This window comes from Magnolia sinica, chromosome 12, assembly GCF_029962835.1.
Source record: "Magnolia sinica isolate HGM2019 chromosome 12, MsV1, whole genome shotgun sequence".
Lineage (NCBI taxonomy): Eukaryota > Viridiplantae > Streptophyta > Magnoliopsida > Magnoliales > Magnoliaceae > Magnolia > Magnolia sinica.
The window spans coordinates 84,527,873-84,599,961 of NC_080584.1; the positions used below are offsets into that span (position 1 = coordinate 84,527,873).

The window sequence follows — 72,089 nt, forward strand, 5'->3', positions numbered from 1 at the left end:
AACGAGGTCTTTCGTCCATATCTCGATCAGTTTGTTGTGGTCTTCATCGACGACATTCTGATATATTCGAGGACCCGTGAGGACCATATGCAGCATCTAGAGATCGCCTTGCAGACCTTCGTGCCCACCAGCTATATGCGAAGCTGGAGAAGTGTGAGTTCTGGCAGGAAGAGGTGAGATTCCTCGGTCACGTGGTGACGAGGGAGGGTGTCGCAGTAGACCCCTCGAAGGTTGAGGCAGTGCGTCAGTGGGGTCAGCCCACGACTACGTCCGAGATCCGCAGTTTCCTTGGTTTAGCGGGATATTATCGACGTTTCATTGAGGGCTTCTCCCGTATTGCCGTTGACCCGGTTGACTCGGAAGGGCGCGAGTTTATTTGGAGTGACACTTGTGAGCATTTATGGAGTTAAAGGACCGTCTCACATTCGCTCTGTCCTCACTCTTCCCTCGGGAGTGATGGATTCGTGGTATTTCTGATGCTTCGCGTATTGGATTGGGTGCTGTCCCGATGCAGCACGGCGGACTGTAGCATTTGCGTCTCGTCGGCTCAAGGTTCATGAGCTGAACTACCCCACGCATGACTTAGAGCTGACAGCAGTCGTCTTCGCACTGAAGGTGTGGAGACACTATCTCTATGGGGTTAGGTTCGAGCTCTTCTCTGACCACAAGAGCTTGAAGTATATATTTTCTCAGTCTGAGCTGAACATGAGACAGAGACGCTGGATGGAGCTTCTGAAGGATTATGATTTTGACCTCCAGTACCACCCAGGCAAGGCGAATGTGGTGGCGGATGCCCTTAGCCGTCAGCCACGAGGCCTGGTGGCACATATGATGATTCAGGAGTGGAGGATGCTCGAGGATATAGCAGGGTACGACTTTGATTTTGGTCTGCGGTCTTCTATCGTTCAGTTATCGAGCCTGTCGATTCAACCCTCTCTTGTTGTAAGGGTGATCGAGGCTCAGCAAACAGATGAGTCGTTACAGGATTACCGAGCAGAGGCAGCATCTGAGAGTCAGACAGATTGGCAGATTGGTGCTGATGGTGGACTTCGCTTCAGAGGCCGATTGTGTCCCGGATATTCCTGAGTTGCGTAGAGATCTTATGACCGAGGCACATCGATCGCGGTTTTCCATCCACCCTGGCTCGACGAAGATGTATCGTGATATGAGGAGACAGTATTATTGGGCAGGAATGAAGCGCCAGATTGCCAGTTTTGTGGCCGAGTGTGACACATGTCAGCGTGTCAAGGCCGATCATCAGAGACCCCCTGGTCTATTGCAGCCGTTGAGTGTCCCGACGTGGAAGTGGGAGCACGTATCTACAGATTTTATTATGGGTTTGCCGAGGACTCAGCGCGGTCATGACGCCATCTGGGTTGTCGTGGATCGTCTGACGAAGTCGGCACATTTTCTTGCGATTCGTGCGACTTGGCCTTTGGACCGGCTTGCGAGGTTATTCATTGATGAGATTGTGAGGCTACACGGCGTACCAGTCTCGATCGTTTCTGACCGAGATCCGAAATTCACGTCTCAGTTTTGGAGGAGCTTTCAAAGAGCTATGGGCACTGATTTGCAGCTCAGTACCGCGTATCATCCACAGACCGATGGCCAGACCGAAAGGGTCAACCAGATCCTTGAGGATATGCTTCGGGCCTGCGTGATTGACTTCGGTGGTAGCTGGGATGAGCATCTGCGATTGGCTGAGTTCGCATACAACAACAGCTATCAGGCGACCATTGGCATGGCTCCTTTTGAGGCATTATATGGCAGACCATGCAGATCTCCGAGTTGTTGGACCGAGGTTGGAGAGCGGCGTCTCCTAGGTCCCGAGCTTGTGCAGGAGACATCAGAGGTTATTGATATCATCAGGCAGAGGATGCGCACAGCTCAGAGCCGGCAGAAGAGTGTTGTTGATCGCCGGCGTCGTCCCTTGGAGTTTGATGTAGGGGACCATGTGTATCTCAAGGTCTCGCCCATGAAGGGCGTAGTTCGATTTGGAGCGAAGGGCAAGCTTGCCCCGAGATTCATAGGACCTTTCGAGATCACTGAGCACATTGGCGCTGTAGCCTATCGGCATGCCTTACCATCTCAGTTGTCTGGCGTCCACAACATTTTCCACGTCTCTATGCTGAGGAAGTGTGGGTCAGACATAGTTCCTGTTATTGATTGGCAGCCGTTGGAGGTTCGTGAGGACGCTTCTTACATCGAGCAGCCAGTACGTATCTGGATGCGGCTGAAACTTGGTCTGTACCCTCAGCCAAGTGGGACACACATAATGAGTGGGCTGGATTTGTGGACCACATCACGGTGGGCTCCCTATCCACGTGTAAATAAAATAAAATAAAATAAAATAAAATAAAAATAAAAATAAAATCAACATGGTGGGCTCCCTGACCGTGTACTGAGGGATGCAAAAATAAACGGTGGGCCCCACCCACGGTCCGAGTGACCTTATGAATAGTTTGGGTGGAAAATAAACATTCCAGTGGGCCCTACCTTGGTTCAGGTAGCTTTATGAACAGTTGGGTGGAAAATAAACGTTATGTTGGGCCTTAAGTTGGGTGAAAAATAAACATTATATTGGGCCTTAGGCTGGGTGGAAAATAAGCATTATGGTGGGCCCCACTTATGTATGTATTATACACCATACCCTCCATTAGAGTAGGGCTCCATCATGATGTATGTGTTTCATCCAACTATCCAACTGTGTTGGAGATAATTAAGGCCCATTGTGGAGGCCCATCTTCATGTATTAAGGGGTCCTTGTTGAGGCCCACCTTGATTTGTATTAGGCCCGTATTATGAGGCCCATTTGATGTACTGGAGGCCCACGGGTCAAGGCCCAATAGGATGAACATAATGTCCCTTATAGTGTGACTCCACCATAGCATATGTATTGACACTTATAACGGGCCACGCCTTGGGAGCAATGCTGGTTTGACGTCCACATTGATAATGTTGGTTAAATGTCCGCATTATAGCTCTCCCTAAGGCCCACTGATAGGCCCAAACTTGTGGTAAGTAGGCCGTCTAGGCCCATCTCCATTATACCTAGAGCCCATCTCTTATTACATGTTTAGTATAGATCCATGATTCATGATCATTCGCACCATATGTATGCCTGATGTGAGGAGTGACCGATCATAGCATATACCTTTGGATAGACTGTTTATGGGCTCCCTGATAGGCGGAGTTGCCTCATATAAGTGCATGGTATATACAGGGCTGTTGCATGATTGATAGTGTGATTCATGCACTTGCATTTGTGTGATTGTAATTACTGTATGCCCTAGCCACATCAGGGCCATAGCCTCCACAGACACATCGTGGATGGCAGGATTGGAAACCGAAAATATTTGATTCTAGCATACGGGCGCCATACACGTCCCTGGGTGAAAATCCCTAAACCCGATGGTACCAGAGGATGACTCCAATGTCGAGACCGAGTGGATATATGAGCGCACGAGGGCCGAATACCAGGAGGCCGCGTCTCCCACTGTGTCGTGGTCGGTTGGAAAGGGGTGTGGCCTTACTCGCCCGAGGGTAGGGGGCAATACTAGGCTGAGTTTGACCAGCTCGCGAATGAGTCCGCTATCGACGTGTCGGATAGGTATTGGCAGACTATTGGTCAGGCGAATAGTCATAAAAGAAGCCATAAAAGAGACTCGAGGAGAGGTTATCGAAAAACCCTCGAAAGGTGTGGAGGCCAAGGGCATTGGCCATCCACATTGCTTAAACTTAGAAAATTAAATGAGAATAAAGAAGGCTGATAAGACAGCCTGAAAGCCTATCTATAAGGGTATCCTGTAGTTTAGGATTATTTTCAAAAAAATGTACGACTAACCAAATATGGTTCTGCCAAAAACTTTTAAAGAGGTTCAATAAATAAGGCAATCAATCATTCAAAAATATATATAAAGAGTATCAAGTGATTGCAAATGCGACCCTTGTACAAAAAATGCCTGCAAAACCAAAAGTTCAAAATATAAAATATTTAAAGATCGGCTTTAGGTTATCATTGTCATGGTTACCATGTGTTGAGGGTCTAGGTTGGTAGGGTCCATGTTGCCTAGGTTGTTATGTGTGAAGCTCTGAGGTAATCATTATTGAGGGTTGTGGAGCTTTAGATACCATCTATGGAGAACCATTGGGTATGTGTCAAATTCCCTCTGTCATTCTGCGTTGGAATTTCTTAAAAGGCCATAATAAGAAGATTGAGCTACACCACAATTAAATAGTTGATAGTGAATGATCACCATTATCATTTTGTGAGTCTTGGATCCTTCTCATTTGTTATCTCATGTAGTAAATTAAACTTTCCAAATAGATGAAAGGAGTGGATTTCTCGTAAACATCACGGTAGCCCCGCCTGAGTTCCGTGCAAGGTTCTTGCGGAAGGCTTCTCCAGCAATCGCGTACACGCGGGTGGGAATTAAGGGGAGTGGATAAGGTGAAACCCAACCTCACCCAATATTGTGTGGCCCTTACCCGTGGGGCCCACCTTGATGTATGTATTCTATATCCACGGTGTCCATCCAAATTTCCATTTCATTTTAAGGCATTATTTAAAAATGAAGTAGATCCAATTATTAGGTGGACCATACCATAGGAAATAGTGGTGATTGACCATTAATAAGCCACAAAAGTTTTAGATCAAGTTGATATTTATTTCGTCCCTTCATTCTGGCTTATGTGACCTTATAAACAGATTGGATGGAAAATAAACACTATGTAAACATTAAGGTGCCCCTAAGAAGTTTTTAACGGTCGGATGTTCCATAACCACTTATGCCTATGGTATATGGTCCACCTGATTATTGAATTTGATTTATTTTTGGGATATTGCCCTAAAATGATCTGAAAAAAATAGATAGATGGTGTGGATACAGAATACATACATCAAGGTGGGCCCCACAATAAGGGCCGCACCCTCTTAGGTGAGGTTGGGTCTCACCTAATCTGCTCCCCTAACTTCTTTCCGATGGAAGCCGATTGCATCCTACCCCAACCCTGCTGGCAACATAGGTGGGGCTCACCGTGATGTTTGTGAGAAATCCACACTATCCGTCAGTTCTTCGTTCTTTCCCCAATTTTAATTGTAGGCATTTATTTCCTTAGTTTTACCTCTTGTATGGCTCACTCAAACCTTGAATCTAGATCATTTTTTTCGCATGTCGTAGAATGAGTTCAAAAAATAGATGGACGGTGGATTTCTCACAAATATCAAGGTGGCCCAGCCTACGTTGTCAGTGTAAGAATTCTGCGCTAGGAAATCTACAACTCGTTTCTTCAGTGGCGTGGTGCTCAAGGCAGGAACAGTTTCATTCCTTTAAATTTTAAAAAGATATGCAGAACCGTATTAGGAATATTTTAAAAAGACTTTCCTTTTAGCAGGCGGATTGCATAATCCGTCCGGGCCCCACCATGATGTAAGTGTTCCACGCTGTTCATCACTATTCTCATATCATTTTAAGGAATGATACTAAAAATTAAGCAGATCCACAGCTCCAGTGGACCACACCAAAGGAAGCTGCGGCAATAATGACACCCACTGTTGAAACCTTTCTAAAGGCCACCATGATATTTTTTTACCATCCAACCTATTCATAAGGTCATGTAGGCGTGGATGAAGTGAAAATATAAATATCAACATGATCCGAAACTTTTCAGCTCCCAGGGAGTTTTTAATGGTGGAAGTTCAATCCCCACTTTATGGTCCAATTAATACCTGTACCTACCTCATTTTTTGGCCCATATCTTAAATTATCTTATAAAAACAATTAACAGCTTGGATAAAACACATAAATCACGGCGGGCGGGGGTAAGATTAGGGCTGAAAGTTAGGCGGGTTCAACCCGACCGACCCGTGACCGACCCGACATTGGTTTGGGCTCCGGCAGGATGTATCGGGTTTGATCTCAAGCTTGGGCTATATAAACACCAACCCGATAAAACTTGGGTTGGGCTTGGGTTGAGGTCTTAGGTTGTCCGACCCAACCCGAACCTGATCCATATATATAAATTACTTATAAATTATAATCGTGTGCCGTCGGTTCTCATTGGTCCACGCCATTTGCGATGACTCAATCGAGATATGCCAAATTTCTCTCTTCCAAATAGATTATTTGCTACACAACATGACTTTTAAAGGAGTAGTTGTCCTATATTTTAACTTGTTTGTTTAGAAAAAAATGAAGTTCTTTATAATAAATAACTACATATATAATTAATAAAATTATAGGTACAAAAATTAGATGTATATTGAAATATAATAGACTAATGTAATAATGAAAATATTAGCGTGTATCCACCCGACCAACCCGATCAACCTGACCGAGCCCGCTTGAGTTGGGCTTGGGTTGAGAATTTCCAACCCGAGGTGAGGTTGGGTTGGGTTGGGTTGGGTGAGGGTTGAGGTATAGGAACCTTGGGTTGGACCAGGGTTGAGCACCAACCTGACCCAATCCACCCGACTATTAGCCCTAGGTAGGATGCAATCCATGTCCTTCCTTCTAATACATTTTGCGATGCCATGTGACTATCTTGATTAAAATTTCTTATATATAAATGATCTGCAAAAAACTGCATTGTATTTTTAAATATTCAAGGAAGGTCAAGGCATTGGTCATGAGACAATTGAATAAAAGGATAAGTTACTAAGAATCGATGGTACGTATTCCTAGTTTTGGGGCTATGCCTTTAAAACAATATAATGTACGTCTAAACAAGATTTCATGTAAAGGTTATTTCCAATAGAGCTGGGCATCAGACCGAGTCGGATCGGATTGGGCCCAACCCGACTCGGTTCGAAATTTGCAGGGCCAAACTTGAACCCGTTCCGATTTGGTACCGGGTCCGGGCCATCTTACTTGATCCGATCCAATCTTCTGCTAGCCTGAACCGATCTAAGTCCGACTCAGTCAGGAAAATCGAGTCAGATCGGATTGGACAAGGTTCGGATCGTTCATTTCTTTCAACGGTGTGGAAATTATTATTCTCATTGTTTCTTATGGTGTGATCTACTTGATTATTGAATATACTTAAAATTTAGTATCAACCCCTAAATTGATATGAAAAAACTGATGGACGGTGTGGATAAACCAAGAAATTCAAGATGGGCCCCACATAGTTTACTCAGTAGGATAAAATCGTAAAGCTCACGTCAGCTACATAGCTTCTTGAAGAAGCTTATACCTGCTATGTGACTTCTTGAAGAAGCTTCAAGTACTCTCTGCAAAACCGACCCTTGTTCGAAAACCCCCGACCAGATTCGAGCTCTTAACTTCCTCTTCTCTCTTGATGCGGACCACCGCATCGTCCTGTTGATCCGTCAAATCGGTGCTTTGCACGGGGATCACGTTGAGATCATCTGCGATGGATCCAATCTTCCAAGTTCTCTTTTTAAAGCTAAAAAGATAGGATTTTGAAGCATTGTGGTGTTTACAACAGCTTGGGAGAGAGGATCCTAAGAGACCATTTACGGGAATTCGTGCCTTTGATGAGAATTCAAAGTGGGTCTTGAGATGTCGAGGAATTGTTGGGGTGTAATGCTGCTTACAGACGCCATTGCTGATGAATCTCTGTGTGTGTGTGTGTGTGTGTGTGTGTGTGTGTGAGAGAGAGAGAGAGAGAGAGAGAGAGAGAGAGAGAGAGATGGGTTGGGTGGGTTTTTTTTTTACTAGTTACTACACCCGGTGAAGTCCAGATCGAATCGGATCAGTTCCAAATGGATCAGATTTCGGTTCGGTTTGGTCAGATTTGCTACTTATCTAAATCCGATCCGATTGTCATTCGGATCTGACTGATCTTACCTGAACCTGACTGATCCAGGCTATCGGTTCTATTCAAATCGGAGTGGATCGGGTCGGATCCACCGAATCGGGTCCATTTTTCCCACCTCTAATTTCCAGAACATCGTTTGAGCTTTAGATAAAGGTAAACCAAAGGTTCATCGGATGGTAATGTGTTAAGAATCTAGAAACCATGAAATTAAAATATAGGACAATGGGGTGGAGCTTGAGCCTCTCACCCAAATACGATGGGGTCCTTACTGTAGGGCACACCTTGATGTATGTATTTTATATCCATTTTGTTCCAAATCTCGTGTAGACTATCTCGTACGAAGAACGCCTCCTCACCATTAAAAGACTTCGTAGAGTTCACCATATTGTTTATTTGACATTCAACTTGTTGATAAGGTCACATAAACTTGCATGAGGGAAACAAAATCAAATTTTTTAATGGTGAATAACCACTATTTCCTATGATATGGACCACCGGATATTTAGATTTGTTTTATTTTTTAGGTTCATGTTCTAAAATGACATGGAGAAACGTATTGACAGCATGGATATAGAATACATGCATCAAGGTGAGCCACACACCACTGTAGGATAAAATAGATGAATAGTTAGGATGCATAAACTAAAGGGACCCACTTGTAGGCACAGAAAACTGAAATGGAAGGTACAGATGCTGTGGTGGAAAAGTAATCGTAAAAGTGGAGGTGCATGCTGCTCATCATCATTACTGAAAGTGGACGACTTTATTAATGAAAAGCATGCCACTCATCCCTCTTTCCCAACTCAAAAGAAAAGAATAAAAATATTTATATATATAAAAAGATAAAAATAAATGGAGAGGAAGAAGAGGGACCTCTTCCTTATCATGAGGCTACCCTTTTCGTGCTTTCGTTTGTCTCCTAAAACCCCTTTAATAGAGTCAGTCAATTGGCCACCAGCCAACATCAGCTTTAGAGAGAGAAAGAGAGAGTTGATAACCTATCATTTGAAAACCTGAAACCAACCACCTGACTTTCAGTTCTATATTGCTTTAACCGACAAACAAGAAAGAAAGAAATGAGAGAAGGGCAGGTGGTTGAGTGAGAGTGAGAGTGAAAGTGGTTGAGGAATAGTGTCATGGTTGAAGATTGTTCAACCAATCTGATTTTCCCAGCGTGAATTAGCCAATTCCGGTTCCAAAATTTAGTCCGCTTAACTGGGTTAATATTCTTGTATCAAGAATCATACACAGCCAATTTCAAATTATAATTTTAGGACGCAATCCCAAATTATAATAAGATCAAAATCTCAATTATCCTTGTATCTTGTGGTGTGGTCCACTTCAGATTTGGATCTAGATAAATTTTGGTACCCCATTCTAAAATCGGTGGGAGAAAGGGATGGATGGCGTGTATATAAACGCATCATCAAGGTGGGCGCCACAGTAGGGGTAACACCTCTGCTAAGCTTTTACCGGGGGAAACGGACTAGCTACTCCCCCTGCCACTAACCGGGTGGCTGGTGGTCGGTGCTTGTGGGCCCCACCATGATGTATGTGTTTCATCCATGCCGTTCATCCATATTTACAGATTATTTTAAGGCTTGGTCCAAAAATTAGAATATATAAATCTTAAGTGGACCACACCATAGGAAAACAATAGTGATTGGATATCCACCATTAAAATCCTCCTAAGGCCTACTGTATTGTTTATTTGGCATCCAATCTGTTGATTAGGTCATATAGACCTAGATGAAGGGAAAAAACAAAGATCAGCTTGATCCAAAACTTTTATGCCCCAAAAAGTTTTTAATGGTCAAAGTTCATTCAAAACTGTTTCCTGTAATGTTGTCCACTTGAGATTGAGATATAACTCATTTTTTGTCTCATTCTATAAAATGATCTAGAAAAATAGATGGACAACATGGATGAAATACATACATCATGGTGGGGCCCACAAAGCACTGACCATCAGCCAGTGGCTGGTGGCAGGGGAGTAGCCAATCCGTTTCCTTTACCTAGGGTTTTGGCACCCCGGAGTTTGGACGAGGATCTCCTGTGAAAGCCTTTGGCAGGAAGTTCCTGCGCTAGAAACCTAAGTGGGGCCAAAACTTAATTGTGGCCAATGTGTTTTTTGTGAGAAATCTATACTGTCCATACATTTTTTTAGATCATTTTCAGGCATGGGGTAAAAAATGAGACGGATCCAATACTAAAGTGGGCTGAACATGTGGGGATTCAATGTCCACTGTTGAAATATTCATCGGGCTAAAGAAGTATTGAATCATTGTATCGAATCAATCTAATATTTATGTTTTCAATTCATCTCAGTAGGAATGATGTTAAGAATGGTATGGATGGCATCTAAAAATAATTGTCAACCCCGTAAAGTTTTCAACAGGAATTTCTTACCCACCTTTTCATTTAGTTAAGCCCACTTGAGTATTGGATCCGGATCATTTTTTGCCCCACTTACTGAAATGATTTCAAAAAATGTATGGACGGTATGGTTTCTCACGAACATTGCAGTGGGCCCCACCTAAGTTTCCAGTGCAGGAACTTCTAAAGAAAGGCTTCCGCAGGAAATCCGCATAGCCATAGTGTGAATCAACATTAATCCAAAAGTAGATATGCATGATGTATTTATAGGGGTTTGGATTTAATTACAAAATCAATTTTAATATCTCTAATTAGTGAGATATATAATTTTTGACATGATAAGTCCCCTTAAATATATGTTTTGCCTGAAAATAATGAAATTCTGAGTCTCGAATGGGCCACAATCACAAGATCATGTTTGATTGACTAACCAATGATTTTTAATGGCTGATTTACATGAACAATATTTGGATGGTGCTGGACAATGTTTGGTCAGTGCTATTTACATAGACAATGTTTGGATAGTGCTGACCAACATTTGTAGGCCATGTGCCCAATAGAATGATAGTATATAGTAACACATATATTACACCCGCACCTATTGAAATGATTTTAGTTGGATTTCAAACCACCTCAAGGAGGGGATTTAAAAGTTGAAACCCCCGTTTACTCATTTACTCTATGGGCCAAACAACTAGGGAATTTGAAACCCCACAGATCCACTCCAATCCACGGTGCCAAACGACCCATAAGACAAGTGTTGCTGCAGAGGTTTCCGGTCCTGATAAAGGTAAGAAGTGGGGCCTACGTGGTCCAAAACTTGGGTGGGCCAGAGAAAACAATCAACAAGGTTACCCTTGATTTTCAACCGGCTGGGCTTGACTGAGATGGAGAAGGGCTTGATTTTTGCTGCGACTGTTCATACATGGTAAGATAAATGGTAATTCGTATACAGGCTCCCCCACACAAATGAACGGTGGGTATACACTCCCTATGATGTGGCCCACCTGAGTTTTCTTTTGGGCGAGGTGATGCATTTGATGGATCATCGCGCCACGTCTCTCTCTCTCTCTCTCTCTCTCTCTACTCTAAGCTTCTCCTCTCCCACCCACGCATATACGCACGTCCCTCATACACTCTTCCACTATCATACAACCTCCTGTAACTAACAAAAAGCTACCAATCTCTGTCTCAGAAAAATCTCCCTTCACGTACTAAAAACCATCTCTCTCTCTCTCTCTCTCTCTCTCTCTCTCTCAATTACTTAGTGGATTGATGGGAAATTTCAGTCAAGCAATATTCTTTTCCAAGATCAATAAGCAATAGAAAGATTTTTGAAGAAAAGAAAGAAATACTTCATGTGTGCCAGCTAATTGCTCTACCAATCGAGGCATGAAAACTTTTTTTTTTTTTTTAATTCTTTCTTTTTTCTAAAAACTTCTCTCTGTCTATAGATGATCACGTCTTTAATTTTGAGAAACGGTTTCCACTTGGTTGTTTAGATGGATTGGATGATCTAGACCGTCCATAAATATAATAAATGACTCTCCAGTCCAACATGGCCAGCCTTCTCTTCTCACCTTTCTAATTTTTCTTATCACAGTTCTTCCTTTTTAGGAAATTTACCAAAATAAAATGTTTTCTAAATTTCGTATTTAAATTTATCTAAAAACACACAAGCCTCATGGATTTATTTCCCCCCACCCACCAAAAAAAAAAGAAAAAAGTAACTTTCTTTGCTAATTCAACAAGAGGGCGTAACCGTACAAATATGAAACACTTGCATGAGATCTAAGCTTCCCATATGGCTTGAAAACTTGGACAATTTCATTCTTCAGGTGGACCGCTATGTATGAATCAAACTCGATGTTACAGATCTTTTCTAAGCGCACTCTCTTTCTCTCTCTATAGATGATAGATGGATGGGTGCATGTCGTCAAGTGAAATGATTTTCATCATCTAACATGAAATCAGTTGCAGTAGCAGCAGAGGAAGACTGATCCATGTTAATAGTGTAAGTAGAGAGTGTTAGAACACAAACACTTGTTAAAGAAGCCCAAAATCCAATGATGCTGGATATTCTTTTCGGCTGGCGAAAGGCCTCCAGATGGTACGACAAGGAACTCACTCACCCAAATTACTAACATGAAACAATCCAATCTAAAATTGCCCTTGTATTAACTTTTTGTTCTTTTCGCCTTTGTCTCTGTGGCAGCAAGGAGTTGATCAGGTGTGTCCGTTGCCGTCTCAAGCTGCTGAGGAACAAGAGGGACGCCATCATCAAACACCTACGATCTGATATTGCTCAGCTCCTCGACACTGGCCAGCAGCAGAGTGCTCTCTTTCGCGTATGTATCATTGATAAAATAGTAAACAAGCCTCTTTCTCTGCAAGCCTTTTGTTGGGTTGGTTAGAAAACTCCAAAATTTCCTATTTCTACTACACATGACAATGAGAAGATTTTACTGAAATACTTTCATTAGCTTCTCTACACTACGATTTAATTATTTCATCACCAGTTCTATTTTGAGGTTTCAACTTCAGGATTGGATATGATTACAGAATTGGGAAGGTGGGTTTTAATTGTAGCTACATAACTACGAGTAGGTGTACGCTTGGATAATCAAAACTCTAGACAATATATGGATGTGTTGGTGGCAAAGGAAGCATGGATCGATCAATCAAGAAATGTTCATTGATCAAAACCATCACAGCAATGATCCAGTAACATGGTTTTTATGTAGAGGTGGCCAGTGAGATCTAATGAAAAGAAAAAGGCCAAAAAAAAAAAAAAAAACCTTGCCTTATCTCAGACTAAGAAGCCACTATGTCTCTGTAACCATCAAACGTGCTGACAGTCCTCTTTAGATAAAAGCCACAGTAGATCTTCTACAATCAATAGCTAAAGCCACTCTAGTGTTGTGTGCAACATTCTCTGTCCTGTTATAGTCTTTCTTTAAGTTTTAATTTTTACATAATTAAATTTTCCATCACTTTCCATGTAGTATATAACCTTTTGATCTGCTCAGGGCATTTTTATTTTTATTTTTTCATCTTTTTCATTGTCTTTATATTTATTTATTTATAACTTGATTATTTCTTCATCTCTATGTTTAAAGTCTCTTGACTGTATAAACCTTTACTGCTGTTTTGTAAAGCACACTGAATCCTCCATTCTCTGCAGGTAGAGCAGCTCTTTAAGGATCAGAGCATCCTAGTCGCATATGATCTATTGGACCACTTCTGTGAATTCATCATTATAAACCTTCCTTATATTCGGAGACATAGGTATAATTCTTATAAGTTTAGATCCACTTCCTCATAATCGGAGAAATAACCTTTGCTTAGGAAGCAACATCACTTCCCCCACCCCCATTAGCAAGTTTCACTTTGTTTTATCAATGGCTTGCTCAGCAGGTTGTATCATCTGATGTATGTTTTCCAAATTGTTGTTTCAGGGATTGCCCCAATGACATTAAGGAAGCAGTCTCAACTCTAATATTTGCTGCTGCAAGATGTGCAGATTTGCCTGAGCTTCAAACACTACGGAAGCTATTTGGAGAGCGTTACGGGAATGATTTTGCTGTGGGAGCTGTAGAATTATTTCCTGGGAATCTAGTGAACCGGCAGGTTGTCAAGTTCAGAAACACCCTTTTCAATGTAGACCTTCCATTTGCATGGTTATCCTTTGGATTCATTATGGCACCTTATTCCCTTTCTTTTTCTTTTTCTTTTTCTTTTTTTTCTTCTTTTTTTTCATACAGATAACCGAGAAGCTGTGCACAAGGTCAATATCAGATGATGTAAAGCTCGGAATAATAGAAGAAATTGCTATAGAATACAACATCCAACTGTGGCATCCGGAGATGGGACATGGGTGCGATCTCCCACACCAGAAGGTTCACGTTAACGAAGGATCGGTACGTGTCGTATTCAGAATTCTGACTCTCTTTTCTTTTACACCATTTAAACAAGTTTTTGATGTTCTTCTCTCCATGTTCTATGATTACAGGTATATAATAATCCAGATTGTGTGCAAGGAAAGGAAGTCCTTGAGAAGGACATTCAAGTTGTTTATAGCGACATTCGAAGAACTGACATGCAAGCTTCGAATCATAAAGAGATATTCCATTCTTTTCAGAAAAAGCATGGCAGAAAAATTGGTCTTCTGCAAGGGGAGGCAAGATCCCACGATTCATCGTCAAATTGCAAGGAAGGAGAGGCTCATTTTCAATATCACTCGAGTTTTGAGAATAACAGTAGCTCTGTCTATGCTGCCATAGTTAAAAATCATGCCCCAAATGTAGCTCTAACAATCCATAAAAAAGCACAAGATATGGAGAAGCTTAAGAAATCAGGTCCTGGGTCTGTTGGAGAGAGTGATCAAGGAACCCATAGCCCGAGCAGTCCTTCCACTGCCTCTCTGCAGCATAAGGTGGAAAGAACAGCAGGAACTGTGATGGAAAGTTCAACACAGTTGCTTGAGAGCATTATAGTTTATCTTGATGATTTGGATGATTTTCACCGCAAGAGGCAAGAAGGCAATGAATGCAAGGATGGAAAATGTCTCGAGAGAGACACGCATCCGAAGCCACATGAGAGTAAATGTGCGTCCACAAGAAAGCCATTTCAATCAAGAATTGAACTTGAAAATTTCGTCTCATATGGAGAAGGAAAAGATGCAAACAGTTATGGTAATTGCAGCCAGAAATCCTTAAGAGCCAATAGAGAAATTCTGTCAGATGTAGTAGATTATGATCAATCAAAGAAGCACACCAAGTTAAGTGGATTGCACGATAAAAGCAGCACTATGGGGCATTCTAGCAAGAAGAGGAAGTCAGTGGGAAGGAGGCCGAAAAACAGATCCTTATCCGGGCAGAGTCAACGGTATAACAATTGTGTGTACAGTGATCATGAATTGGATGATTTCCTTGGAACAAACAAGAGCCTTTTCCCAGACATCCCCAACCAACAGCATGACTCTTCCATGCCAGTGGCCTTGAGCATAAATGATAAGGAATGTGCGTTGTATTATGATGAGGAATGTGGCTGTTCTGATATTAGTTCTTTGGGGTTTCAGTGGGACAAAACCAAACCAAGTGGTGTCCTTCTCAGCCATGGATACCATTGTCATTCTGTGTCAAATTCTGATAATCGAATGTTCATGAGCGGAGAGATCACCCATGCAGATGGAAGGATGGTCAATAAGAAAAAGCACCAATGGCAGATTTCAAGTGAAGGAAGTAGGACTTATTCATTTAGAGGCCACCATGGGAAAAAGCCTCAGTCATTCCAGCGATCTTATTCTTATGCACAGGAGATAAAGGCTGAGAAAGTAGAAAACAATCACACGTCCCGTAGATGCAAATACAATAGGAGATTGGATGGAAACAACCGTGATATGGTTACTGACTGTTCTTTGGAGCATCCATGTTATTTCCTTGCTAGCGACGAGAAAGATGATTGGGGAAGTCCTTCCAAGGGTAGTGGTGTTGCACTGCAGGCAGGCAAGCATCCTTGTGATTTTCAACAAGAGAAAGAGGAGAATAATCATGGTGCTGCAATAAGCTGCGATGAAGCTTCTAGCAGTTTAGCTATCAATAAGGGAAACAGCAAGCAGGAGCTGATTGGGGTTGCTGTGGATCGGATACAAGGTGCGGATTTGGATTTTGATATGGAGCTGCATACGGACATCCAGGTTAGTACGGATTGCCAAGGATGTAGTAATACAGCATGTAGTGTTATTATAGCCTCTGAAAGTCATAGGTCTAAAATGCAGATCAAGGAAGCTCAAGGACCATCAGACCATCATGGCAGAAGGGCTTCTTCTTGTAGCTCCTACTCAAGGGAGATTCCAGTACCAATCGCACGACCAGCTTATCTAAAGGCCATGACAATGCCACCAGAACGGCCCAAGATCACAGCCACACACCAAACTCTACGTTCTGCTTCCTTTCAATCTCAGCAGTACAATCGATTAAGTGGCCATGTCCATCCAAAGCTCCCTGACTACGATGACTTGGCGGCCAAATTTACAGCTCTCAAGAAGGTGCACTTGCAAACTTCCATCCTGCAAGTTGGCAATGCTTGAATAGAAAACAAAGAACTTATTGCAACGGCCATATTTTGTAAAATGTGATCCATTTTCCCTCTGCTTCTTGTGAGTTGGCCACTGCGCGCCTACACACTGCCTTGCTTTCCTATTCCTTGTCATCATTTCATGAACCTGGTTTCTTCCTACATATACATATAATCACTCTGCTTGTGTAAAATGTTGTCATAAATAGAATACCTAAGAGAGTAGTTCCTAGGGTGATGCAATTTAGCTAAATAACATTTCACCTACATGTTGTTTGGATGGAATAATACAATGTTTGAATGTGCCCTTTAAATGTTTTTTTCCAGATTTCTATTCCAAATAGAAACTAAAATTTCAATTTGAAAAGTGGGTGTGATTCTCATGTTTTTCTCCGCCCACATAATTGACAACAAAAATGCAAGCCATTTGATCAATGGCCACTGATCAAATGGTTGGATTCATCCAATCAAAGTAGTTCCCAAGAGTTATTATCAATCAAACGTGGGGCCTAAATGATTGATGATCAAGGTTAATGATTCAAACTTCTTTTTTTTTTTTCCTATCTTCAAACCCTGCAAAAAAATATATATAAAAAAGGAGGTTCTCAAATGAATCAACACAGCCATGTTGTAATTTTATTTTTTATTTTTAAATGATATCCACTACCCTTAAAAATGCTCTTATTTCAACATGTTACCAAACATGCTTATTTTAAATAAGAGCTGTTTTCAGATTTGAAAAAGTAATTTTACCAAATGAGCTTATTTAAAACAACTGCTGGAACAAAAAGAGGTTATTAGAATAGCTCTTATTTCAAAAGTTCTTATTCCATTAGAGTAGAGATGCCAAACGAGATAATGCAATGTTTAAACCATCGGAAAAAATAAATAAATCTGATTATATTATACAGTAGACACAATTAACTGCTTTCTCTAAGTATATGTACATTTCCTCCATCTTTCACATCTCTACCTTGTATGAGGAGGACTCCAGGTTTGGTGCTCAGGTTGGGTTGCAAACTGGGTCCTCTTGAGCTTGGGTTGGATTGAGAGTCTACTTGGGCTCAGGTTGATCTTCAATCCAAATCCACCTGTCCAAGTTTCACCCCTAACGGCAGCTAGATCGAGGGCATGTTGCAATGATCCAAATTGCCTATATGGACCATGCGGAGTGGGTGGTACCCAAAATCTTCCAAAACCAAAACCAACACCTGCCGACGAACAGTTGAAATAGTAATTCCCACCACCAAAATCGTCCAAAGTATATGCAGGTTCCACCCTGATATTTATATGCCATCCAATCTACTTATATGATTTGCCACACTGGGATGAATGGATTCCCTGAAAATCAGGATATTCCAAGACTCATCTTGGCCATATATAGTAAATTTAGTATGATTTGACAGTATTCCTTATGGCGTGGCCTTGATTTTAGGATCCATTGTGAAAATTAGAGAGAGAACAACAGCAGAACATTATTTATAAAAAAAAAAATCAAAAAAATAAAATAAAATAAAATTCTATAGCCACCATCTACATTGAAACAGAGCTACCAGCATCAGCCCCAATAAAAGCAGGGTGCATGAATCATCAGCAGGATTCAAACTCAGCAATAGCAGAAACTGACAGAGATGCAACTGGCCAGTTGTGCAGAGGAAGAAGACGGCCACCAGCAGCATCCAGATGCATGACTCCAAATGCTACATCAATTCACAGCTCTGCACAGCAGCTAGAGAACACCATTGCAGAAAAGGCATCGCCACAGCTGGGACAAACATGAACCTAAAAATAACAGCAGCTGCTGCCTAAAATGCAGGCAGCAACAGCACACATCTAGCAACTGCTGGATCCAGCGAACAGAAATAGACTGCATTGGGGATGTTACTGATACCAATCAAAGAGCCCAAAGATTACAAGAAACCAAAATTAGAATGTATTAGACTAATAAAAAAAAAAAAACAATAAGAGAAATCATAAAGCCAAGGGACAAAACTATATGAGAGAAGAAAGCCACCTATGGTAATTTCTCATTTCAGCCAAATTGAGAATTGTGAAGGAGATTCACTTGTATCTTTGGAGGGGGTTTATATCTTAATGCCCCAGTTGCAATTTGCTCTCCAAAGATTACAAGTCTTGGAAGATGTTGAGGTGCTGCTTCTATTTCACAGGAACGCTTTCCCATTTTATGACTGGTGGTGATCTCCAAAGAATGAACTCGCCAGTTTTGCAAGCATTCAGTCCAACTATTTGCCAGTGATGATTGAAGAAGGCACTTGAGGTGTATTTCAACTTTTGAAACTTAACTGTGACAAATCTTATCTAGAAAGATTCTAATAATCTTCTCAACCTCATCTGTGTAACCAGCTTCATGTTTGGATCGAGCTAAATTTTAGACAGTTTGATCATCATGGTGGGGCACACCACACAAGTTCCATAATGCGAAAAGGTCATTTTAGTCATTTTTATCATCCAAAGGATTGTTTTAGGGCTTTAGAAACGTCAATGCCCTTTTTTGTGAAAATCATAAATCTTTCAGAAATTTTTTAGAAGAAGAAACCTAAAAGTATCATATGAGCTAGATTCTTCCAAACCCGAGTATTTTGTAATTTGTTCCTTCGATGCTTGGTTCAATTGCCAAACTGTTAAAAACTTGAGCTTTTTCCGACTGTATGCCTCACTTTTAACTCACAATCCTTTCCGTGCGTCCCAAACTTTACTTTCCCAAACTATTATCTTGTTGTACGGATATAGTTTTAATAGATGAAAATGCCCCTTGATTATAATTTGTATTCCTTTCACTCACACCCAAAAAAAGTCATAACTCATTTGTATGAAAATATCCCTTCTTTCACCCCCTTTCTTCCTTAAATCTCCATTGATTCTCCATATACTATCATTGTACATCTACCATCTTCCATCTTACTCAGGGTTACGTTCATTCCCTCAAACTAGATGCATCGATAAACGTGGAATCTTGAAGGCTTTTCTCCGTAAATCGTGTTTCACTTCAATGCACTCTTCTTCTTCTTCTTCAATACGGATTTCACTGATACGACGACTGTGAGAGGTAAGGATGTTTAAAATCTAAAGAATTTATTGAGATCTCAGGCAATTCCACCTAGAAATTCATGAAGCTGACCAAGAAGTCGGCAAAATACTTGCTCAAATTCAACGGAACTTGAGCAACCTCATGAATTTCTCAGTCAAATTGCTCGAGTTCTCTGTCAATTTAATGAATTTCTCGTTCAATTTCATCGAGTTATCGGTCAATTTCACTAAGTTATCGATCATTTTTATGAAGTTCCCAGTCAATTTCACTCAGTTTGCAGTCAATTTCATGAATTCCTCGCTCAATTTCAACGAGTTGTCGCTCAATTTTGATAAGTTGTCGGTCAATTTCGATAAGTTCTTGGTCAATTTCATGAAGTTTTTGGTCAAATTCATAAAGTTCTCTATCAATTTTATCTAGTTCTCGGTCAATTTCGTGAATTTATCAGTCAATGTTATCTAGTTCTCAGTCAATTTCATGCAGTTATTGGTCAATTTCAAGAAGTTTGCGGTCAATTTCACGAGGTTTCATGGTCAATTTTACGAAGTTCCCAGTCAATTTAATGAATTTCTCAGTCAATTTTATGAAGTTCTCGCTCAATATCACTCAGTTCTCAGTTAATTTCTTGAAGTTCTCGGTCAATTTCCATAAGTACTCTGTCAATTTAGTGAATTTCATTGAGTTCTCGATCAAATTTAATAGCTTAAAACTCAATTTCACTTAGTTATCAGTCATTTTCATTACGTTCTCGGTCAATTTCATTAAGTTCTCGATCAATTTGGTGGTCACTGATGTTGTTTGGATGGAATAATACCATGTTTGAATGTGCCCTTTAAATGTTTTTTTTTTTTTAATTTTTTTTCTCCAGATTTCTATTCCAAAAATAAACTAAAATTTCAATTTGAAAAGTGGGTGTGATTCTCTTGTTTTTCTCCACCCACATAATTGACAACAAAAATGCAAGCCATTTGATCAATGGCCACTGATCAAATGGTTGGATTCATCCAATCAAAGTAGTTCCCAAGAGTTATTATCAATCAAACGTGGGGCCTAAATGATTGTTGATCAAGGTTAATGGTCCAAACTTTATTTTTTCTATTTTTAAACCCTGCAAAAAAATAAATAAAAAGGAGGTTCTTAAATGAATCAACACATAGCCATGTTATAATTTTTTTTAAAATGATATCTACCTAGAACAAAAGGAGGTTATTAGAGTAGCTCTTATTTCAAAAGCTCTTATTCCGTTATATTAGAGATGCCAAACGAGATAATGCAATGTTTAAACCATTGGGAAAAAAAAAAAAAAAAAAACTGATTATATCATACAGTAGACACAATTAATTGCTTTCTCTAAGTATACATACATTTCCTCCATCTTTCACATCTCTACTGTGTATAAGGATGGCCTCTAAGGTTAAGGTTGACCACTGATCTGGCTGGCCACCTAATAACCATTGACGGTAGTCTAAAAACCGTAGAAAATCAATCTTAGCCATCAAATCCATGGTACACTTTGGACAGTTGCAGAAGAAGAAGAGCAATAAATAGCCATCAAATCCACATTGTGTTTTGATGCATGGACACAAGGATCCATGATCCATATACTGCTATGCAACATGCACACGTACACGAGGCTGAGGGTTGCACCTGCCATAGTAAAGTTGCCGGAGGGATGTGGAGTAGATAGCGTGAAAGCCTTTGTCCATTTTGTAGATAGACATCAGTATTCCAGCATCTCCCTTGGGAGCGGATTAGGTGAGGCCCTTATAATGGGTCCACCTTGACATACGTGTTTTATATCCATGCTGTCCATCTGTTTTGCTAGATTATTTTAGGCCATGAGCCCAAAAATGAAACAGATACAAATCTCAAGTGGACCATACCATAGGAAACAATGGTGATTGACCATTAAAAACATCTCGTGGGCAACAAAAGTTTGGGCTCATTTTTGGGCTCATCCTCTAAAATTATTTGAACATCAAGGTGGGCCACACAGTAGGAGCCGCACCATCTTGGCTGAGGTTGGGTCACACCTAATATGCTCCCCTCGCTTGGGCACCACAATATTCAAATTTTGTGGACAGCCCTGTCCACGTACAGGTCTGTCTTAAGTGAATGCTTCTGTATCCATCCACCTGGAACTAACATCTTATGCAGTAGAGTTCCTTGGTTAGTCATGACACAGTTGCAAAATAGGATTAGACCCGAGTGCCTGTAACCAATGTCCAATATATCTAAACTAGAGAACTGGAATGTTTTGTTTTGGTGCTTTTGTTCCTATAAAAGTAACTTCTGCTTTTTTGTTTCTAAAATTTCGGTACTTCATGAAAAGAAAAGAAAAGAAAATAAAGTTCAGCTGGTGAAGTGTTCAGGAAATTAGTTCGACAATGGAATGGATCATTTCGGACAGCTGGTTAAGAGGTTTCCAAAGGAACCAATTCCTTTCAAGTTGGAATGCGGTTCTGCTCAAAGAAGGCAGAGCAGAACCATGGAGCGTTCTGGTTGGACATGAGGTGGTGTGTAGTGTATGCAATTCACCCATATTAATTTATGTAGCTTCTGTACTCATTGAGTTTTTACTAACTGGGATATAAAGATTTATTGGTTCTTGTGTTGATTTTCTTTTTTCTCTAGTTTTTTAGTTAATAAAATTCCAACATTTATATATATATATATATTTTAAAAAAAGGAAAGAAAAAATAGAAAAGAGAAAAGTTGGAAGAAACAAGGAAAAAACTGCAAAGAATTAACATGTGTTGTCAATGATATTCCATATTGATTAATGTGGATAATAGTTTAAACCATAGGCGAAAGTCATTCTGGCACAACTTTGCAAGGCTCTCTTTACAAATACACAGGAGGGCAGTAGCCATCAAACTTATTTAGGGAGAACATTCTAAGGGTCCGCTTGGATACCACCAAATAAGTTACTTTTTCTACTTACAGCAGTAGCTAAGTGACTTATTTCAGATAAGTTTGGTTTATGATTAGTTATACATAAACAAAAAATTTCCACTTAAAAGTACTAAATCACTTCAGTTAATTTTTTATAGCTTTTCTACCTTTCATAAGTTGTTGAAGAGAGGCAGCGGGAGAGACGAAAGAGAGAAGAAGCCAACGCACTTATCTTCTTAATAAGTAGAAACTAAATAAGCTACTGTGGCATAAGTAGCTTATCTTAAGATGATTCAAAAGCCCCCTAAATGTAGTGGCTCATCCACAAAATTTGTTGTCTATACATACCACAATCTAGATCATCCAAATTATATATGGGCACCTTGCGGATGGAAATGGATGAAAAAGGAAAAAAACACTGGTTGGATCTAGTCTGGCCCCCTTGAATTTGGACCGATTTCAAGCATCCACTCAATGGCCACTAATTGGAAAACCCACGATTTCAAAAGATTGGATTTTTTATTTTTTATTTTATTTTAATGGCAAATTTGAGTGTCGAGCATGCATGTTACATGTACAGTAGAGCCACCACCGTTCAAAAGATGGCAATGACTATGTACCATAGTCTTCTCATAAATGACAAACGGAAAGGGACTGAACCACAGAGGTTAAGAAATAAGGACTCAATTTGAAATTCGAGGACAGAGATATCGTGCTTGATCAACCCATTTTAAAAGGATTTGGATAGTCAATTGTGTTAAAATCAATGATACACTCACGGAGAATGGAAGCCTCTTAAACACAGAAACATTAAAAAAATTTAAAAATAATAATAATAATAATAATAATGATAACTTGGGGGGGGGGGGGGGGGAGTGGCTCATATTGGAGCTGCTCACACCTTAATCTCCACCAAGCTATGATCCAGACTTTTCATCTAGAGGGTCTCACTGTAAGCACGCCATACTGGAGCTACTAACACCTTCTGCCCCACCAAGCAATGATCCAGACTTCTTATCGGCCTCAGTGTAAGTGGGCTATGCTAGAGCTACTCACACCTTATGCCCCACAACAAAGCAATGATCCAGACTTTTCATCTAGAGGGTCTCACTTTAAGTGGGTCATACCGGAGCTGCTCACACCTTATGCCCCAACAAGAAATGATCCAGAGGTTTTATCTAGAGGATCTCACTGTAAGTTGGCCACAGGAATAAATAAATAAATCTCACTGATCAGATATCCCATTGTCTATACAGAGGTCAATTAGGGGGTTGTTGGGATTGAAAGTTACCTAAGATAAGCTACACATGCCTTAGCATCTTATCTTGATTTCTACTTATAAACTAAAGTCACTACAACAAAACTTTGACCGCCGGTAAAGGCCTTGTCAGTAAAATATTTACCGGCGGTCAGCGTACCTTTGTAGGCATTTGTGTCGGACGGACCGCTGGTAAAGGCCCAAAAAAGCTTTTACCGATGGTCAGAAAAGTGCCAGTAAAGGCCCTGTCAGTAAAAGATTTACCAGCGGTCAGCGTACCTTTGCAGGCATTTGTGTTGGGCGCCCTACAAAGTAGGCTTTATCAGCAGTTTGCAGATTTTTACCGGCGCTTTTATGAAGCACCAGTAAGGGTATCTTGAAGTGCCGCTAAAGGTTGCTTGAGTGATTACAGCTCCTGTTTGGATAGGTTTGGTCTAGCAACAAATCTTAGGTCTGTGATGTGTTGTCTGCCAAATAGCTTCTTATTGGGTTTCTATCACTGAGTCTGCAGAATTTTCTTTATGTACTAGAGTCCTTGGAAATAAAAGAAACGAGAAACACAACTCCCAAATAGCTTTTGATTGAGTTCTTCAATACCAAAATTTGCAGAATTTTTTTTCTTTATTTTTTTTTTCCTACATAAATCCAAGACTAGAGAAACCCAACTCATATCTAAAGAGATAAAGTCTTGTACGATATGAGAATGCTAAGATATTAGGATTGCTAGCAACCAATAGAAAAGATCTAGCCTGTCCTTGTTATGGTCATTGTCACTTAGCCACCCACCATGAGTTGAATATTTTCGAGGTGATTTTATTCACCAAGGAGACCAAGAGAGCTCAAGAATAACCCAAATGAGTAAGAGCAATAGGTCATGGCTGTTAGAAAGGCTTCCATCCCAACCATTAACTGTTTGTAGAAGAACTCAATGAGGCCCATTGCTGTGAACATATCTAATAACCCAAATATGAGGAACTGTGGTGCAATCCAAAAGATGGAGATTGCTTCTTTGTTTGAGGTTGTAGTCATTTCCCTTCTCTTCTTCTCTACTAGAGCTGCGGCGACCATGGGAATGAATATTAAAATAATATTTACAATAATAAGTTGAATACTTCCAAATACAAAAAAAGAAAAAAAAGAAAAAAAGAAACACTATTGATCTAGCTCTCATTCATCCCTGCCTAAAACCTACAAAACAAAATAGCAAAAAGAAATTAATTGGTATCAAAGTTAGAGATTGGAATTCAACTCGATATTGCATCCAAATACATATTAAAGCTATAAGTTCAGTACAAATTAGTCAGATGAACATACACATTAAGAAGTTTATAGCTTTTTTAGGATGGTTTATTTCTCATTTAATCTGAAATTCGGATTTTAACATCACTTTATGATGGAAAATTTCATCATGCATAAGCTCTTCAGTGGAAAAGATTATTGGCAAAGTTAAGGGTAATGTTTTGGGTTGGGCATCTTATATAAAAGCAGCAAAGTCTGCTAATCCCCCCTGCTCTCTCTCTCACTTTTTTTTTTCTTCTTCTTTCTTTCTTTTCCTCTTTTTTTTTTTTTTTTTTTTTTTTTTCCGCCTTTTGGCAGACATTTTAATAAAATTTCTCTCTCTCTCTCTCTCTCTCTCTCTCTCTCTCTCTCTGTAAATTTTTGTTCCCCAGCACGAGGAGCTAACAAAACCTACCATCTAATTGTGCTTAGAGAGGAGTACCTGCAATATGTGTAAGTACAGTTCTGATTACATCTGGATCCTTCAGAATGTTCAACTCCTGGCGTGTCTGTCCAATAATTTCTGCCCATTTCTGCAAATTAGACAACAAGCTTATCAGTAGCAACTTATTGAGGATTGTACTTGACACTAGTGAAAACCAGGGGAAGGGAACAAATGAAAGAAAAGACGAACTTTGAAGTTCTAACATCAAGCAAATCCCAACACTTGAAATCTAATCCAAACAAAATTCAGTGACCTGATTCGGAAGTTCCATCAACCTCTGGAGATACTCATCCCTCTTCTGTGGATCCGTTTCTGCTTGAATCATATGACCCACCTGGAAACATGCAAAGCAACAAGTACTCATGACTAGATAGCTGCCTTACCACAAACACATATTCACAAAGAAAATGACAATGCCTAATGCCAATGAGCACAAGACTTATGTAATGGCAACATACCGACTCATAAAATGAATGAATCTCGCGTGGCTCAAGATCTATAATTGTTGTAGGGAAGCCAGATAAAAGATCAGATACGAATGGTTCACTTTCGCCTACCTGTAAAATATGACAAGTGAACCAAATCTAAAATTTTGGGTGCAGAACAGGAAATGGACTCTGAGGAAATTGAATAAAAATATCCAAGTGTGTGGGCAGAAACACAGATCCAATTGTGGTACTTCATTTCATAAGAGAGATTCAAGTATTGAATAGTAAGACACCCAAAGATTTGAGATTCAATTGGCATTTTTGGAGAAAGGATCATAAGATTCAAATAGTTTCCCATTCAATTTTAACCGTAATATTCAAATGACAATTCATAAAATTTTCGAAACAATGCTTACAAGAGTTAGCATGCTTATTTTACCTGAGCTCCAAGCAAAAACACTAGAAAATCTAGTTTTACCCTTCCGTTTTCCAATAGAATGACCAACAAATATGTCAAAGTTACTGGAACTTGAAAATAGAAACTTTGTCCAGGTCAGACCTTAATTGTGTTTTCTGTTCTTTCTTAGATGCATTTAAAGGGATTTCCATCCAAATAACCCACACACGTATAAATGTAAACATTACACAAACACCCAACTTAAGAAATTGTTGTGCAGTCATACCCCAAGGCATCTCATTCCTAGTCACCAATAAAAATGGCATGCAATGCTAGAGTTTCTCCTTCAGTGTGTGTGCGGGAATTTGAAAGCAGAGATCTCATTTTGGAGGAAGTACTAAGTCATCCAAAAATAGACATCTCAAAATAAAAGCTGAAGACAGAACTTACTTCTGATTTGGTTTGTAATGATGAGAGGGTGTCAACAATGTCCTTCGGGTTGGTGTGCTCCCTTGGTTCATATTGCAAACATCAAGAAACAAGTCCAACAAGTACAGTCGCCTCTTCTGTTGAGAAGTTGCCCTCTAAATGGGAATCCATTAACATTAGGATGTTTTTGCCCCTTATCATATCAAGAGCCTGCACATTGGTAACACACTCTATTGAATACATGAGAGCTTAGTTCATAGTACTCACTGGAGAGAGAAAAAAAAATGGTTTCTCCAATACAAAACATCAAAATGCAAACTACAGCACATCTTCTAGAAAATTCACAACATTATCTGAATGAACTATGCAATGCTTGAATTCTAGAAAATATTGCAATAATTAGAAGTTTAAGATTATGCAAAAGGTTGAAACTAGAATAAATTTACAGTTTATCAATTCTCTCAAAATGGGTTTTATTCCATGACCATGCTGATGAAATACCCATGCTTAGCAATACTTCTGGCCGTGCCCACATATCAACTATATTGAGCAATGCCTATGGCCACGTATAAAACCCATTTCAACTAATAAAGATTTGCCACATTTATGTATAGACAAGTACTCTTATCATAGAAACAGACTCAAGTCTGAGAAAATCCATGCTCGAAAATCATGCTTACCTCAGCGGGCTGGTTGCTCCCTTTTCGAATGGGCTTCTATTGTTATTCCTCTAAAAGATTGTAATGTTCTTTTGTACGGAGCTAACTGACTCGCTATCTCAGCGGGCTGGTTGCTCCCTTTTCCTCTTTTAATGAAAGTTTCTGTTATCTCTCAAAAATAAAAATAAAAATAAAAAAATCATGCTTACCTGAACAAACTTAAATTTCAACCAATAGGCATCAATAGCTTCTGTAGCCTCTCACTCTAACCAATCGCTAAGAAATACAGATGTTGACTTTCATATTCAAACCTTTCTGCAAGCATCTACAAGAAATACAACTAATACATTCAAAGCAGAAAAGCTCCAAACAAACAATGCATTGGCCAACACAAATCATGTGAAACACAAACCTGATGGATCGCCTAATAGTGATTTCTTCCACATCCCAAGAGAAGTTAATCAAAAGGTAGACCACTTGAAAGGTGTATGGTGCTCTTATGCTGGAAGCAAATTCTCACCCTTTGTGAACAGGACGCCCATACTTTATGAGAGAAAAAAAAAACCAGTTGATTGGGCAAACTCAGCTGAATCACATTGAGCTGTACTGCTTCGACTCAGTTTTCGAGCTGACTAGACAAGTCTTATTGAGTCCTTAAGTCAGTTGGGCTTGTCAGCAAGTTTCCAAGAGTCCTGGCTCGAAATCTTTTCTATTATTGGATATGGCTAAATCTATTAGATTCGGGACTTATCAAGTGGTTTTACTGCTGGGCCCAACACTAGAAAAGGTTTTAAATGGCTTTACTTTAACCATTGATGTTTTGTTTTAATAGTTAAACTGTTTTTATTGCACTTGATGATGATATGATGGCCCATATCTTATGGTCTTTTATTTGATTGGCATGGGATATGGATATTTGGTGGAGGGCCATGACAGTGAAGGGATTTGATCATGAGTACATGCATAGATAAGGTAGATTCATAGACATCATTCAAATTAGGATACATAGAAGTTTGTAGGGTGGTGAAGCATCATATTGTATACCCTTGAAACTCTAACCTCCTCCTTATGTGTATATCTCATCTCAAAAGAGAGAGAGAGAGAGAGAGAGAGAGAGAGAGAGAGAGAGAGAGAGAGAGAGCCCTGGACGTCCCCTCCTTTGGGGCGTTGATAAGAGAGAAGAAAAGAGAGAAAGTAGAGAGGAGCATCCTTCTCCCTTCCTCATGACATCTCTCATCCACACTTGCATGTGGTAGTCCACCTAGTGGACAACATGCGTCAACCTCGGCTCCTATCAGAGGAATTGACGATGGTTCTTTGCTCTCCTTCACCTGAGATGGATCGAGGAGAGACCTCTTAAGTTAAGAGGATTGACATCAACATAATCAGGAAAAACTCATCGCGATCAAGGTATGATCTAAGCCATTTATTAATGGTTTATGTTCGTAGAAATCTATGTTATCAAAGATGGGAGATCCTAGGGTTAATTAGAACATGGATTTTTGAAAAGAAAAAAAAAAGTTTAAATTCCATTGCGTTTCCATTAAAATCTAACAGTAATTGCGGGAACCGTTATGTGTTACAGGGTTGTAATGCCCGCTTTGGAAACAATAGCTCGAAGGGTCTATTACGGGTTCAGTCCGTGTGTGAATGGCCATTACATAAAATTGATGAATTCATGCTGAAATTTATGGATAAGTTTCATGACGGCTGCCAACCTAATGGAACCCACCTTTCTCTTGGATTAAGACCTGTAATGAGAGCACAAAATTCCCACAGGCTCTATGTAATAGTCTATTACTTTTCCCACCATCCCAAAAACAAAAAAGTATCTTACACTAAAAAGGCTTGATAGTCTTCACAAATCTTGACAATCTTCAAGCAAAAAAAAAATCTAATAACCTGATTGCTGAAACATTAGGGTGAAAAGAACCCAAAAAACTCCAGCTTAACAGGAAATCCCAGCCTAGCTGATGCAAACCGATTTCTGAGAAAAAAAAAAGTAGCAGAAAAAATGCTCCTAAAATCTGATTTAAAAAACTTAAAAAGCAGCAACCTAACAACCAACAACCTGTCATAAAATCTGAAGCACCCGTAAGACGCAGCAATGATTCTCAAGCCAAACTCCAGAGAGAGGGAGGGAGGGAGGGAGTCTCTATCCTAAAGCCACACGGGGATTACTCTCATTAATCATGACTTATTCTAAGACTAATCCTCAAGAAATGTCTGCATGAGATCTCCATAAGGAGAAAAATTGCAAACTGCAAATTTTGGAGATGTATAGATTTGTAACTCTGTTAGTTCAGTTGTCATTCTGTGTAAAACTCATGATCTGGTACTTTTAGGGGATCATTTCACTTCCAGCAGGTAATATTTCTCTCGATGCATCCATCTATGCTGTCTGAAGACCCAATTGTTGCTCATGGTTTATTTCTACCCGGCAGAGGACTGAGTTCCAACCTTTGTTTTTTGGCAGCAGCATGCAATTTGTTTCCAACATTAAATCCCTCTTCTTTGACCCAAAATAGTCTCTATCCTTTTCTTTTTTATCAGATGCCTCCTACACTTTAAAACTCGGAGAGGAATTTTCTTTTATCATGCAACTTCCTCGAGTGAGTGCGTGCAGATCTATGTATCGATTGGATGCAACTCTGCAAAATTTGGACATTCGTATGCAGCAGCAACAACTCGAACTGTAAGTTGACTCTTTTCACTGTCAAGGGTGCATAGATGCATATGTATGGATGTATGAGTAATTTTGTTGTCCTTTCTTTTGAAACTTGTGTTACTCTTTCATGTGTCCATACAGAACAATATGGTGAGTGTGTTACTTCCATACTAGGTGGTGGTGCTGGTAATGCCGGTTCAAGCATGGCTCATGACTTGGGTAAAGTACTCTTAATCCTGTCTGGTCTTGATGTGATCTCAATATAATTCTGGCATGCAATATTCCTCAGAAGAGCCCCATGCTTGAGGTTCTATTCATCCACTGCCCTTCAGTATTCATGTATTGCTGATGTTATCATGTTAGTCTCTTGATAGATGATCATACCATAATGATATTATAATGCTTGTGTACATTTTATTTATCTTTGCATGTATGGTGGTTGAGGTTTGCTTAAGCCCATAATTGTCAAACCCAGCACATCCACATGCAGCCACACATGCCAATGTGGAAGATGGTTTTTAGACTTGGAGACTTGGATCGACTCGTTCGGTCTCGAGTCAAGTTGCGACTCGCCTGAGTTGGGGGTGTATTGGCCTGGCTTGCTCGAGTCGGGGTGACTCAAGCAGGTGACTCATGGTATCGAACTGGATCAGGCAGTGCTAGAATGAGTCTTGAAACCATGATGTGGAACATGTTTGAGATCCAAACTTCCTGTCAGGTGGGCCACAATGCTTGGATCTTTTGGTGCAAAGATCAGGTGGTTTCACTCTTCAGGTTGACCAGTGTACAAGCAAATGGATGTCTAGAAAAGTGTTTTTAGCTGTCCATTTGTCCTGTGCATATTGGCTTGCCGGAGGAATGAAGGCCCGATTCTTGCACCAGAAGATCTAAACCATGTGGTGCACCTGATGGAAATCTTTCCCTCAGATCTCAGCATGCGTTCACATTTGCACATCTGCCTGCTTGTGGTTGGGCAGGGCTCCACACATGTGTGGGCTTGGGAAACTTCACAACTTTTGGTATTATTGGGTAATCTCATCTCATAAATGTGTTTATTGGGTTGTTGGTATCATATAGGTCCCATCTCTTAATGTGTGTATGGCTTGATGGTAACATGTGCTTCTATTTTTCCAGGCAGATGCAGAGAGAAGACTGCTTCAGAAGCTAAAAAGTCTTGGCTACCTCGGACCAAAATCTGGAGGTTATACACCTGCTTAACCATCCACTATAATCATGAGATTGAAAAAATTATCATTCAGGGAATAAAAAAAAACCAGAGTTAACAATCACAAGATTGAAATAGAATGATATAAATGTAGGTTGAAGCATTTCTTTCGCTGATTGTCCAAGAGCTCAATGAAAAAATCATATATTCTGTAGAATTAGCCTTTTGGATTTCTTATGTATGATATTTATAACTAATTACTATGTTATGTTGCTATCTCATGCTGGCTTTGTGAAGGTACTTGGCTGTATAGGGAGGGTGTGCAAATATATTCTGCTAAAGATCAAGGCGCATGTGGATAATACCCCAAATTATTGTCTGTGGGTAATTGGAGGCAAGAACCCTGATTGAATCATGGCCAATATATTTGTTTTCGGCAAGGAAATCAGAAACTATGCAGGTGGACTTCCATTGTTCTGCCTTTTTCCATGGTAAATCACTTCCAAGTGTTGTTTTTTAAAGTCCCTACATGAAACAACTGCACTTGAGGTCCGAAGCAACTGCAAGAAAGCCATTGTGTGTATCTGATATCACGACATAACTGCCAAACACACCAAAAATCTCATTGTTCACTTTCATCAAACATGCCAACAGCTACAACCATATCAGGGTTCGAAGAGGATTCGAATCCAAGACTAGATCCACATGCAGACAACACTAAGAACCATCAGAACTTAACAAACAAACCATAAACCACAAGCCTTTCAACTAGAAGAAAAGCCATGCAGTAAACCTAAGACACCACCTAGACCAAGAACCACACCAGCTAGCCTTTTGATCATGGATGGCCACCTCCAACCTTGCCACCCAGCACAACAGGTACGGAAAGGGGCATAATAGGTTTGAGATGGTGCCCAACGTCCAAAGTGGGGGATCAAACCAAACCCTGGATGTCCAAACCCATGTCCAAGTGGTCCCTTGAAACCTCCTTTGGGATGGGAGAACTTTGGCTTGTTGGCAATGATTCTTCCTTCATTACTCACAACGAAGGCGACAACAAGGAAGCCAATGATCAACAACATCTTGCTAAGCTTCTCCATATTAGCTTTCTACTCTGCATGATGGACTGTTTTCCTTCCTCATGTCTTAAAAATAATAATAATAAATAAATAAATAAATCTCCACATGGCGTTCAGTTGTCTTCCATGTTTGGGATGGTGTTTGTAGTGGTGAATATGGATTTTAAGGATCCCCCCCTAACATGAAAGGAGTACTTCATACACCCTTCATTGAGCAATGGAATTACATGTGATCGCATTCATTGTCTTGCCGTTTACCTGTACATTTGGAGATCTCTTGCATCTGAGCCGTTGTCTTGCCATTCTCGTGTTGTGTTCTTATGTTTTGGTCCGTCTATTTGTTGCATCGTTTGAATGGTTGTTTGATTGAAGGGAAGGGCCTCTGTCGATGGGGTAGCTGGAATAACTAAAGCCGACGGTCGTATGGAGGTTTTCCCGATGGCTTTTAGCCGTTCGAGAATCTTGATAACCGCCGCCATGGGCAGGGGTTATTAAACCCTACCTTTTGGTGTTATCCTTACACTGGGGCCCACCTTGATAATTTGATGTATATCCATACCATCCATTCATTTTTACAGCCCATTTTAGGATGTGGTCCCAAAAACTAGGCAGATCCAAATCTCAAATGGACCAGACACTGTTGATTGAATGCCCACCATAACTTTTTTCATAGAAGTTTTGGATCAATCTGAGTTTTGGACAGACTTCATTTTTGGCCACGTGTCCTAAAATGACCTCCAAAAAGGAATGAACGGGGTGGATTTCTCTCATACATCACAGTGGGCCCCACGGCCCCCGCCTGGCATTTCAACACAGGAAGCAAACTCGCATCCCTTTCTTGCAGGCAAAACCTGACGGAGGGAAATCCCCAAAATTTCTCTCCCCCTTGCCTGCATCTCTCTCTAATATGTGGCTCTCTTATATGTGGTGTGGTCCACTTGGAGTTTCGATCTACCTCCTTTTTGGGATCATGACCTAAAACTATATTTTAAAATTAACGGACGGAGTGGATAAACCTCATGCATCACGGTGGGCCCCACAGAGCCCCTAACATGACCGTTCGTCTTTACCTCCGTGTGAAGGTAGAGCCCGCGACCTACGCCCAAAAACACGTAGGTCACGCTCAATCTATGCCCAATCCACTCGTTCCCTCTCTCTCGACCCTGCTCTCTCTATTTCTCCCTCTCCCTCTCCCTCTCCCTAGTGTTTTCTCATTTTAGCACGCGGCTTAAAGCAGGAGCAGCCATTCTAGTTGATTCCTCAGCTGCGAGGTGGTAGCAATGGTAATAGTAGAATGCTGCCTTTAGGGCCGTTGATTCAAAAGTAGAAGGTTGATAGATTTGAGGATTTTTGAATTTGGAGGTTTTTGGATTTAGGGGTTTCCAGATTTGGGGGTTTTGGGATTGATATTGGGAGTGGAGATGGGTTGTAGCGAGTGGGTTACGGGATTTAATGGTGTTGGGGTCTTATGAGAGAATGGAGCAAAGGCTTCTCACGCCTGGAGACTCTTCAAGTGATAGGTATACTTTTCTTTCCTTGATTTATCTTCACCTTGTATTATTCATGGGTTATGGTTATTTTGTATTGATTATTCAGAAATTTCAAGAGGCTTTCAATTGAGTTAACAGAGTGGCTTGCAAGGGACTTTTGGGAAGAGATCTCGAATGTAATATGAGACAGAGATAAAGCATTGGGGTCTGATGATGTCACCATGGATTTCTTCTAAACTTGTTTGGAAGTGATTTGTAGCAACAGACGTGCATCATGTTCCTTGTTTTTCTGTATAGATTTTAGAAGTTATATGGTGTATAGGGACCGTTTCTGGTGATCCGGACTGTTGATATGATGGGCATTCTTGTGGATGGACCATATGTGGAAAGCCTTGAAGATTGGTAGAGGTGATTTCCTTATTTCATGGAGTTCTCTTTAATGAGTTCATAAGAATGCCTAGTAGATGTTTGTGGAAATGCCAAGGAGAGGGCCAGTAGCCCTGGTGTGTACCGCCTTGATCAAAATTTCTTCTCTTTGAATTTGGTCAGTTTGGATTCGATTGATTTTATTTTATTTTTTGGCTTCATGTCGACTAATTTGCATTATGTGAATTTATTGTATTTTTTTTATTTAGTACGTTGGTCAGTTGATTTCTGTTTCTTGTTGGCTATAGCGGATGTTACCATCATTCTCTGTAAGTTGCTATGAATTGGTCAGCAAATCAGAGTAGTGGGTTGGTTTTGAAGAGTCCCCTGAATTAGATGTGTGGCACGATCTCCAGGCTTTAATGGGAGACATTATCCCACGAACAAGGTTTGGCAGCAGCTATAAAGAAGGTGGAATTTTCAACTCCAAACAGAACAATCTGAGGTGTTATCTACCAACCATAATTCCATTGTTTGGTTATGAGTGTTGTCTTTTGTGTAAATGTGAAAAGGTCAACAGTTGAACAGTGAGTCCTGTCTCTCGCGTGGGGGAGTGTGGAATGGTTTTCCTCATTATGAGAGGAAAAGTTAAGAAAAGGAAACTGATTTCCACCTCATTTTTTATTTTTCAAACAGAAGAGACCATCTCATAAGTGGAGTTCGTATACTTTTGCACAGATTTCCACTTAAACAAACAGGTGTGTTTGGAAGCTCAACTGAATTGAATCACAATGATTAAGCCCATTCAAGTGGAACTACTCACTGTGAGGAAGTAGCCCACAAATAGCCATTGCATTCCTTTCAAGTCCAACTTCAATCTTACATGATTGCGATTTTGAGCAAAGAACCTCAAGATGCAAAATGAGGAAGGGTGGCTAAATTTAGCTGAGGAGCGTTAATTTTCAGTACCCATTATGCTTATGGACCTACTTCTGACTATGTATGTAGGATTCCAATTGTTAATTCCACCATCAGTTGAAATCTATTGAAATCTGTGTTTGGATGCACTAAGGAATTCTATTACAATAGTCAGTCCCATAAAGTGGAAATGCAATTATCTTGCTTGGCATACATATCAAGGAACTAGGCTCCATGTAACTATAGTCTGACCACTGCTTCTCATTATTACAATTTGGTCACTCCTTCCGAAACTAGAGATCCAAATGATAATTTATTTAAATTTCATGTCATGTGCACTATCACATCGCAGGTTTTTTCCCACGAAAGAAAACCTACGGAGAAATGAAATTGTCAAAGAAGTGCAAGCTACTATGATGAGTATGATTGAGCAGAGTGAGAAATGTATCAAAATAGGAGAAGCCGGCAATGATGAATCCTGAGTGGTATGAGATTGTTCTTCTTTTTCTGGTCTGTTTCTTTCTCTTTTCTTCCTTTCTTTGATTTGAGTTTTTTCATATTATTCTTAAATATGTATTTATGTATGTATTTATATGTATCTATGTACATTTTATGCATGCATGTATGTGTGTGTATGATGCATTCAGAAGGTTTTGGCTGTTGTGGGTATTTGTGAAATCAAATGGATTGTTGGCATTTTTATTGTTTTTATTGATTTAAACTTCAGATACATAATTTATGATTAGTGCCTATTTGGGTTTTTCAAATATTTTTATTTTATTGTTTCATTCTTTTTTCCTTTTTTTCCTTCTCTTTTTTTTTTCTCTCTCCTTTTCTTTCTCTCTCTCTCTTTTTTTTTTTTTGCATGCAGTTTTTGTGGACTTGCTTTTGATGGATTTTCAGGAAAAAAAAAAAAAATTATTTTTATACATTTTAATTTTTTCCTATTGTAGGAGGGAGGCTGTGGGCTGTTTGCATGCTTTCTTGTCATGAAATGTTGAATTCGCTATTAGTTGCATTTAATTTCATTTAAGTAGGTTTAAATCTTTAAAAAAATGTTGATTAGTTTCCATCTTCTTACTTATTCAGTTAAATTTCATTTAATTGCTGAATTCGCTATTTGTTTTGTTAATGAAAGTCAACCGTTTGTTTATTCAGTTTTTCTTTTTCTTTTTGTGAATTGTAATGGTAGTGGAAGTTATCATATGTATATGTTTATTCAAATTGATGAATGTCATTGTATGAGTGGAATAGAGAATGCAAGGCAATGACAATAGGAAGAAACCCATCTCTGTTTTTTTGGTGCGAAATGAGGTAAAAGAGCTATGCAAGCGTTCTTGTGTATTACTATGACCGTTTTTCAGTTTTTGTTCCTTTCGATGCTGCAGATGTATTGGGTGCCGAAATTTTTGTGCTTTTAGAGAAGAGAAAGATGTGTGTGAGAAGATCGAACAATGTTGGTTTTTAAGGTTTTGTATTATATATATATATATATATATATATATATATATATATATATATATAAATCTATTGTAGTGATAAATTGAGATGTTTCCAACCATGCGTTGGCAGAATATTATTGTTAAATTCCTATAATTTGCTATTCCATTCCAGACGAAAATCATCTTAACTTGGATCACATGAAAATCATCTTAACTAGGTCCGTATGCATTCCACTTCCTTTGAAGTTTGTCGATTTCTTAATTGGAATTATGTCCAAAATGCTCCTATGCTTTCATGAAATTATCCAAAATTTTATGATTGTTTAGAACTTGAGCTGATCTAGACACCCTTCATCAGCTCTTCCCATAACCATAACCAACAAGAATCACCAGTATTTTGAGTTAAAATAATCAGGTCCTATGTAACAGTAGTTATTAACGGTGTCTAGTTGCACAAAAATATCATGATATTTGGTTCAACCAAACTCACCCTAAATTACAATTTAAGGTTCACTTGGATATAAGTGCGTCACTCAAAACAGGTTTAAAAGTAGGAAGAAAAAAGAAGAAAAAAGACATCTTATAGTGAATGTTGGATTTCAATTAATATTTTGAACTGTTTCTCCTGCTTGAAACATTTTTCAAATTGCTAAAAGAAATCATTTTGTGTTACTTCTAATATAGTTATGAGGACTAATGAAAACATTGATTTATGGTACTATTTCAACAGGGCCAATGCTCAAACAGATAGGCTGTACAACAGAGACATTTATTCATATAGGTAAGTGACAAACTAATAATAGTTAAAAAGAAGAAGTAGCAAGCAAAGTTATCAAATAATGCTTATGCATGGATTTCTTTTATAGGGTAATCGGAAAATGCATTGTACTTTTCTTGGAAATCATGTTTCAGATATTGGATATTCTGCAGTGCACATTCACTGTTTTGTTCTATTCAGAACAAAATGTTGCGAGATTGGATCTTTGATTTACTATTTTAACTTTGTACATTTGGTCAAATAAATGCCACCCGCCTTTAGAAGATGGACCCATCAGATGATTCGAGGAAACTCGAGTCGAAGCAAATGACATCTTTTCAGTTTATTGTGACCAGCGAGGTCCTTTACTTCCCTCATCTTTGATTGCATTCATATTCATTTAGATGCCAAACAAACACATGCATGCATGTCTGCATGTTTGTATTCTCCTTTTGCTCTTTATCTATAACAGTAGGTTTAATTTTTTTTCCATGTGGACTTTCATCTAACGATCTGGCAAGTAATGCCAGTATGCAGAAATGAAAAAAAAAAAAACATTCTCTGTTTCTGAAGAAGTAATAGCAACTCTTTTGCAAAACTGCATTGGTAGGTATTATGAAGGGAGAATTTCATCAGTATACATGTGGGAAGATAATGAAGACTTTGTGGCTTGCTTCTTAATAAAGAAACGTCAGTTTTTCAACTAAGAATGCATATCCTTTTGTTAAAAATATATATATATATATATATTATATGATTGCACTTATTTGTGATGGTTGTTGGGGATGAAGATGGCTCAAAGTCAGGGCATCGCCAAAGAAGCTATTTGCAAAAAGGTGCATGGGATGCTATTCATGTTATTGAAGTAAGCTCTATTTGCTTGTTGCCTTGTCTATTCTAATTTTGAAGTTCTTATGCATGCATAGTAGTTCCTTTTCCATGATTATCATGACAGATGATCTTCTTTAATTTTCTTAATAGGTGGGCCCTGAGGAAGAGGGAACAACTCATTACTGCTTAATTAGTATTGCCGTGCTATCATTGACCACAGACAGATGATCTTCTTTAATTTTCTTAATAGGTGGGCCCTGAGGAAGAGGGAACAACTCAGTACTGCTTAATTATTGTCATGCTATCATTGACCACAGACGACAAGTCATTAAGATTTCTCATAATTTGGCTGTGTTTTGTACAGGGTCTAAGATACTCTCATGATTTATTCAACTATAAGTTTTGGGTCAGTAAACTTGTATGCGACCCCCCCCCCCCCCCCCTTCTTTTTAGGTTGATACACAGGTGCTGAGAAATTGTATAAATGTAGTAGAAGTGACTCAAAATCAAAACTTTTTCAAGTTGTGAACCTCAGTTTGGATGGATTGTAAATTGAAAATTATTTTCACTTTGATTACCTAATCATGGGATTAGTGGACACTCAATTGACGGTTGAAATGAAGGATATCCGATGGTCATAGTTCATCAAACAAGTGGCCACGAATCAGTGGATAGAAATTTTCAAACAGTATGGGTTCAGCGCTATGACTTATGCAGATTAGGTCCCAAAAATTTGGACAGTTTAATTTGGGTCAGTACAAGGGATTGAACCCTGGATCACTACATTGTCTCTACCTGTTCATCTAACAAGTTGGAGTCTTGTATGAAGCGTATATGTATACTTTCATTGGGATATGTGGACAGTCCAACTATTCTGAGCTGTGTGCAAAAATAACACTTGCCTGGTGATTCTGATGTCTAAATGATGGACTTGGATTCCCCATTGATGCTGTTTGGTGCTGCAAACGCTGTGGCCTGCACCATGATGTATGTGTTTTACCCACATCTGTTTTGCCAGCTCATTTTACGGAATGAGCCTACAAACTAGGCAGATCCAAATCTCAGGTAGACCACACCACAGGAAACAGTGGTGATTGAACGCGTATCATTAAAAAGTTTCTAGGGCCCACTGTAATGTTTGTTCCTGTTGCATAGATTGCACATACATGGATAAATGGAAAACACAAATATCAGCTTGATCCAAGACTTTTATGACCCCAAGAACTTTTTAATGGTGGGCTTTCAATCACCACTGTTTCCTGTGCTGTGGTCTCCTCATGCCCTGAAATGAGCTGGTAAAATGGATGGATGGGGTAGATAAAATACATACATTATGGTGGGGCCCACAGCTTTTTTCAGAATGGACCAGTATGAGGGTGGGTACTAGAGGGATCACTACCAAATCCGAGTCCCTAAGGGGGCATTTGGATTGTAAGTTACTTAAAGATAAGCTACTCATGTCTGAATATTTTATCTAAGTTTCTACTTATTAAGCACACAAGTATGTTTGGTAAACAACATACTTATCAGCTTCTCCTCTCTTTCATCTCTCCTGATGCCTCTCTTCAGTAGCTTATGAAAATATTAACTGAAGTGATTAAATAACTTGAAGTAAAAAAATTACTTATCACAAATCATAAACCAAACTTATCCGAAATAAGTTACTTATTACTGCTGTAAGTAGAAAAGTAACTTATTTGGTGGTATCTAAACGGGCCCTAAGCTTTTTCTACTTACAACAGTAGATAAGTAATTTATTTGAGATAAGTAAGTTTGGTTTATGATCAATTATAAATAGCTTTTTTATTTAAAGTTACTTAAGCACTTCAATTTAATAAGTAGAAATCAAGATAGCTACTTAAGGCACAAGTAACTCATCTTAAGTAACTTGTGATCCAAATGCCCCCTAAATGATAGCATATGAAAGGAGATTATTTATGAAAAATTAGTCTAGGCTTATGGTAGTTTTAAAATTGATGACATTTTCGTGAATTCACTAATGGAACTCCAACCTCCTAAACTTCCCTTGTTTAGGAGAGCAGATATCATATAAAAGACGGCAATTTTGGAAAGATAGGATCATTGTATGGGTGCAAATGGGTCAGGACAAAGGGCACCAAGACCCAACCCCTTTAAGAATCGGGTCAGAAATTTGGACCTAGAACCAACCCATTAAAATCCATGCCAGATTTAGGTTAGAACCAAGTAAAAAATAGCCAACTTAATCAGGCTTGAGTCTTCCTGGACCCTAACCTGGCCCATTTATCACACATATTGGGTATAGAAATTGCAATTAAGTTTTCATACAAATAATATTTCAAACCATTGTATTATTGTTGGTGGCTAACAATTTTGATGGTTAAAATGTAAAATACCGATCAATGAGTAAAATGAGATGATTAAGCTAGATTTGCACCCAAGGTTCTAGATTTTAGACCCAGACCAATAAGTCATCAGGTCAGGTATGATGATCTGACAGATTTGCAGCCCTAATCATGGGGCTGTTGTTGCACTTCTCTGCATGCATTATTGGACGACTGGACCATTCCACGTGAAACCCAAACAAAGGACATGCATAAACATTGGCTGTTCACATGGAACATGGGCACCTAAATGCATCCTGTCTTAACTGTGGGCCTCTTCGCAACTGATTGCAACTGAAAATCACACTGCACTTTTCCCATCTGATACGTGTTCCTGTTTAGAACACAGGATTAAATGGTATGAAATTAACACCATTATTGCACAATGATTGCATGTTTGGAAATACCATGGGTATTTTGATGGTCAATCCCATGGTTGGGATCGAAAAAACACGTGGACTGACCAAATGCTTTTCCCTCTCTTATCAAACATGCACAGTTCTAAGAGCAATGTTACAGGGATTTGCCATGCTATGGCACCATTTGTCCCCTCTGCCATCATTAAATGCGCTATCATAAATGACTGAGGCCAGGTACATGATCTGTGTAAAATCCAATCCATCCATCACTTGTGCCAGTTCAGGCTTAGGCTTGAGAAAATAACTTGGGCTATACAAAATTCAAGTGGGCCACATAAATGGAATAGTGCGGATAGAATTCGCATCATCAAAACCTCATTGGGACCCACAAAAGTTGTAGATCAGGCTGATCTTTGATTCCACACACGCCTGATCTTTGATTCCACACACGCCCCCCCTTTCATCTAAGCTGTACTCCCCTTTTGAACAGATTGGACGCCATATAAACATAACACTGGACACTAGGGAAGGTTTCGATATTCCCCCTGTTTCTTATGGTGTGGCCTATTAGAGTTCTGGATTATGGAATCAGGGCCTAATTTGATGTAAAGTCCTAATATGATCTGGCACGTGTGATTGCTGGACTGGATATTTTACACACATTATAGTGGGCCCGACATAGACCTATGTTATTCAAATTACCTCCATTGCATCTATTAGCACAGAAGAAGGCATGTGTCAAAAAAAAAAGAAGGGGGTTATAAAATAACCATAGCAGTAATCCAGTTCTAATTAACGGTTACAAAGTGCAACACCCCTGGAGGTAAACAGGTGAAACACACAACCATCTTGGTCTCTGGTGACTTTTGTGTCCCTGCTGAACCCGATACAACTTGGGAGAAATGGGAGTTGCATCAGTTTGAACCTACTACCTCCAACTTAGAAACAGATCGTAATACCCCATGCATTATTATTCAAGTTTAATTGATATGTAGATTGAATCTTGACATCTAACCTAGATATTCTTGAATTGAGTAGCAAATACAATCTATTTTGAAATTTTAGTCTTTGAAGGGATATTTTTCTCAGATGACCAAAGCAACACTAATTGCAAATTCTAACCCACAGACTCAATCATTCGCCAATTCAACCATAAAAATAATTTAATAACCTTAGATCTCGAAATCCATCCAGTCACATCATGTAGTGAGCCACTCCTCATCATGGTAATCTAACCATCGAATCATCACATCCGTTACACGACCACCCGACAAAGTGAGCCAATCACATTGTCCTTAAACCTTGCCTAAGTTCTTACCATTGAATCCCAATCTAATCACCACATCTTGAGATACTTCCATCTTAGTGCTCTTAGAGTATTTTAAACCTTACATGCTTTGAACTTCATAAGTTCACAAGTACTTGACCATTTGAGATTCCGTCCAACCACATCATCCATCCAACCTTGATTTAGTATCTTATCCATTCTCTTGACCATTGGACCACTCAATCATAGTAAATCAACCAGTCATTCAATGTTGTCTAGTTGTCTGGTTCTAAAAGTTCACATAGGTTTACTAAGGTTTAAACAAAGACTATAAAAGATAAAATACATTACATACCAGTGACACGAACCAATGTTTCTCTCCCAGACAAGTCAGTCACATGCTGCAATGAAACCGAAAGTTATCAGTGACTGAGACTGGGAATGAGGTGAAAAGAAGAAGAAGAAGAAGAAGGGGATAGCACACTCACAGTGAAAGTATCATTGAATGAGGCATAAACATGGGCTACACCAAAAACATTCTCCCCTTCTCGTACAGTTGGTCCGAGTGTGACATTTTCCTCCTTGGGTTCCCTGGTCTTTCTTCTGGCCTGTAGAAAACCCCACCATGATTGTTTTTTTTTTTTTCCAAAAAAGATATTAAAATGAGCCATGGAAGATGGGAAACAAAAGGTCTAAAAAGGTAATCACAGTACTCCAGGCTTCCACTAACTTTCAACTACCAGCCCAAAAATGAATCCTTCAAAGTTCATTTTTTCATGGAAAGAATTATAAACATAGGATTACTTGCACTGACATGATAATACACCATGATGATACAAAATCTATAAAAACAAAAGAATGCATCAAAGGCACTATTGCGATTGACAAAAGAAAATTTTCGATATTATATAAAAAAAAAAGGTGCTTGCAGAAAGTATAACTCTCAATAATCAGCCAGCACCCAATTTGTTAATTATATATAGAATTCAAAAGAACAACTCAACAAGGGAAGAAAAGGATTGTGATGAAAAGAAGGGAAAATTCCTGAAGTGCCTGCATCGAGTGCTTTGCAATCCCAAGTCCCCAACACCTTCTCTGATCCCAAACAAAAGACTATCAACCCAAGTTTTTAAAATAGCTTCATAACTCAGACACGGATATGTGTCAGTCACAGATATCAATGGTGGACGGTATAAAAGATGTAACCTATATAAATACAAATCACAACAGGATAAGTTGTAGAAATACTTATCGAGATAGAACACTAGAATTCTGTAAACAGTGTAAATATTGCCATAAGCATAACAAAAATGACACCAAAGGCACTGACAACAACATAGAACATAGTGTGGATAAACAGATGACAAGTTACCAGCTACTGATGCATCATGATGCAACCATTCCATACAAGATTCCATGATCTAATCCAGATCATTGACTTGACCAGCCTCACCATGGACAACAGATGACCAGCACCACCAAATCCTCTGAATCAGAAGATCTTCCCATCCAATGTTAAGCATTTTTATTTATTTATTTATTTATAACTAACCTTAGCTGTTTCTTCCTTTTTCACTAATCCATTGGACAAATTGAATGCCTAGCATCTTTTAGCATGATGGATTGAATCAACTGATGTCTTTAGGACCTGATCAATAGGTAGGATGTCAAATAAACATTACAGTGGGACCTAGGAGGTTTTTAACCTTGGACATTCAATCACTTACTGTTTTCCCATGGTGTATTACACTTAATTAAGATTGAGATCTGCCTCATTTTTTAAATCAAGTATTAAAATAATCTTAAAAAATAAATGGATGGTATGGATAAAATATATGAAACATATATGAAACATGGTAAGGCCCATTGAGCATCAACTTGTGATTTGGCTATTGGCCAATGTCACTAGCCAAACTGAAGTAGATCCAACCAGGTGGGTGGGATCCCTGATTGTAGAGCCCATCATGATGTATTTACCTCACATCCAAGCCGTCCATCCATATTGAAAGCTCATTTAGGCATGATCCAAAAAATGAATAAGATCCAAATCTCAAGTGAACCATAGCATGGGAAATACTAGTAATTGCCTATTAAAAACTTCTTATGGGCCACAATTTTTTTTGGATTAAGATGATACTTGTGTGCTCTTTTCATCAAAGTCTTTGTAACCTTATCAACAGGTTGGATGGTAAATAAATATTCCAATGAACCCCATGAGGTTTTTAATGGTGAGGATTCAGACTGTGGTGTGGTTCACTTGAGATTTAGATTTGCTTCATTTTTTGGATCACACCCAAAAATGAGATTTCAATATAGATGGTGTGGATGTAAGGAAAGTATATTAAGATGGCCCCCACAGTCAGGAATCCTAAATTGTGCATGTTCCACTCTGACGCAAAAGAGAAAAAAAAATAATGAGGAGAAAACAAAGAAAAATAAACAAGGGCTAGCGCTTACTTTGTTGGAGCTGAGAGAGACGTTTAGATATCCATCTCCCAAATTCAAAAGGGATTGCCGTTGCTTGCAACGAAGTAACATGTGACTTTGTTACCTATAACATTTCTCCCCCAAACACATAATTATTACATTTCTTGAAATCTTACTTTGTTACCTATTTCTGCCCCAAATACAAACCGTAACTTTCTTACGTTTTACAGAATCTATACACATCCAAACGGCTCCTTAAAGTGAAATATAAAATGAGAGAGAGAATCACATAGAAGATCCCAGCCATACTTTGGAATACGGTGGGGATTTCATGATGGTGGGGTCTATCGAGTTTTAGCTGGAAAGGGACAGAGCTACAACAATGGGAGAGTTGGAATTGATGATGGTTTTGTTGGATCTGTTTTGCATGGGATTTTGTTACCATCAGGGGCAGTTTGCAGGATGAATAGATTTTTTTACCTTAATCCCTCAGATAATCTTAACTGTGCGCTTTTTGTTGTGGATGTTTAGGAAGATCTGCACGCTGAATCATGGCCTCCACATGTATCAGAAAATTGACTTTTAAAGGCATCCATCCTTGGGATTGTACAAGGGAGCAGACAGTGGCTTGTAATATAAAAGAGATGCATGTAGGCATTCTACGGTATTTGGGCCTAAATGTTGTGAAGTGAACTCCTAGTTTTCAATTTGCACGAGTAGGACCTGTGGTTCATTGATCCAAATAGTTCATATGATAGGCACATCCATCCATCACCAATGGACCAAAATTCCTTTTTTCCATCAAGTGATTTCATATATTAATATTTGGGTAAGATCCTGTTAAGGATTCACCACCATTTCAGAAATGGTGGCGACACTTGGCCTGACTGGGCCCTACGATGTTGGATGTGTGACATCTATTCCATCCATAGAGCAAAAATCCTTGTGTTCACCAATCCGCCCAATAGAATATTCAGATGGGTAAATTCTGTCTAAAATCTGGAAGGTCATGAGGTGCGGCCCACTTGAATTTAGGATAAGGCTGGTTTTTATGAAAAGGTTGGATGAAAGAGTCACCATGGTGTACATTATCTCCATCCCCGGTATAATCAATCTTTACACCATCATCCATCTCAATGGATTGAATTGAAATTTCATCAGTTCTATGGGACCTGAGCGCTCTTCAACTACTTCGGTTGTAGGGACCTTTTTCCAAGCATGTTCATCATCTACAGATGGGGCTAGCATTCGACAAAAAACGTAGTAAGAATATATATCACAATCAAATGGAACACATAAAGGTGCATTTGGATTTTGATAAACATGTCAGCTCATTGCCACCCCTAAAAGAAGGGACCGCACTCAGAGATGCATGGGTCTCTCTGCACGTGAACAACTATAGAGTGTGAGCTCTTTTACCTCACGTGTGCATGGAGATTAGCATTTTCCAGAGATAAGAACCAAAGCAAACAGTGAAGCTTCTACGTCAAACATGTCATTGCATTTTAAAGGTGAGATGGCTTACCTTCATTCAAAATTTCACTACTCTGATACTGTATGGTAGATGTTCCAAGAGGAATAGATCTCCCTTCTTCAAGATCCTCATCTTGGTTCTTTCTCTTATTTGTATTGGTCCTCTCGTGCAATACAAACTTGTCGCCCTCCCACACGCATTCTAAGGTAAGAAAATCTCCACTTGGGGGATGGTATTCGCAACTTGAAATGTTGTATCGAGTGTAGTCAACCATGCTCATAAACTTTGTAAAGTGTTTTTTTTTTTTAAAAAAAAAAAAAACCTGAAATGACTAAGCAAATCTGGCCCGCATCATCCAACCCACAAGGAAACCTAGCAGTAAAACGTAAGCTTTGCTAAGCCCACATGCACATGCAGTAAAGCTCATGTACACACCACACATGTGCCAGCATGGCATGCTAGATCTGAGATCCAATCCACCCATCAGAACAGCACCAATATATGATCCATTAGCCAAGTGGGCCACAGTTTGCAAAACAAATGTACACCTCTGAAAAAACTTGTTGAAGTTTTGTAACCCATCCACCTGTTTCCAATATTGGGCCCCACTTGCAGATTGGACCAGAGGAAATGTGTACCAGGTCAGACCAAGGTGACTGATGGATTAGATGTCACATGTGCAGTGTGTACGTGAGCTTTATAGCACACGCATGTGCGCTTAGCAAAGGTCGTAAAACATTAACAGCTAAATTACACAATGTTTGATCGACCACCTACTCAGCTCAATAAACTGTAAATGTGGGGCCCAGAATTTATTGTGGAGTTCTTTGATTTTAGGCGTATACCACAAAAGTGTCCACCATCTGATGACCCTCACTCTCCGATTTGTACCTAATCGAAATGTAGCCTGCTGGTTGTAATTGCCCATTTTCATCAAACAGATAGGATCATCTGATATGTGAGATTTTGAGGCATGCCCATGAAGTAATGGGGCCCACCAGATCAACAGCTTAGGATACCAAAAAAGCTGCCCCAACTATACCAATGATGGGTCAAACTGTCAAACAAGAACCATTTCTTTTGACCAGATATTACAAAGCATGATCGACTGACTCAAGCATACCTCAATTCCACCCGTGTGAGTTTTACAGATTGCTCCTTTTGAGAGAGGGATGAAACCAAGTTGAACACAGAAACAACATCGAGCAACATCCGTTGAAGAATGAAACAGTAAACCAGTTTAAGTAATCAATAAGGAATGAAGGTAAGTTTGAAATATCACACACAAGATCTGGTTCACGTGTAAAAATGAGAAGACAATGTCCATATCACAGCAATCTTTTGCGCTCCATCACAGTGGTTTCAGATCGAAAAGACAAAACATCTGCTACAACCTCATAAAATAGCCATGGAGTAATCTAAAATACATGAATAGCTACTGAGTAAAGTAGGCCAAGGGTCATGTTTCAACCTCTAAGTCATGGTGGAGATTGAAGGTTAGACAAAAGACACAGCGCTAGTTCTGGAAACTTGTCAATAAGCGAGAAAATTACTAGAAAATCATTCAGTTATCTAACTTAAGGAAGAACATGATGGGGAGTTCTGCTAAGCCCCCACATACCAGCCCAGGAAGGCGGATGTGCCAACACGTGGAACATGTGCAAGATCCAAGCCATTCATCAGGCAGACCCCACTTTGTAGATGCACTGGCAAGAAAACCGGATCAGTTCCCTCCTCAGTTGGGCACAACATCTGGCCACCTGATGAGTGAACTGGCCAGACTTATGGGCCGGGCATCTAAATGGAGCCTACTTGTGAGTGGCTGGGAACTCGCACAGGTGGCACATTTTAGCATGCCCACTTCCATGTGGAATAGTGTGAGAACTTGGCAAAACTATATAGCGATGGATGTAAAAGCTACAGATCAAGTCAATGTTTTCAGGATTCTAGATATTCCTAATGCTCACAGACCCAATCCCTTGTTTTAAAATGAAAGTTTACGTTTTAAGTTTTAAAAATAAGTGTAGTGTGTGTGAACCGGTAGAGACTGCAGTGTGTGTGTGTGATCCAGGGTTCAATCCCTGATAGTGTTATCTTTCAAAAAAGAAAAATGTTTAAATTCTAAAAAAGGGGGGGAAAACCTGTAGTTAGTTTTAATACTACAAGTCTACGAAAGGATCAACAATGTGGAGATGGAAGAAGAATCTCACAACAATTGTATCACGTTTGCTCTGGCTTCTATTTCTGTGTTGATGTAATGCAAAGTCGTGTAGCAAATTTCAAGTTTGTACATTGAATTCAGAAGACCATTCATTGTCTTTTCCTAGCATGTCAATTTTTCTCTTTCACGTGTTGCCTCTTTGATGAATTTACTAGTCGGAATTTTGGCCAGGAAATTTGAATATTTCTCCCTTCTTAATGAATATTCTGGATAGCATACATGTGTGACGTGTTCTCACATGTTCTTCTTAGCCCTAAGTTTGGAAAAGTCGAGCAAATGAATTGTAGATCCCAACCATTGATCTAACCTAGCCCTTGTAACTTTGGCATGCAACTAGATGGTTAAGACAATGCAACATTGGTCCAAATCCAATGAAATAAAAGGATAGATTAATGATACCTAGTGATTGATGAATGGGTTTGAATGTCCTGGTGATTCATCACTAGTCTTTCCATTGGGATGTGGACCATTGTTGTATTTCTCTTCTTATAAGACTATCTCTTGGCCATGAATGGAAAGGCGAAGATTTCAGCTGATATTTATGCGCCATAGAGAGAGAGAGAGAGAGAGAGAGAGAGATCATGTATGATTAAAATACGATATGTTTGATTAAATAGGATATTTAGGCCATTTAATGAATTTTCTCTGTTTAATCTTTACCCAAGTGTATAAAGAAAGTATTATAATATTCTGACGGTATAACTGTAATTACATACTAATAGGTAACTGTAGTTACGCCATAGATATAGGTACTGTAATTTTCACAATAAGTAGCCAAGAAAAGGAAATGTCACATTTGAGGAAAACTGTAGAAAAGGAAAAGGTTTCCATTTCTTTAGGTTTGATAGTGGAAAAGGATATGCCCTTCATAGAGGAAACCTGCGAAATCAATTTCCTCAATCCTCCTGTCCATCACAAAAGAGAAACCATCACATATGAGAAAATCGATTTCATTTGCTCAGTTACTTTTGATTTCCACCAATCCAAATAGCCTCAAGGAAATGTACAAAATTTAGCCCAAATTGCAGGTGCTTTTATTTGGTCATGCATTCCATATAGGTGGGGACCTACACTTCTGTCATGACATCTGAGAGAAGTGGAAAAGCAAACGAAAATGACAGATATCGTTGCAAGACATAAAAATGGTGAAGCAATATTCAAAAAGGATCCTGCTGTCTTGGACAGAAAATGGTAGAATTATGGGATCCTGATGCAAGAGGACGTGTATAGTGTCCCAATACACGCAATCTGTACAACTGAGGTCCATGGTTCAGTCATTGAGACCGTTGACCTAATGGGCACAACCATGGATTAACCACATCCCATAAATTTTCAAAGGGGATGATCATAAAAATTTGCAGTGGCACATAAGAAAAGAATCTTCCAATTTTAGAGACTTATGGGGCATCCCCATTACCTGTGTGGCTCTTCATACGACAGTCTGGATGATCAACACATGGGCCCCACTTGTATGATCGGGTGCACCAAGACACACTTCCCGATGCATCAGACACCCATAATTCCTCCGGAAATATAGTAGAAACAAACATGGCATATCATGATGTGTACTGATAATGAGCATAAATTACATGAATTTCTTCAAATATGTTTTTCTTCATCTGAAATTAGATTGATAATAAAATAACATAAGTGTTTTGGACAAAATACCAAGCTGAGTAAAGGCCTCTGTTTGATTTTACATCTTTTATGCATAAGGAATAAAAATATTAAATCAAAAGAAACTTTCTTCTAAATCTCCCCAGGGAAAAGCCAGAAATGTGCCACAGCTTTCCATATCTAGTCAGGTCCTTTCAGTTTTCAGCAGAAAATGCCATGACCTACGTGAGAAGGAAAAATTATACATTTCAAATGGCAAAGAAAGGATACATCGCCGCCCAACATGGGTTCGACCATCTGCAATAGAGGGAGGTAATGTTAGCTTCCTGAGAAGTTGTTGATAATAACAGAATGGAAGAGTCCAACAGGAGGTCCTAAGGAGAAAAACAATTGGTTTTGACCAATGCATTATAGGTAAAATGGTATGGAACAGTGTGCACCAAGAGTCTGTGAACATGTATCTTGAACTATTAACAGGAAACCCATACTTATTTCAAAACCAGAATATTCAAAATGTGTTATTCCCTTATTTTGGGAAGTGGGTGGAGAACCAACACTCAGTTCAACTGTGAACAGAAGGAGAGCCCATGCATATACAAAATAGAAAAATGCTCCAGTGCTCTCAGAGCACTGAGTTATGATGATTATGGTTGCATCAGTTCACTTAAGACGGTTCAATTGACCGATCTGAACTGCCTTTGGAACACATTTTCATGGGCTGCCATGCAAAATTCTCACTGATCGGATGATCCAATCCATCTTTAATTGGCCCTCTCATCTATAGCCATATTTTCCCAAGCCATGGATGGGATTGTTACAATTGCCTAGCAATGGTGGTTCTTTAGAATCATAGGCAATCAATGATGGTCCCTAACAAATGTATCATGTTCTTCTTTAGACCTATTTTTATGTAAATGATCTTGAATGTATTTAGGGTCAATGATCAAATGGTTAATATATATGGATATGCGTGGTCTCTCCAGTCCACAGCCATCTCACTCAACTTGAATAGTCATCGGTAACTTCTTTTCTTTATTTACTTTTATATGCCAATTGTAACTGCATTCATATTAATAAAATCTACATTCAGCCTTTAAATTCGAATTTTATAAACCTCACATTTGTTGGCCCTGGCTGATGTGTACTGAGGAGATCCAAGCGTCCATCTCATTACTTGAATGAGCGATGCCATCTGCGACCCATTATTTCTAACATTCTCCCACTCATGGGGTACTCATGGTATTGTCGGCTAGTTCACCAGTTAAAGGTTTGGGTGATGGATGATGCAGACCTCATTGCATCCTGCAATTTGAAAGCATGGTGTATGATAAAAGGTAGGTGAAGATGTATGCGTACATGCATGCATGTGAACAATAGACAGAACAAAATGAGCAAAGAGCCTCTTGTATTTACCCATATACAAGCATACGACAAAGGACAAAATCAGGGAGCACGGATGTCATGTGGAACATCCCGCTGAGCCCCAAACGTCGAATTGTAGGTTAAGCTTATCATATTAACATCTGTAGTTGATCCAGCCTCGTGCAGAAAATATATATCACATCAAAGACAAAAGCACCGAGCTCCAGTTGTTAACAGGCATTTATAAAATAAAAAAGCCCATGCTAAGCATTGAGAGAGGGAATTTAACATTGTACCCTCAAAGTGAGTGCTAATAGAGAATGTGTGGATTCAAACTGCTGTTGTGCAGCAGTAGTGTGTTCATCATCCATCCTCATTTCAGATTATTCAACAATCACAAGAAAACATTCCAAACTTGTGTATTAAAACGCATCCACATTTCCAGAACAGATTATTCAACAATCTGCAGATTAAGTCATGAATTTTTAAATGGTGCTGCCCCAGCCAAACTCCCCATCCTAAAGACACCTATCTTTTAATAGACATGCCCGCCCCAGCCAAACTCCCCACTGACAATGCATTCTGCCTAGCTCAGCCTGTGGAGGCTGGCCTTGGTACTAATGACTGGCATTGTAATATGATGCCTACAAAATCACATGCAGCAATAGCATTGACAATGCATCAGATGCAAACTCCCCTTCAAAGAATAAATGGTAAAAAATGGTATTATAATAAAATTGAACACCCTATCACCAATAATCCATACAAGAACACTCCCCATCCTTAAAATGGTGAAACCTATTCCTATCCCTCACAACAATCTCCCTATTGAAAACCTTTGAAATCATCTTTGTAGCATCATGGCAATCCCTGCACACCCTAAGGTTCTTCACAATCCTTATGGCCACACCTTCATCCAAACTAACCAACCCAAATGAAATGGCTACCTTCTCACTATGCCTATACAAAGCATCCTCCTTCTCCTCTTCTTCTATATCAAACAGGACTTGCTCTGTATGGGCCACATACCCTGCCAACCTCAACTTCCTATACATCTCTTCCAACATCATCTCAATCTCTCCATATCTTGGGTGTGTTTTACTCCCCACAAAGAACTCGTGAATCTCACCACCAACCTCTATAACACTACAGCCAGGCTCTTTCCTCACCCCATTCACCTTCATCAGCTTCCTCACATTGCTGACTCCATCCCAGTTCCTAGTATCAGCATACAAATTCGACAGAAGTACATATGCCCCGTCATTTCCACGCTCTAACTCAACAATCTTACTCAATGCAAATTCACCCAGTTCAAGATTCCTATGAATTCTGCAAGCATTGAGCAAAGCCCCCCATGCACCCACATGAGGCTTGACAGGCATGTTGTTGATGAAGTCGGCCGCTTCCGTTAACTGTCCAGCTCGACCGTACAAGTCAACCATGCACCCGTAGTGCTCAAGCCTGGGTTCAAGTCCGTACATGTGGCTCATCGAGTCAAAGTATTCACGGCCCTTGTCAACCAGTCCAGCCACACTGCAGCCGCGAAGAATAGAGATGAAAGTGATTTCGTTTGGTGAAATTCCTTCTTCTTGCATTAGAGAGAATATCTCAAGGCATCTCTCGCCAGCACCATTCATGGCTAATCCACTCATGACACTGCTCCACGTATAGACATTCCTATCTCTCATCCCCCAAAAGACTTCCATAGCTCTGGTCATGTGGCCACACTTTGAGTACATGTCTATGAGTGCAGTACCCAGAGTCACTGTCATTTGGAGTCTATTTCTCTCTATGTAGACGTGAGCCCACCTGCCCTGATCCAACGCCCCTAAGTGTGCGCATGCCGAAAGGACCAAAACCATCGTTGCCTCGTTGACCTTCACGCCCTCCAATTGCATCAAATTGAACAAATGCAGGGCCTCCCTCGACTTCCCGCGGTGAGCATACCCTGTGATCATTGCGTTCCATGCGATGGGGTCTCTATGCGGCATTTCATCAAACAGCTCCCGTGCGAATTCAATATCCCCAGAGCTTGCACAGGCACCCACCATCGCCGTCTGGGTCACCAAATCCGGATGGGCGATCTCCAAAAAGAGCCGTTGGGCAGGGCCGAAGGAACCCAATTCCGCATACATGTGAATCAGCCCGCTCTGGACATGCGCATCGGCCCCGAAGCCACGACGCATAACAGCGCCATGTACCGCAGGGCCGGCACCAAGTGAGGAGACCGTGGCGCACGTGCGGACGAGGAAGGTGAAGGTGTAGTTGTCAGGGGGGAGGTTTGATTGGAGGATTTGGCGGTAGAAATGGAAGCTGTGGTGGGGTGTGGGGCCCTTGGAGTGGGCCCTGATCATGGTGTTTAAGGTGAAAAGGTTAGGTGGGGTTTGGGAATGATGGATGAGGAGTTGATGGGAATAGTTAAGGTTTTGAGGGGGTTTCAGGGAAATAGAAGCAATGAATTTCCCAAGGAACAGAGGATTGTTGACAAGGCCGGTTACGAGCATTTGGGCGTGGATTTGCTTGATTTGATTGAGAGAGTTGCATATTTCTAGGAATTCTATCACTTTTGGGTTTTGTCGGGAAATAATAGATGTTAGAGACGGCATTTTTCAGAGACGAGAAGAAGAGGAAATGCATTTTATTTTCCTGCCCCTGCATTGAGCTTGCTTGCTCGTTTTCTACTTGCTGCTGCTGTAGCTAATGGGGACGCGGATTGCCTCCTATCCGGGCAGGGCTCTGTGGGGCCCACCGTGATGTAAGTGTTTTATCCACGCCGCTCAACGTTTTTTTCAGATAATTTTAATACATGAAATAAAAAATTAGGCAGGTCCAAGCCTTAAGTGGACCACACCAAAGGAACCTTCACTGATAATGACAGCCACCGTTGAAACCTTTCTAAGGGCCAATGTGATGTTTTTTTACCATACAACTTATTGATAAGGTCATGTAGACGTGGATGAAGTGAAAACACAAATATCAGCTTCATCCGAAATCTCTCCGGCTCCCAAGAAGTTTTTAATGGTGGACGTTCAATCCCTACTTTGTGGTCCACTTAAGCTTTGGACCAGGCTCATTTTTTGGTTCACATATTAAAATTATCTGAAAAAAGCGTTGAACGACGTGTATCGGTTGACTCTCTTGGTTCTTCAGTGCCTAACCAATGGGACGCAGATTAGCTGCTCACGGCTTCAGCAGCAAATTTATCTCGCAGCTTTAAATTTGCGGTTTTTGGGCTCGGGCCTTAAAATGATATCTCAAAATGGATGGACGGTGTGGATACAACACATGCATCATGGTAGGGCCCACCGAACTTGATGACTTCACCTTAATAGGGAGATAGCTACGAAGCCGTTGGTCCCTGACCAATGGGCCGTAAGCTAGGATTGACGGAAAGTTTCAGGCAAACCCGGGACTGTAACACCCCACCATCCTCCGTAGCCAAATTAAGCCTGGCAGCTGCATTCTTGTGATTGATACGGTGTTATCTAATGATTAAGAAGCTAGGGGCTTAAATTTAATATGAATTGAATCTAAATCACAATTATCATTAAATTGATAAAAATTGAAATCTTCAATTGTATTTGGTAGATTATAATTAAAATGCATTGAAAGTTTCTTTATATATATATATATATATATATATATATATATATATATATATATATATATATATATATATATACACCTGCGAACCAGTTCGTACCTACTACATATGAACTTTTTTGAGAACCCATCATACGTGATGTGGATCCAAAATCTGAACCGTTCATGTGAAGCAGCACCTCGTGAAACCCCCCATGACCAAGTTTTACTTTGATCTAAAACTTTGATGGGCCATGAAAAATTGAAACAGTTTCCTCCCTTGATCTGCATTTCTCTTTGCTATGGCCCACCAGAATTTTATATCGGGGTGAGAATTTGTCACAGGAGGTTTCATGGGATTCCGCATCACATGGACCGTTCAGATTAGACACCCATGACACGTGTGCAAAGGTGCGCACGTGCGTAGGTGCGCAGGGGAGCATGACTATATATATATATATATATATATATATATATATATATATAATTTAGTAGCTTAAATTCCTGTAATAAGCCTATAGGAATATATTCTTTGGCCAAAAGTGAGGAAATTCCCTCTGATAAGCTACAAACGTGAGAATCACAAATGAATGACTTGCCACCATTTTTTAACCATCCATTTATATGGCCAACATTTGAATAGTTTAAAGCATACTATTAGTATATGTTAGTTGCTTGGTTTGTTTTTAATTATGTAGGTGTGCCAAAATCAATTATCATAAAATTGATACAAATTGAAATCTTCAATTATATTTGGTAAATTATAATTAAAATGCACAGGAATTTTTTTTTCAAAAAAATTTGTATTTAGTAGCTTAAATTGCTATAATAAGCCTATAGGAATATATTCTTCGGCCAAAAGTGAGAAAATTCCCTCTGATAAGCTACAAACGTGAGAATCACAAATGAATGACTTGCCACCATTTTTTAACCATCCATTTATATGGCCAACATTTGAATAGTTTAAAGCATACTATTAGTATATGTTAGTTACTTGGTTTGTTTTTAATTATGCAGTTGTGCCAAAATCAATTATTATAAAATTGATACAAATTGAAATCTTCAATTATATTTGGTAAATTATAATTAAAATGCACAGGAATTTTTTTTCAAAAAACTTTGTATTCAGTAGCTTAAATTGCTGTAATAAGCCTATAGGAATATATTCTTTGGCCAAAAGTGAGGAAATTCCCTCTGATAAGCTACAAACGTGAGAATCACAAATGAATGACTTGCCACCATTTTTTAACCATCCATTTATATGGCCAACATTTGAATAATTTAAAGCATACTATTAGTATATGTTAGCTGCTTAGTTTGTTTTCAATTTTACATGCGTGTCAAAATCGATATAACGACTCGATATAAACCGATTAACTTTGACCCTAAGCACCAAAATAAGAAGATGCGTCCAAAATATTCTCTTCCTTAAATCTTCTTGGTAATGGTGAGTAACGGAAGGATAAGAGATTGATTAGAAATGATTATATGGGGGATATTTATAGTTGTTTTGAGTGGCATTTTAGCATTTTTAGAAAGTTTAGGGACTAAATAAGCGTCTAAGGGTTATGATTAGTTAAGGACATAGTGTGTTATGTTGCATAATATGGTTGGTTGGAACGAATAGTAGGAAGCATAATTTTGGGCAAACCTAGGGGATAGGGATCATTTTACCCCAAGTAGGCTTCCAAGACAAAAGTTACTTTTTACCCTCCCCACTTAACCTGTGAAAAAATTGCGGGATTCCATGTGGCGGGTGGTACATCATGCAACGCCTTCCATGTGAATGGGTCTCAATCAAAACTGGGAACCCATATGAGGTGTCAATTCCTCTCTGGTCCCCTTCTTTCTACTTTATTGTAGTCCTCGAGTTAAATGGATTTGGGCTTGATTTAGGCCTTGCATTGGGCTTGAACTTGGGCTTGGGTTTTGGCTTGATTTTAGGCCTTCGAGTGGGCTCAAATCAACTTATCAACCCTAGGCGAATGTGTCTATAGAATGAATTGAAGAGCCATACGTAAAGGGTACTTGATAATGAGTGCATTTGGTATGATAATGGCTATAGCTTTAGTGTTTCTGTTACCAAGAACTTTAAGAGTCCTTGTAAAAGCACAAAACCTAAGAAAGAAGAAACTCCATACATCCTTTATCCAAAGGTGAGGATGGTAGATCATGGGTGGATCGGGCTCACGTGTGACTTTTTAGTGGCATGTGTGCTCTTGTTAAAGTATAGGGGAATATATTAGACTGGAGTCACCACTAGCCAGTTACTTTGCTTCCATAGTCGGCTAGACTCTGTAAAAAACATTAGGAAAAAGGATCTGAAAGTTCTCTACCCTAACATATTTACATTAATTAGTTTTCAAAATAGATTATTCAACAATCTGCAAATTAACTCAGATTATTCAATAATCTGCATATTAAATATTGAGGGAATTATATCAAGACTAATACATTATTATAAATTGACATATGCAAATGGATAGCCACAGACAGTTACCATAGAATGTAGTTATAATAAAGGGTCGATTGGATAATATAGATATTTAAAATTTGAATTGTTGCAACTATCCATTCGGAGATAGTTGTGGTGGTACGTTAATAGATATTACACCATCATCGATAGGCCGAGGTAACTGTGGCTGGTGAGGGAAGGTTGGTAGTGAACATTATGCAAAGGGACATGAATGTGTGGGCTCAGTTAAGGGATGAGATAGCCACTTGGATGTAAAATGAATCACGGCACTTACGTTAACAACAGAAGATTTTTTTGAGGGGATGTAACAAACTTAAATTATTTGTTACCAAGTGTTACTTTTCTTTTCTTTTTTCCTATGCTATATTTCACTTTCGGCTACCTACCGGACGGATTTCATGTTCCTTTGTTTTGTTATTTTAGATACTAAGCCTGGTGGTACATAGCCATTATGTAGGTTTGTTTTTCATTGTTGGAGTATTATGTGTCATTAACTAGTTATTCGAGGATTCAGATACTCTAGGTTAGGGCATCATATACTTCACATGCATTTTAATTGTTATTACATGTCATACAATATGATTTGGGTGTCTTATATTATTTCTCCAACGTATCAATCTATACATGAATAAATATAGCTACGTTGTTTCACCGTAATTGGAACTCCTAGACTACACCCACTAATTCTTTCTGGTGAAGATGTGTTAGAAAATACCTGTTTTCTTGTAGTGGAAGGTGTGTTAGAAAATTTATCTTTCTGGTCCCCTTGTCTTCACCTACCATTGCAAGAAAACAGGTATTTGCCAACGTTTGCAGCTGGACTCATACGACAATGGGGACAATGCTGCAAATCATAATTAGTCCCAAGACACTTGGATTGGGCATCAGTAGCTCGTTTAGATGTAATATTCTAAAAAATTTGTGCTCCTGTATATACATAGGTGGTTAAACATATGTACATCCTAATTTGAAATCATATATATATATATATATATATATAGTTCACATGTAAAACTATATTGCATAGACGACATATGCATTGGAGTGGCTCACATGATCCTACCCCTAGCATACCATGTATTGGAGGAAGTGATAGTAGCATTTTAGGCCTTTGGAAACACGTGAGGAGCATTGACTTCCATCACAAGACCACAATAGTTCCTTTAATCCGAAACATTGGTGCAGCTCCAGAAGATGATAAGGCGAGTTTTTGTAGGGGCTCATTTAAATATTAGGGCATGATTAAAGGGGCCACCCGAGTCTTTCTTATGGCAAGTCTTCAACAAGAAAATTGTTAGAGTATCACCTTCTTTTTTTTTTTTTTTTTTTTTTTTGAAAGACGAAAGTATTATTGAAGAGGCGCCAAGATGGTGTGCAAAAGCTTACCACCCTTTCAAGCGAAAAAGCAAGATACAATCTTTCAAAGATGCATTACAGAAGCCCATTCGGCTAGATAAGATCACACCCTACATATGACAAAACAAACATCATTCCCAATGTTGTTGAAGCATCTCCCACTACTTTTCCCCCACACTATCCAAAGAACAGCAAGAATCACCAGTAGCCACTTCGCCCACACTTGATTTGGAAGATAAACCCCATGGCCTACGTCAAAAAAAAAAAAAAAAAAAAAAAAAAAAACCTCCACCAAAGTAGGCATTGACAATTTCACCTTGAAAGAATAAAAAATAGAATCCCAAATCCCTTGAGTAAAGGGAAATGAGCAGATGACCAATTGTCTCATCATTGTACGTAAAGTGCACATGTTCAGGGTCACAATGCCTCTTTTGCGTAGGTTGTTGATGGTCAAACTCTCTTCCTCTCCACCAGCCATACAAAAGCCACCACTTTCAAAGGAGCCCCGTGACATCACAACATTGCTGTTGGGGCACAACAGATGAGCAATTGGAACACAACCATCTTATGGAAGGAACCAACCAAGAAGTGACTCTTTCCATTCATCACACCAAACCACTATGTGAAAAATGAGAAAAAATGACGAATTTAGAGACGGTTCTGAACCGTCTCTAAAATTGCTTAGTTTAAAGACGCTTTAGAGACGGCTGTAAACCGTCTCTAAACTTTTAGATGACCCTTGACCGTCATTATTGTCTTAAAAATTTTAACGTCCACAAATCATTTAAGACGGTCAAAAACCGTCGTTAACTGCAAATAAAAGACGGCCATTAACCGTCTGAAATAAGAGGGTCTCTGACCGTCTTATATGCTAGCATTTGAGACAGTCAAAGACCGTCTATATTAGAGACGGTCATTGGCCGTCTCTTACTGGTAATTTGAAACTGTCAAGGACCGTCTCAATTAGAGACGGTCATTGGCCGTCGTTTCCTGTAATCTGGGACTGTCAAAAATATTCTATATTAGGGACGGTTCTTAGCTGTCTCCGTCTGAGACTGTCAAGGACCGTCTCATATGCGGTCATTTGAGATGGTCCAGGACCATCCATATTACAGATGGTCATTGGCCGTCTTGTATTGGTAATATGAGACTGTCATGGACCGTCTCAATTATAGACGGTCATCAACCGTCTTTTACTGTTTTTCTAAGGCAGTCAAAAATAACCTGTATTAGGGACGGTCCTTAGCAGTCTCTATTTGAGACTGTCAAACACTGTCTCTATTAGAGACGGTCCTTAGCTGTCTTATTATGGTTATTTGAGACTGTCAAAGACTGTCTGCATTAGAGACGGTCCTAAACCGTCTCTAATGCTCAAGTCAAAAATTAAGAATAAAAAAATTTATGAATTTCAAAAAAAAAAAAAGTTAAAAAGCTTGGAAAAATAACTAACAATGTTTAAGAAAAAAATTTAGATTTTGAAAAAAAATGTAATTTTATAAAAATCTAGATTTTGAAATAAAAATTAAGAACTTTTAATAATGTTGATAATTTTGAAAAAAAAAAAATTTGATAAGAAAATGATATTTTGAAAAAGAAAAATTAAAAAATTAAACAAAATTATAAAAAAATTGACAAATTGTTTAAAAATATATTTTTTAAAAAAGAAAACTAGATTTTGTATTTTGAAAAGAAAAATTAAAAAGTTTATAACAAAAGTGATATTTAAAAAATGATATTTTGAAAAAGAAAATTTAAAAAATTAAACAAAATTGTGAAAAAATTGACAAATTGTAAAAAAAATATATATTTTAAAAAAGAAAACTAGATTTTTTATTTTGAAAAGAAAAATTAAAAAGTTATATAACAAAAATGATATTTAAAAAATGATATTTTGAAAAAGAAAATTTAAAAAATTAAACAAAATTGTGAAAAAATTGACAAATTGTAAAAAAAAATATATTTTGAAAAAGAAAACTAGATTTTGTATTTTGACAAGAAAAATTAAAAAGTTATATAACAAAAGTGATATTTAAAAAATGATATTTTGAAAAAGAAAATTTAAAAAATTAAACAAAATTGTGAAAAAATTGATAAATTGTAAATAATATATATATATATATATATATATATATATATATATATTAAAAAAGAAAACTAGATTTTGTATTTTGAAAAGAAAAATTTAAAAGTTATATAACAAGATTTCGATAAAAAAAATGATATTTTGAAAAAGAAAATTTAAAAAATTAAACAAATTTGTAAAAAAATTGACAAATTGTAAAAAAAAAAAAAATTAAAAAAAAAAGAAAACTAGATTTTGTATTTTGACAACAAAAATTAAAAAGTTATATAACAAAAGTGAGATAAAAAAAAATGATATTTTGAAAAAAAAATTAAGAAATTAAACAAAATTGTGAAAAAATTGAAAAAATGTAAAAAAATATATATTTTAAAAAAGAAAACTAGATTTTGTATTTTGACAAGAAAAATTGAAAAAAAAAAAGGTATCTATACCAAATTGAATGGATGTGGCCTACAATACACAAGATGGGATTAAAAATATGTAAACGTGAAAAGAAAAAAAGAAGAAGAAGAAGAAGAAGAAGAAGAGTGTTAACTCGAGGTTAAGAAAAAATATACACGTTTAAGAAATAGGAGTGCAAATCAAAGTTCCTCAATACCTTGGTAAAAAAGAAAATGGTCTAAATTCAATAGTAATATCAGATGGTTGAGATTATCCAATCATTGTGATATTAAAATAAGTGTTCTACCCAACATAATAGATGTGCCCTTCAACACAATAGGAGTGCAGACCAAAGGATATTGAAGCATATAGATGTTTAAAAAGAATAATATAAGTTAATGTTCCTCGGGATAGTCAAAAAGAAAATGGTCTAAATTAATCCAACAGCAATTTCAGACAGTTAAGATCATCCAATCAGTGTGACCTTTAGATAGGTACAGGTATGCCAGGTGCAGGGTGGGTGGGTTGCCAACATTAAGAATTGGTACCAAATGCATACATTAGTATAGGTCATTCTCATGTTATCATTTTTCGGCTATTAACTCGTCTCCAAAGCAATGAGATGTAAACTTGCATAGCTTAGATATAGTTTAAGCTACTTGCTAATTAAAAAGGAACTGGAACATAGTTTAAGCCAAATGGAATCTAAAAAAAAAAAAAAGATGACCGACATCCATCCAATCGTACCAAGTCCACCAATCAGGTGGCAGAGATTGTTCCATGAAAGGCATTCCCAGCTCTCCACCCATCTGTAATCGGCCCCCACATATTAGCTCCAAGGACTCCAAAAATAGTAAAACACAACACATAAGTCTCACTAGAAACCCTAGAACTTGCAGAAACACAAGACATTGACACAAACAAATTTTTTTCCAAATAGAATCAAATTAATATCAAAGGTTAGTTTTCAAACACCCACTAGTAGAATCGAACAATCTTTAACAAGAAAACAAAATCAAACCCTACAACCCCTATAATTCAACATACAACCTCATCAAAACAGCAAAATCCAAAGGTGAAAAAAATCATCATAAGAGTGATTTCATGACCCACCTGAGATTATTGAGTTCTTATGATTCAAAATCACATCCTAAATATATGATGGAAAAATATATGGACGATGTCGATATACATAAAATATATCAAGGTGGGCCATACACGGTTAGAGTAACACCCATGAAGGAGTTATCTAAATAGTGAAATGGTACTATAAGGTCACCTCATGGGAACTTCCCATGAGGTTAATCTGTGTGCGCCCCACCATGATGTATGTAGAACATCAACACCATGCATTTGATGTGTCCCATTTAAGTCCAAAAATCAGTCGTATATAAAACTCAGGTGAGCCATAGCATCTAAAACTATGTGAAGACATCCCTAAAACATATAAAAGCATTTAATTGGTGGGGCCCACATGAGTTTTGGATGTGTGTGAAACTTGGGCTGACTCCTCATCCAAGTGGGACACACCTATATAATGAATGGGCTAGATCTATGAACCACATCTAGGTGGGCCCAATAAATGATTATGAATGTTTTAATGGGAGGGTAACCCTCTCAACTATAGTATGTGGTGTGGCCCACCTAAGTCATGGATTGACTTTATTTTTAAGCTCGTGGCCTAAAGTCACAGTTTATGATATCCACATCGTTAATCCATTTCTCTAGATCATTTTAGGGTCCATTTGGACAGGTAGATTGGAAAGGATTGGAAGTTAAATCCCTAGATTGGCAAGGCGTGCCAAACAAACTAGGTGATCTAATCCTGGGATATATAGCAATCCCATGGATCTTAAGACAATCTACTGATAACACCATCATTACCTTTAAATCCCATCCAATCCACCCTAATCTAGTCAAATTTGCCTGGGACATGTTTGGTTCGAGGGATTGGAAGGGATGGGAAGGTTTAATCTAGGGATTGGCCGAGTGTGCCAAATAGACTTGATATAGCAATCTGGGGAAATATAGCAATTCCATGGATCTTAAGACAATCCATTGACAACGCCATCATTACCTTGAAATCCATGCCATCCACCCTAAAACCATTCGATCCCTTCCAATCCACCCATCTAAATAGGCCCTTAGTGGTTGAGTCCACAATTAAAGTATATCTAAAACTCAAGTGGACCATACCACAGAAACAGTGGGAATAATGATTTCCACCGTTGAAATCTTCCTATGGCCTACAGTGATTTTGATTTGTCATCCAACCTGTTCAATAGATCACAAATACATGGATGAATGGAAAACTAAAATATCAACTTGATCCAAAACTTTAGTGGCCTCCCAAAAATTTTCAATGGTAGACGTTCAATTTATACTGTTTCCTATAATGTGGTCCACTTCAGATTTTTATAGGCTTCAATTTTGACCTTACGTAATAAAATTATATGTTAAAATGGATGGATGGAGTGGATAAATTGAATAAATCATAGTGGGCCCCACAGGATGCTTAGGGTATAAGGGGCCCTATAGGGCCTAAAAATATGTCTTATCTAAGCCGTCTATATATTTTAAAATATTATTATAGGGCATGAAACCAAAAATTATCTAGATCGAAGGCTAAAGTGGACCATACGGTAGGAAACATGGAGATTAAATCACATGTATTTGCTATGGTCGGGAACAGATTGGCTACTCCCTCTGACACCGGCCAATGGCTTGTGGTCGGTGCTCTGTGGGGCCCACCATGATGTATGTGTATCATCCATGCCGTCCATCTATTTTTATATATCATTTTATGAGATGATAAAAAAAATGAGTTATATCTCAATCTCAAGTGGACCACATTACAGGAAATAGTGTTGAATGAATTTTGACCATTAAAAATGTTTTGGGGGCCATAACAGTTTTTGATCAAGCTGATATTTTTTTTTTCCCTTCATCTGGGTCTTATAGCCCTGTCATTTGATGTGTCCCCCTTTAAGTCTAAAAATCAGTCGTATGCAAAACTCAGGTGGGCCGTAGCATCTAAAACTATGTGAAGACATCCCTAAAACATATAAAAGCATTTGGTGGGGCCCACATGAGTCTTGGATGTGTATGAAACTTGGTCTGACTCCTCATCCAAGTGGGACACACATAATGAATGGGCTGGATCTATGAACCACATCTAGGTGGGCCCAATAAATGATTATGAATGTTTTAATGGGAGGGTAACCCTCTCAACTATAGTATGTGGTGTGGCCCACCCAAGTCATGGATTGACTTTATTTTTAAGCTTGTGGCCCACCATGGAATGGTGCATCTGACTGACAGGGCAGATCCAAAGTTCAAGTGGACCCACCATAGAAAAGAGTGGGATAGTGACGCCCACTATTGAAACCTTCTTAGGGCCCGCCGTGATATTTATTTGAGATCCAACCTATTTATAAGTTAATACAGACATGGAATAAGGGAAAACATATATATTAGCTTGGTTGAAAACTACATAACATATTAACGATAGAAATTTATTTTTTATTATTTCTTATGGTGTGGTCCACTTAGACCTTTAAACCCTAAACCCTATTGCTTATAACCTAAACCGAAACCTAAACCTATACCTTAACCTAAACCTATAACCTATAACCTAAACCTAAACCTAAACCTAAAACCTAAATGTATTCTCAAATTCCTAAACCTAAACCTACACCTAATCCTAATCTCAACTCCCTAATCTAAACCTAAACCTAAACTTGAAAACCAGAACCTAAACTCGATCCCGAACCCATACCCGATTTTCTAAACCTAAACCTTAACCTATTCTCAATTTCCTAAGCCTATAGCTTATAACCTAAACCTAAGCCTAAACCTAAACCTTAACCTAAACCTAAACCTAAACCTGTAACCTATAACATAAACCTAAACCTAAAACCTAAATGTATTCTCAAATCCTTAAACCTAAACCTACACCTAATCCTAATCTCAACTCCCTAACCTAAACCTAAACCTAAACTTGAAAACCAAAACCTAAACCCGATCCTGAACCCGAATCCGATTTCCTAAACCTAAACCTTAACCTATTCTCAATTCCCTAAACCTATTGCTTATAACCTAAATCGAAACCTAAACCTATACCTTAACCTAAACCTATAACCTATAACCTAAACATAAACCTAAAACCTAAATGTATTCTTAAATCCCTAAACTTAAACCTACACCTAATCCTAATCTCAACTCCCTAACCTAAACCTAAACCTAAGCTTGAAAACTCAAACATAAACCCGATCCCGAACCCGAACTTGATTTCCTAAACCTAAACCTTAATGTATTCTCAAATCCCTAAACCTAAACCTACACCTAATCCTAATCTCAACTCTCTAACCTAAACCTAAACCTAAACTTGAAAACCCAAACCTAAACCTACACCTAATCCTAATCTCAACTCCCTAACCTAAACCTAAACCTAAACTTGAAACCCCAAACCTAAACCCGATCCTGAACCCAAACCCGATTTCCTAAACCTAAACATTAACCTATTATCAATTCCCTAAACCTATATCTTATAACCTAAACCTAAACCTAAACCTAAACCTAAACCTATAATCTATAACCTTAACCTCAACCTCAACCTAAACCTAAACCTGTAACCTATAACCTAAACCTAAACCTAAAGCCTAAATGTATTCTCAAATCCTTAAACATAAACCTACACCTAATCCTAATCTCAACTCCCTAACCTAAACCTAAACTTAAACTTGAAAACCAAAACCTAAACCCGATCCCAAACCCGAACCCGATTTCCTAAACCTAAACCTTAACCTATTCTCAATTCCCTAAACATATAGCTTATAACCTAAACCTAAGCCTAAACCTAAACCTTAACATAAACCTAAACCTAAACCTAAACCTGTAACCTATAACCTAAATCTAAACCTAAAACCTAAATGTATTCTTAAATCCCTAAACCTAAACCTACACCTAATCCTAATCTTAACTCCCTAACCTAAACTTAAACCTAAACTTGAAAACCAAAACCTAAACCCGATCCCGAGCCTGAACCCGATTTCCTAAACCTAAACCTTAACCTATTCTCAATTACCTAAACCTATTGCTTATAACCTAAACCAAAACCTAAACCTATACCTTAACCTAAACCTATAACCTATAACCTAAACATAAACCTAAAACCTAATTGTATTCTCAAATCCCAAAACCTAAACCTACACCTAATTCTAATCTCAACTCCCTAACCTAAACCTAAACCTAAACTTGAAAACTCAAACCTAAACCTGATCCTGAACCCGAACCTGATTTCCTAAACCTAAACCTTAATGTATTCTCAAATCCTTAAACCTGAACCTACACCTAATCCTAATCTCAACTCCCTAACCTAAACCTAAACCTAAACTTGAAAACCCAAACCTAAACCCGATCTTAAACCCGAACCCGATTTCCTAAACCTAAACCTTAACCTATTCCCAATTCCCTAAACCTATAGCTTATAACCTAAACCTAAACCTAAACCTAAACCTTAACCTAAACCTAAACCTAAACCAATAACCTATAACCAATCCCTAAATCTAAAATCTAAATGTATTCTCAAATCCCTAAACCTAAACCTAAACCTACACCTAATCCTAATCTCAACTCCCTAACCTAAACCTAAACTTGAAAACCCAAACCTAAACCCGATGCCGAACCCGAACCCGATTTCCTAAACCTAAACCTTAACCCATTCTCAATTCCCTAAACCTTAACCTATAACCTAACGTAAACCTAAACCTAAGCTTATAACCTAAACCTAAGCTTAAAACTTAAACCTAAACTTAAAATCGAAATGTATTATCAAATCCTTAAACCTAAACCTACACCTAATCCTAATCTCAACTCCCTAACCTAAACTTAAACCTAAACTTGAAAACTCAAACCTAAACCTGATCCCGATCCCAAACTCCGACCCGATTTCCTAAACCTAAACCTTAACCTTAACCTATTCTCAATTCCCTAAAGCTATAATCTATATACTATAACTTATAACTAAAACCTAAACCTTAACCTAAACCTAAACCTTAACCTAAATTAAAACTTATAACCTAAACCTTAACCTATAATCTAAACTTATCACTTATAACCTAAAACCTAATCCTAAACCTAAACCTAAAACCTAAAACCTAAAACCTAAACCTAAACCTATAACCTAAATGTATTATCAAATCCTTAAACCTAGACCTACACCTAATCCTAATCTCAACTCCCTAACCTAAACCTAAACCTAAACTTGAAAACCCAAACCTAAACCCGATCCCGAACCCAAACCCAATTGCTGTAATAATGTAGCCCAATCACATGGCAAGAAACAAGAATGTATCCCTTTTAACACGCCCCTTTTTATAAAGCTTTAATTTTTGTTGTTGTTTCTATTAACTTGAATTGAAACACTTTTTTGCATTATTTGCTTGCATTAGTTTTATTTTAAAAAAGTGCCCACTTTTTTGGAAGAAGTTTATGCAATTCTTCATGATTATAAATTATAATGTTTTGTTGGTTTAATATTTTTTTTTTCAGATGAAAGACACAGAAAATTGTTGCTGATTTTTTTTCTTTTTTTTATTTATGATGTTAAAATTTTATGTATTTATGCGTGGATGAATGTAATGCGGATAAGATTGTTTGTGTTTGGATGGATGTAGTTTATGTTTGGATGAATGTAGTTTATGTTGGATTTACGTAGTTTGGGTTTAGATGGATATGAATGTGAATATAATGAAATATATTATATAACAGGTGTATATCAGGAAGAATACGATGAAATATATTGTAACAGGTGTATATTGATCCTCTCAAATTTTCATAAGGGAGGGTCCATGACAGTCCTTTTTAAGGACGGTTTGTGGCCGTCCTTTGAAGGCTCATAAGAGATGGTCCATGACAGTCCTTTTTAAGGACAGTCCATGACCGTCCTTTTAAAGGACGGCCCATAGCCGTCCTTTGAATGCTGATAAGAGATGGTCCATGACTATCCTTTTAAAGGATGGTCCATAGCCGTCCTTTGAAGGCTTATTAGAGACGGTCTATGACAGTCCTTTTTAAGGACGGTCCATGACTGTCCTTAAAAAGGACTGTCGATGGCTGTCCTTTAAAGGCTCATAAGAGACGGTCCATGGCCGTCCTTCTTAAGGACGGTCCACGACCGTCCTTTTTTTGTCAATAAAAATGATGGTTTTCGACCGTCCTTTAAGTAATACGACACGTTAAAATTTGACAGCCCTTGCGACGGTCCATGACCGTCCTTTTTGGTCATTTGAGACGGTTTTGGACCGTCCTTTTTTTTAAATATAGTTTTGGCATAGTGAACTATCAAGCTTCCCAGTGGGCAGACTAACCAACTAAAATCTTTGGGTAAAACCAAATCTTTAATTTCTTATTAGGCAACACAGGGGTGACCACAGCCCTAAGGATCCACCACCTGACAAATAGTTCACAACCAATATGTCCTCATCCGCTATTACCTGGGCAAGATGTGGAAACTTGTTCATCAAGGAGGACTCCAACACCCAAACATCCTTTCAAAATTTAACTCATGAATTTTGCTTTCATGCTAAAGATTCCTCTCCACACTCTAGATGCTCTATACTAGAAGCATTTCTTATCCGCTAACCCCTCTCTTCACACCCATATTTGGAGGCAATGGATTTTCTCCAAAGAGAACCTTCCTCTATCCCAAACCGCCATTGCCACTTCCCTAGGAGAGTTAAGATCATAATTTTCAAAACTCTTACATTCTTCCTCTCTTGACGATTACGATATTCTTCCTTAATAAAATACCCTGAATTACTACCCTTAAACTGAGGGAGTGTTGAGCCCTAGAAATTACTCTACTAGTTGCCCTTGGAGATGGCCTCTGAGGATTCAACCCTAATATTAAACACCCTATTATTGGGCTCTCTCCAGATTGACCACAACATAGTCACCAGCTGCAGGCCCCACATATCTTCTTCCTTTTCCCTCAGCCTCCCATTTCCAAAACTAGAACAATTTTACCAAGCATCCCGACATGACCAACCTAATAACAAGATAAAGCTAAGAAATTGTACAAAATTGAAGATGCAAAGTTCCACTGGATAAAACGATTGAGTTACTGATTCTACGCACATCTGCACATCCATTTATAATCATCATATTCTGCCTCTAGATATGGTTGATGTCAATTAAAATTTTCACTAAAAAAGAACAAGAAACTTAAGACAAGGTCAAAATGGTGGCGTTATGGAAGGGATCAAACTGCTTCGCAATACAATATGCGATCCCTAAATACGATTGAGAAATTTGAAAGGAGTATTTTCATTCATCAAGCTGTAAAGAGATGGGGCACCTCTCAGTTTTAATTGGTCAAATTTCCCAATATCCATTGAGATACCAACCTTTTTGGCTGATAAATCCTATTTGGCTCTGATACAGTTATGGGTTTTAGGTTCATTAATGTAGTTATCAGACTCTGCTTGACCCCATGAGTTTCACAACACAGAGATAAACTAAGTTACCTAAATTGCAAAACCCCCTATGTTTTTCATTTTGAATCACATGATCCTGATTATGAATCATTTCTTATTTTGGTTTGTAGGAAGCCGTTTATTGTGTGTACGCATTCCCATACCATAAAATGGAGACCCACAATCCAAGTAATGTTTGACACGACTGCACATGGAATATTTTAGTATATTTTACTATAAAAATATTTATTAGGAATTTCTATTATTAGTAAACACAATTTTTTTAGTTTAAATAGCTTTTTTTTTAAAATTTTTTTAAACATGATATTTGAGCACAGATGAGCCATATTCGAATAAGAATCAACAGAAAACCATGTTGAGTCATACCCAACACAGGTATTCCAAGGGATTGGAGGACCAGGGTATTATTGCAAAAACCTCCAGTGGCAAACATTGGCTGTAACACCCAATGCCCCATCTGTAAAAGGTTTTGGATTCTCTGTACAACACTTGCCTTTTAATTTCTTTTCTTCAAGGGGGGCATTTGAATGCCAGAAAAGCTCACTCAAGACAGAGAGGTCCATGTCCATGCTTTAAATACTTAACATGGACTTCAATGCGTGCTGAGACATTGTGTTTCGATGCATGGATAGAGGGATCCATGGATGGTCAAATTCTGTGTTTGGATGGCATCCCTTAGAAGTCCCTTTTTCCAACGAGTGTACTGCAGAAACATATACTGCCAAACAACATGCACGTGTGCAGGGTCCATGCCCTGTAATAATTTTATCCTAGAATGAGAACACGATCGCTCATTGAATCAGGTGTGGTAAATCCTGGTAACTGGGGGGTGGGGATCTATGTTGGGCAGTCCTGATCATCATAGCATTTACAATTCATCCATAATTCAATAAATCACAAATTTTATATTTCACTTTATGCCATCCACAAGTAGACCACATCATCATTAGAGGCACCCATGCAATGAGAGTAGATTCGACCTAAGCTGACGATAGAACTAAGTTTTCTCTGATGGTCTTGATTGAAAACTAATTCCTTGCCTGCTATTCCAAAATGTCCAAACATTACCACTCATCCAGACCTCACACTGCATGGATGGACCATGCCCCAAAAAATCCTACAAGTGAAGCCTAACCTTTTAATTTGCAGCCTGCAAACATAATTCGATTGCGAAGAGGCCCAAGATCAGTGCCAAGGTTCTTGCAATCTGGGTGATTTTTAGCACATGGTCCAATCCATAGTGGGGTCCAATGGAACAGTGATATGCAACGCTGGATCGCTAAACAATTGGGCCTGCACATAGAAACTGAGGAAGATATTTTATTGTGGTTAACCTTTCTAACCTACAATTTTATAAAAATTTCCCAAACTGTGATGATTTCATTTTCAAACTCAGAAACATCCTTTTGGCTAGACTGTAAGAACAAATTTAAAATTTATTGGAATAGATTCCAGAAAACTTACTAACATCAGGTCTTCCTCAAAAGTTTTACAAAACAAAGGACAAGGACTTTTATTATACATCCCCTTGGGTCTCAGCCTGCACAGTTGCCTGACCATTGGCAACTACCATTTCTTCAACATCAGTGTGGTCCATCCTTTCATCATTGCTATCAACGGCCAACTCACCACCATATTCTGTAATATGCATTCCTTCAGTATTATCGATTGTTGGTTTTGGAACTCCTCTTACCGGAGTGACCGCTAATAGCCTGCTAAGACCATCAAATATATTCTTCGATTCGGTAATCAATGCAGCCCAACCAGGATAACAACATCCAAAGTAAGTCGTGCAATGAGGAAAAGCAACCTACAGGTAGCATTATCCGTGATAATGACGATCTTTCTTACATAAACTAGTATAATAGATGGGTCTAGACGAAGGGGATAGCTCATCATGATTTTCAAAAGGCAGCAACTCAGCCACCATACAAGTGGCATAGATGCAAGGGAATCTGGACAATTTCAAATAAACCCATCATGTACAGAGCATAGCCCAAAAATGACACTGAATGAATGATTGTAACCATCCAATTGATGGCAATCAAATGAAAACATGTGAAGATGGTCAACAGTCCAGATTCAATGAGCGAATCAAATGTGAAAATGGTGCTATACTGCTATAAGCAGAATTTGGATGGTCCATATATATGTACATGTGTCAAATGGAAGGTGGATGAGCCATGGATATTTTGAAAATGGTGGTAAACTATTGCTGTAGCCTAGGCCTAGGCATACGTACTGGAAAGGAAAATAAAGGAAAGGAAAGGAAAGGAAAGGAAAGGCATACGTACTAGGCCTAGGCTTACAGGTGCACAGGACCGTTGTTCATTCATAGCTGCCGATACACCTGCAAATGGGAGAGAATAATGGGGAAGGAAACAGGCAAAAAATCAGGGCATGGCCAACTTCAATACTCATCTTTACCATACAAAAAATATGCATAGCTCAGGATACATGTCTTTTCAAGGACAAACATAGTGCAATATGCTGCAGTTGAGTATACACTTGATGTTTCTTAAATCAACTACAGTACTGTGCAATGAACTTCCCAAAGTCATTTCTGGTGGATGCTTCATTTTGCCAACTCGAAATCTGGGGATGATACATAAGAAAACCCCATTCCACTGTGCGATCCGGATTATGGGCCATGTGCGATCCAGATTGCTAGATTTATGACGTGTTTGGTAGCAGCTTCTCTTTCAAAATAGAAGCCATTCTACACTTTAAAATAGCTTTTATTTTGTAAGAGAAGCCGCCAGAACTAGAAGTAGCTTCCGGTGGTGTTACTGAACGCATCCTTAGGGACCCAAAATTATGTTTCTATATTCTT

General features: G+C 38.7%; 3 protein-coding genes and 1 long non-coding RNA gene across 11 annotated transcripts; 2 read left to right on the forward strand and 2 right to left on the reverse strand.

Moving 5' to 3' along the window:
• The first annotated feature begins 11,240 nt into the window (after window positions 1-11,240).
• On the forward strand, window positions 11,241-16,554 carry LOC131221971 (uncharacterized). Of its 4 annotated transcripts, none has more exons than XM_058217274.1 (7): window positions 11,241-11,548; window positions 12,139-12,268; window positions 12,374-12,506; window positions 13,343-13,446; window positions 13,617-13,788; window positions 13,923-14,078; window positions 14,171-16,554. In XM_058217274.1, the coding sequence occupies exons 2-7, from the start codon at window positions 12,225-12,227 to the stop codon at window positions 16,247-16,249; spliced, it is 2,688 nt and encodes an 895-aa protein (XP_058073257.1). In that variant the 5' UTR covers window positions 11,241-11,548; window positions 12,139-12,224; the 3' UTR covers window positions 16,250-16,554. The 4 variants fall into 4 exon arrangements, with proteins under 4 accessions (XP_058073257.1, XP_058073256.1, XP_058073258.1 ...); XM_058217276.1 differs by lacking the exon at window positions 11,241-11,548 and having other exon boundaries at window positions 11,567-12,268; window positions 14,171-15,856; window positions 15,938-16,554; XM_058217273.1 differs by lacking the exon at window positions 11,241-11,548 and having other exon boundaries at window positions 11,566-12,268.
• A 6,513-nt stretch (window positions 16,555-23,067) lies between these two features.
• On the reverse strand, window positions 23,068-43,425 carry LOC131221974 (uncharacterized). 2 transcript variants are annotated; one of them, XR_009159697.1, is made up of 7 exons: window positions 42,268-43,425; window positions 42,135-42,180; window positions 26,437-26,625; window positions 25,620-25,718; window positions 25,415-25,495; window positions 25,159-25,249; window positions 23,068-24,626 (listed from the first exon to the last, which is right to left on the reverse strand). It is a non-coding gene; the product is annotated as an uncharacterized LOC131221974 (long non-coding RNA). The 2 variants fall into 2 exon arrangements; XR_009159698.1 differs by lacking the exons at window positions 23,068-24,626; window positions 25,159-25,249; window positions 25,415-25,495; window positions 25,620-25,718; window positions 26,437-26,625 and having other exon boundaries at window positions 41,303-42,180; window positions 42,268-42,387; window positions 43,152-43,425.
• Window positions 29,618-38,419, forward strand: LOC131221972 (probable F-actin-capping protein subunit beta). 4 transcript variants are annotated; one of them, XM_058217278.1, is made up of 9 exons: window positions 29,618-29,769; window positions 29,884-30,049; window positions 30,877-30,943; window positions 35,113-35,270; window positions 36,933-36,983; window positions 37,570-37,649; window positions 37,751-37,824; window positions 38,041-38,196; window positions 38,244-38,406. In XM_058217278.1, the coding sequence occupies exons 4-9, from the start codon at window positions 35,248-35,250 to the stop codon at window positions 38,316-38,318; spliced, it is 459 nt and encodes a 152-aa protein (XP_058073261.1). In that variant the 5' UTR covers window positions 29,618-29,769; window positions 29,884-30,049; window positions 30,877-30,943; window positions 35,113-35,247; the 3' UTR covers window positions 38,319-38,406. The 4 variants fall into 4 exon arrangements, 3 of the variants coding, with proteins under 3 accessions (XP_058073261.1, XP_058073262.1, XP_058073260.1); XR_009159696.1 differs by lacking the exons at window positions 36,933-36,983; window positions 38,041-38,196; window positions 38,244-38,406 and adding an exon at window positions 37,941-38,016 and having other exon boundaries at window positions 29,884-29,961; XM_058217279.1 differs by lacking the exons at window positions 29,618-29,769; window positions 29,884-30,049; window positions 30,877-30,943 and adding an exon at window positions 32,906-33,506.
• A 7,636-nt stretch (window positions 43,426-51,061) lies between the features above and the next one.
• Window positions 51,062-53,599, reverse strand: LOC131221975 (putative pentatricopeptide repeat-containing protein At5g40405). Its single transcript, XM_058217280.1, has 2 exons — window positions 51,451-53,599; window positions 51,062-51,398 (listed from the first exon to the last, which is right to left on the reverse strand). The coding sequence occupies exon 1, from the start codon at window positions 53,484-53,486 to the stop codon at window positions 51,630-51,632; it is 1,857 nt and encodes a 618-aa protein (XP_058073263.1). The 5' UTR covers window positions 53,487-53,599; the 3' UTR covers window positions 51,062-51,398; window positions 51,451-51,629.
• Window positions 53,600-72,089: the final 18,490 nt, after the last annotated feature.

What these genes read in the sequence shown, in the direction of transcription:
- LOC131221971 (XM_058217274.1), top strand. Translation starts at nt 12,225, where the DNA reads ATGATGCTGGATATTCTTTTCGGCTGGCGAAAGGCCTCCAGATG. An exon ending in TGGCGAAAGGCCTCCAGATG is followed by an intron (nt 12,269 to 12,373) that starts GTACGACAAGGA and finishes TCTCTGTGGCAG; the next exon opens with CAAGGAGTTGATCAGGTGTG. An exon ending in GGAATCTAGTGAACCGGCAG is followed by an intron (nt 13,789 to 13,922) that starts GTTGTCAAGTTC and finishes TTTTTCATACAG; the next exon opens with ATAACCGAGAAGCTGTGCAC.
- LOC131221972 (XM_058217277.1), top strand. Translation starts at nt 36,889, where the DNA reads ATGAGGACTAATGAAAACATTGATTTATGGTACTATTTCAACAGGGCC. An exon ending in ATGCTATTCATGTTATTGAA is followed by an intron (nt 37,825 to 38,040) that starts GTAAGCTCTATT and finishes TTTTCTTAATAG; the next exon opens with GTGGGCCCTGAGGAAGAGGG. An exon ending in TATTCAACTATAAGTTTTGG is followed by an intron (nt 38,197 to 38,243) that starts GTCAGTAAACTT and finishes CCTTCTTTTTAG; the next exon opens with GTTGATACACAGGTGCTGAG.
- LOC131221975 (XM_058217280.1), bottom strand. Translation starts at nt 53,486, where the DNA reads ATGCCGTCTCTAACATCTATTATTTCCCGACAAAACCCAAAAGTGATA.